The 72,089-nt window shown below is 38.9% G+C and overlaps 1 long non-coding RNA gene across 1 annotated transcript; it reads right to left on the bottom strand.

Annotated features, from left to right (window-relative positions):
• Positions 1-27,703: 27,703 nt before the first annotated feature.
• LOC104693141 lies at positions 27,704-56,343 on the bottom strand. The gene is made up of 5 exons (XR_752494.4): positions 56,235-56,343; positions 36,657-36,746; positions 34,419-34,556; positions 30,104-30,256; positions 27,704-29,508 (listed from the first exon to the last, which is right to left on the bottom strand). It is a non-coding gene; the product is annotated as an uncharacterized LOC104693141 (long non-coding RNA).
• Positions 56,344-72,089: the final 15,746 nt, after the last annotated feature.

The following is a 72,089-nucleotide window of genomic DNA, read 5'->3' as shown; positions in this document are numbered from 1 at the left end:
CCTGTTTACCAAGGAAGCTAATAAAATACCTTTGAAAGCACAATAATCATAAAGGGACACTGGTTTTATTTGAGAGACTAGTTGTAGTCACAAGCGCAGAGATTTTAGGTTAGTGGAGCTGTACTGAATTTAAGACTTTTAGGGCAGTGGCACAGAGGAATCAGGCCTGTGGCACGGACTCATCTGCAGTTTTAATCCCTCACTAAGATGGGGTTTTTTACCTGCAATGTCTTTTGCACAAAAATACAGATGTGCTTGTGGCTGCAGAACAAGGATACTTTCATCAGAAAACTAAACGGCTAAATATTTAACATCAATAAGAAAATAAACAGTCCTCGATCCAAAAGCGAATACATATCAAACATGAAAAAATGTGACATTTACCTTAAAATATAGAGGTTAACTCTTTTATTTAATAATGCTGTCTGGAGTTGTCTTTGCAGTTCCAAAGGATGCACAGTATCCCATCTTTTCACAACACATTATACTACATCAATTCACTTTTTTTGTTTTGGATGCAAATGTAATACATAGAGAGACAGATAGGTAGCTACATACATACATATATACACATATATATACACACATATGTATACATGTGAGTATACAGTCAGATGGACTTTCCAAGAGTGCATTTTCCAAAGTTTTTAGATTTTCAAAGGACCAATTGAGTGTTAAATGTCAGTATTTTGAAAAACTAGGTATATTTTGTGTATCTTTAGTCACCAGATTTTTTTTTTTATCTCATATTTTCCATACAGCTGTTCCTTAAAGTATTAGAGTGGCAAGGTTATGTGCTATAGTAGTTCCTCTGTAAGGGGAAGTGATCAGCTCACCTCTATAATTGCTTTTCTAGAGCTCCAGGCATAGATTTGCCATGAACCTTTAATTCCCTCTCATACACCACCTACTACATCTTGTCTCCTGCTCCATTCCTATGGCATAGGTACGATTCATTTTCCCAGCATTTTGTTGCAACATCTGCCTGGCTCCCCAGTCTTACGTGCTGGATGCAATAAATCAACCACAAGCAGAATTTCCCAAGAGTCTAGGATAGATTGCTTTTTTCAAAGTTAAACCTCATGTTGTCCTCTTGCCTAATATATGCCCTGATGTTGAGAAAGTCCCCTTTCACAGAACCACCTTAAGTTCAACCATTTGCAGCTATACACTATTTGCATCTGCCTCCGTATTTGCTGAACAAAATGCCAAAAGTTTACCTCTTCTAAGGCACCCTAATACCCTGGTATTGAGAATAGCCAAGAAATGATCCCCAGGGAAAAATGTAAGACAAAAGCAAGCATTTAGTGATATCCTTCTAGTCTTCATCTCTTTGTGGCTTAAAAAGAATTCCTTCCTGGATTTGTGGATAATATGTACTCCTTACTTTATTTATATCTTTGTATCTTTTACTATTTGTTGAATTTTTTTTTTTTAACTATTTGTGTTTTCAGCATCTCTAGGCTATGTCAGTGGTTTGAAACTAAACAGAGCCAGGAAATATTCCCAAACTGGAACTAGATCATCTGCTAAGCTGTTACAACAGTTGCTAGCACAGTTTTGGCTTGTACCAATTAGAGCTCTTTCAAATAATTCCCAGGCACAATTTGGGAGTTAGGCACAAGCCAACCATTCCAAAGCTAGACCATTCCCAATAAGTAGTTTGGATGCAGTCATTCTGTCTTGGAGGCTACAAGAGTTTAGTGCAAATACTAGCTGTTCCTTGCCAGTTATCCTCAGTGCCAGAAAATTATGGTCTTAGTGTATCTACATCTAGCATATCTAGTCTGAACTTCCAAATATAGCAAGAAATTATCCAGTTTACTTCTGATTTGTACTAAAACCAATGTTTTCAGATCATTTCTAATCTACTACTACACAATTTTTTCCTTTCACTTTCCCTAATTCTTGTTTATTTACCTTGTTCATGTAATTGCTAAGGCACATAACCAGAAGCATAAAATAGCTGCAGTATTAAGAAATAATCTAAGGGCCAGATCTGAGGCTAATGTAGCAGAAAACTAAAGCCAGATGAGGTGTCTTACTTAAATGTGGTGATTTACTAAATTATTATTTTTAGCAAAAACGTACTGATAAATGGTTCAGATGTGTAGCATTTAAGTATGTATATACTATATCAGGATAAACAATTAAATTTATTAATAGAAAATGTAATTGCCTGAGAAGTGGAGTGCCTGTGTCTTTAAAAGCATGCTAGCATACTGCTATATCAGGTAACTCAGTTAGGAAATATTTGGGATATTGTATTAAAAATATGCTCTCTGAAATTCAGCCGTCAGATATATCAATTTGGAGGACAGCCAGGCTCTCTGATCCTATTAACCATATTTGAAAACCCTCATATGGCTGGAAAAATATAAGATCCATACCATGTTTCAGAATAGTAATAAGGGAACTCTGCGAGTAATTCACAATCAAAGAACTGCAAAGTCTTCTATCACTGGACCAGCACGTGCCAGGGGACAGGGGTAACCTGGTAACTTTGGCCTGATATGTCTGAGGACCCCACACTCTCCCACAGCTGGGACTTTGATTCACTCAGAAGCTTTGAGCAAAGGCCTCTCTGTAGATAGCTATGTGATGAATCCCCAGCATGGGAATTCTTCTTGAACTGCCGAGGAGTCACCAGTTGCCCACCATGCTCAAAATTCACACTTCACATTATAATAAAAAACTAAAAAAGCCTGTCTACAGTCTGGATGAGAATGTTAACAAACCCACATTCTTATCACAGGGTCTTTCTTTGTGCTGCTCTGGTCTGTATGGAGAAAAGGCATGATATTTTTAGACACAAGTTATAGAATGAAACAAGGATGAATGTTTCTAAGTATAATAATTTTTAATGTACTTCTCATCACTTTTCAGTTCCACTATGGTGAGGTCAAAGTTTATTCCAGCCTTTTCTAATGCCAGAAATGGCCAATAGATAATTAGCTAACTGTACATTAAAAATAATCCCTTCACCTCTCTATTGAGTCCAGTAGCACATATGTAGCTTGAGTTAATAGAGACACATCTAAAAAGCATCCAGTATTTATATGTGGGTAAAAAGAGAGAGAGAGGATTCACTGATTCTCAGAGGATTTTTTTCTGAGAGTACATCACCTTTATTGTTCACACTTTTGATTTATCTTATTTCTAGGTTGAATATGGCTGGGTCTAGGATGGCTTCAGATTCAAACATTTATTTGACTCCTTCCATTTGAGTGTGATGACATTGCTTCTGGTCTGACTGTATTGTGTTTGTATGGCAAGGCTTTGGTAGCAAGGGAGCTACAGGGGTGGATTCTGTGAGAAATTCCCGTAAGCTTCCTCCATGTCTGACAGAGACAATGCGGGCCAGCTCCAAGGCAGGTGTGTCCCTGGCCAAGGCCATGCCCATCAGAAAGTGTGGTAGTGCCTCTGGAACAGCACATTGAAGAAGGAGGAGAAAAAACTGTGCAACAGCAACTGGAGAGTGAGAATATGTGAGAGGAATAGCCCTGCAGGCACCAAGGTAAGGAAGTGAGGGAGAGGAGGTGCTCCAGGGGCCTCAGCTCAGATTCCTGTGCAGCCTGTGGTGCAGACCATGGTGAGACAGGAGGTGCCCATGCAGACTGTGGTGGTCCAGGTGGAGCAGATATGCATCTGCAGTCTGTGAAGGACCCCACACTGGAGCAGCCTGAAAGAGGCTGTGACTCCATGGGAGTCTGGGCTGGAGCAGTATCCTGGGAGGGTTTTCGTCCTGTGGAGAGAGAAGCTGATGCTGGAGCAAGTCTGTTGGCAGGACTTGTGACTCCAGTCCAGAATCCCGGCAGGAGGGATGACACCCCATGGGAAGGGCTCTCATTGAAACATTTTGCAGAAGACCATCTCCCACACTGGAGTGGAGGAAGAGTGTGAGAAGCCCTGTCACTGAGGAGGAAGGGGCAGCAGAAACAACATGAACTGATCACAGCAGCCATTCCCCATCCCTCTGCACCACTGAGGGGAGGAGGTAGACAATTCATGAGTGAAGTTGAGCCCAGGAAAAAGGGAGGGGTGGGATAAGGTGTTTTAAGATTTGGGGTTATTTTTTATTACCCTACTCTGATTAGATTGATAACAAAATAAATTTATTTTCTCCAAGCCAAGTCTGTTTTTACCATGACAGTAACTAGTGAGTGATTTCTCCCTGTCCTTATCTTGACCCATAACCCTTTCTGTTATATTATCTCTTCCCTATACAGCTGAGGAGGGAATGATAGAGTGGATTTGGTGGGTAACTGATGTCCAGACAAGGTCACTCCACTACACTGACACAGATAAACCAAAACACGAAAAAAAGACTGTCCCTCTGATTTCAGCAGGATTGAGTGAAAGTAGAAACAGAGTTGTTCAAAATTTAAAAAAAAGAAGTTCACACATTCAAGCACAAATATCTTCAATAATTAGCAATAACAGCAAGGGGAACACAATTACAGGCAGACTAAATTGCTTTTTATTTAAATGTTCTCTTTTTAAAATGTATCCCAGTGTGAAAGTCCCTCTTTAAATTAGTGAGAGCATGCATAATCTCAATGTCTCCACTGGGGGTTGTAAGAATATATGTTCTCTCACTTGCTTAGTTGCGCATTTAGGGGATTAGAAGAAAATTATACAGCCCTGGGTACTTTATAATGACAGATATCAATAGTAATTTAGCTAATTGAGTGTATTCCAGCTTTATTTTAATTTACTGGTGTTTTCCACTTTATTTTTTGTTATTTAGTTCTGCCTGAGTATTCCACTATAACTATAAGCCTTGACCCTGCAAACTCTTGCTCATAGAAATAGACTTTTCTTCCCATATCAGGAAGGAGTTTTACAAGTAAATCTGTAACCATTAGAGGACAGTTTAAAAACTAGGGCAAAGAAATGCCTATCTCAGTTTCTAAAACTTTTTTAATCTACCAAGAAAATAAATCCAAGAAATGCTTCAGTAAAAAAGTGAAAGTTTTTTAAAACATAAGCAGTTTTAGTTTTGTTCATATCATTCAACTTTGTGCTCTATTTTTCTGTAAAATACAAAATTAAACATGAGTGAAAATATCATTGAACTTCCAAATTTGATAGAATGCACTGAAATTTACTGGTTTTGCCAAGCTCTGATAAAAACAAAGAAATGACCCTTCATGAAGAAAATTTTTGATGCTTTACTGAATATTCTGAATGTGCTACAAATTCACCTGAAGATAATAATAAAATCCAAGCAAAATTACTACCTGTTTGTAGGACAAGAAGAAGATTAAAAAAATGAAGCATGATCTTTATAGAGTATTTTCTGGAAGGAATAACTCCTGTAATTTTCATAGAGCATGAGAAAGACTTCGTCTCTTGCTATAGCTATCCTTACTGCAACACCACTGTACTTCACAACTGTTACAGTATGGAACACAGTGATGTACTATTTTGACTTGGATAGAGTTCATTTTCTTCATGGAAGCTTATATCACGCTGTTTTGGATTTGTGTTGAAAAGAGTGTTGTTAACATAGTTAAAACATCCCTATCATTGAGCATTGCTTGTACAGCACCAAGGTCTTTGTGGTTTCTCCACCTTCCCTGACAGTGGGGAGGCCAGGAGTGCACAAGAAGCTGGGAGGGGACCCAGTCAGGACAGCTGACCCCAGCTGACCAAAAGGACATTCCAAATCATATGACATCATGCTCAGCAAGAAAAACTGCAGGAAAGAAGGAGAAAGGGGGAGAAATTTGGAGCAATAGCATTTCTCTTCCCAGTTCGTAACATGTGAACATGATGGAGCCCAGCTATCCTAGAGATGGACAAACACCTATCTGCCCATGGGAAGTGGTGAATGAATTCCTTACTTTGCTTTGTTTCTGCACACATCTTTGCTTTACCTATTAAACCACTTTTATCTCAATTCACAGATTTTCATGATTTTGCTGTTCTGATTCTCTCCCCCATCCCATTTTTGGGGAGTGAGCAAGTGACCCTGTGGGGTAAGCTACGCACCAAGGTTAAATGACAACACGGCTCTCTGAATTAGCAGCTTCACTTAAGAGATGGGGAAAATAGAGCAAACAGAGCAAGAAGACCTATTGAATACCACTGAGCAAGTCTATAATTCTGTAGTGAACAGAAGATCTCTTGCCATGTCCTAGAAAGCAACCCATTGTCCATTTTTCTGTAATCTCTGTTACTTCTGTTTGGAATGTACACCCAGAGAAAACAGCCCATACACAAATGAGAGAATTTTCTTTAATAGCTGAAAAGGATGTAGGTCAATCTCCTCACAGATAATACTATACCAAAGAACTAAATTGCATTGGGGGTTTTGGATGTACCCTCTGCAATCAATATTTTTAGCTATTTCTTTTACAAGGTGGAAGACATACTTCTTATTGTGATTAAACTCCTTCCCAAAAGTATTCCAAAACTAGAATTGCGAATATGTTTTTGTGGTGCTTCAGTTTGCTTGTTTTGTTTGGAAGGCCTGACCTCCTGGTCATAGCAGTCACCGTTCCCTGAGACTACATAAAATCATGTCTTTTCAGCCTGGGAGTGCTGGAGCAGAGGACGCTGAATGCATCCTTGATGTGGTCCCCAGTGGTCATGTTCATAGAAAACGCAGAACCCTTTGGCAGGTCAAAAAATCTTGCTACTCCCTAACACTGCAAAATCGCTTTACTGAAACTCTTTATCTGAAATAATATACACTGCACTTTTAGTTCTACTAAAAGACTGACTAGGACTGAATTTTAGAAGTGTGCTTATAGTTTAAATTAGACCATGTCCAAACATATCTTTGCTAATAGACATTAGCAATTAAAATAACTTTATAGATATGTAATGCCTATAGAAAACAATGGGTGGAACCCACACATTCTACATCTTTTTAGTACAATGATAAAGACAAATCCCATGGGATAGAAACATGCAAAATGGAAATTTTCACAATAGAACCATAAAACTGGCAATATTAAAAATAGGAGTAATTTTGCCTTGGCAAATCCAGGGCATAACTTGGAATTTAACCAAAGTTTTTAAAAAGTCCTTTAAATACTCTTTTTCCTGAGTTTTACTGAACTTTGGAGGATCAGTTGTTCGAGTTGATGCAGAATTTTTAAAATATGAACAATATGAATAACCTGACACTACAATACATTTCACCAATCTAACATTGTAGGCGTCAAGAGAAAAAAATAAAAAGCAATAACTTTGAGGATAACATTTCTCCTTCTGGGAACTATTCTGAAGGGGAAAACAGCAGGTGAGTGCATGTTGAGACCCAGGGAGACTTTTGTTGCAGGGTGAAAAGTTGATGTAGCCTTCTAGACCATAGTCCTGTTACATACTGAGCAGCCTGGCCCTCAAATCAGTGAGAACTGTGCAATGTAGGCATGTAGTTCATCCATCTAGAAGCAGTAATAAGTCAGTACATGATTGTTTCCTACAGTGTATTCTCGAGTGCTTTATCCAGTACATTATTAAATTATTCACGTGGTGGGCTCCCAGTACTTCCTCTGGGACATTGCTATGGACAAATAGACCTCACAGGAAGTTTTAGTGATGTGAAGTCTGCATTTTTCTTGATTCATTTTCATTCAGTTGTTTCTAGTCATGTTCCCTTGGACCTCTCTAAGAAAAGCCTGTGCATCCGAGGTGTTTACCCAATTCAATTGCTTGCAGATAGATATTGCATCCTCTCGTAAAAAGTGTCTGGCCAATGGTACCCACTCTCTTATTTTTCACTCTTTCTTCATAATGTGCCTTCCTTAGTGTATTTTTCTGTTGAGTTTCTTGACATGATAATTAGTTGCAAGTTGGTGGATTAACAGCTATCTCGAAATCACCTGCTTTAATATGAAAAATATATGGGCTAAGGACTAACATAAAAATTTTGGCTGGTACTTCCTTGTATACTTATTTTATCATCCAGCACCAAGGATGTTTCAAAAAATTTATGTCCTTAGTGAAAACACACCAACAGTTGAAAACTGAAGTCCCAGTTGAGAGTACATGATCTAATGACTTTCTCTCTCAGCATCAATCTTATATCACTAATTTTCTGAAACGAACCGTATTTGACAAGCATGTCCACAAGATATTTAGCCGTGACCGGCCACTAGTTTTCAGTTGTTCATGCCAAATGGGAGCATACAATGTGACTAGAAGTCCCCCGAAATATTGTTGGAGGTTGTTCTCTGAGGCAGATGCTTGTACTTGACTGCCTTACATATTCAATCTTGTGCACGATGGAATTCCAGTGATTCCTTCCTTATTTTTAAGAGCTTGTTGAGATGAAAATTCAAACCAAAATTCAAATGCTTTGTGAGTAATGCAAAACAACAATAATCTTACAACTCTGAACACATAACTTGCAGGTGTACTGTAATTAATAGGAATATTTAGGAATAATTACATGTGATTTTCATTTTCTTTTAGTGTAAGCTTTTATAAGTTATGCAATTAAGTCTCTAACAGCACCTTCCAGCTTAGTGACTTAGATGAACTTAAGAGGGAGAATTTTATTATTTAAATCATTATAAAGATTAATTATTCCTTTTATTAACAAGCAATACAGAATTTTTAAGGAAATACTGCAATGAGTTTTCACCTGTCTTTTTAGAGTTCTCTATCTTTCCACCAAGTTTCAATTTACAGCATTTAGTTATAATCTTTACTAATGTTTTGTCCCAGCAATTAAGAATGCACTGAAAATAAAGCATGTAGATAGTTAGAATCAACCTAGATTTTCTGTATTTCTAATTTGGATGCAAATTTTAATGAAAATATATTTCCAGGGACAACGGAGGACATTCAAATCACTCAGTTTTAGACCCCTGGAACAGACTTTTAAACTAGTATAAGTGTGCAGGTTGCTGGCAGAGTGAATGGAGACTTTCAGCTATCAAAGACCTCAGTTATTCTTTGGTTACATGCAATGAAGAAAACTGGTCTCAATTAGGTACTTCTTCTAAATCACTTATAAATAACTATTAATTCTGAGCATCATATTTAGGACTGCTTTATTAGTCTAAAACCAGTGTACATGACCTCTAGGTGGTATAACCTGAAGTCAGTTTGAACAATGCATTTAACCACCACTATGGCCAGGGCATCAGAAGTGAAAAAATTTTAGGATTCTATGACCTTCATTGGGCCACTCCTGAAGTACACCCTAAGTTTTCAAAATTTAGTGGGTCAAGGTCTATGGCAGCATGAGCTACCTTTTAAATCCACTTGCTGTATTCCTTTAAAGGTAATAAGAGTAGAAAAGTTTGAAGGGAAGATTATAGTACTGAGCCACAGAGAAAGAGGTATGAGACAAGAAACCTTTGATGCCCAGCTCTACTCTGGCAGTACTTTCTTATGGAAGCATTTGCTGTTATCCATCATTTTAAACATTTCTCTTTCTTCCTTGAAACACTTACTTCTCTTTCTTTAGGGAAGTCCACACTGTAATTATAGAAATGGTTAAGCTAAACCTTCTTTTGATTTTTCTGACAAATATACTGGCCAGACAACTAACTGCATATAGCCAAAATTAAAACACAAACTGCCATTTAACCATGCACAAGAAATAAATTATTCGTGTCTAACTCCAATAAAAAAATATTATATATGCTGTACTTTGGAAATTATGTGGTGACAGATTCATCATGTCTGTGGGCCCCACCTAACTAAAGATCATTTATCATGATTGAAAGAAGGGAAAAATGCCAAGTCAAAGCACCATTTTATGAAAAGTTTAACAGGTTGCATTCCCTCCAATTAACTGAAAGGAGTATCAGCACCACACACTGCTTTGTGCACCCACATCCTTCTGTGAGCACCTGCCACCTCATGGGGGTTTTTCCCACTTAGGTTTGACTGTAGAGGAGAAAGCTAGCAACGTTAAAAGGTTTTTTGAGAACAACTGTCTTGTTTTATTATTTGTCACTTTTGTTACAACAGCTGAAATAAAATAGTTGCTCTTAAAAGCTTCTGTGAAACATGAGAATGACACTTTATTTAAACCAGTCGATCTTTTCCAACCTCTAGAAGCAGTTGCTTCAGAGGTGAGTGCCAAAAGGTTTTGTGTAGATTATGGGACAGATTTCATGGAGTTGTTTCTATATCACAAAAATATCAGTGTTTTATAGGATTGAAATGTGGGGTATGTATGCCCCTCATGTGCATAACTGTTTAATAATCTATATTAATATTCCTCTATATATTCCTCTTTCTTTTTTCCTTCCTTTCTCCCTTTCTTCCTTTCTCCCTTCCTTTTTCCTTTCTTTCCTTTCTTTCTTTCTTTTTCTTTCTTTCTTTCCTTTTCTTTCTTTCTTTCCATTATAGCTATTAGATAAATTGTGCTATCATATCAAGAACACAAGACTACTGTATGTAGTGTCAAAAATTCAGCATATGACAGTAACTAGTGGTACCTAAGGACTCTGTTCACAGAGATGCTTATGACTGCATGTCACTCTTCTAACCTCAGCCTCACTTTGGAAGCCATATAACCTTGTTACAATGAGTCCTTTGGAGAGGCAAGATTTACTGATTCAGCCAGAAGACCAGAGTTCAAAGGTTTTTTTACTTGCAACTCGGAGCATGAACAAAGGTTCCTGCACTTACCTGAACCCAGGAGTGTAAACATATGCTAAATGACAAAATTTGTTCCTACATGTATGATGAATGTTGACCTCTGATGACTTTTGCAGTAAGCAGCAGCAAAAAATATGTAACTCTCTCTGCTCCTACCTACTAGAGCACCAATATTTTCTCCCATCAGGATGATGGTTTTTAAAAGCATATCTCAAACCCTGTACTCATTTTTAAAAGCAGAAAAAAAAGCAGAATTGAAGGATGAAGGTAAGAAGGCATTTCTCAATACAGATTCAGACCTCTTGCATTCTGGAGTACAGGCTGTTCTCAGATAATAAATAAATAAATATATCCCAACCAATATAACTTCCATATTTGACTCGATATTTAAAACAAACGAGCAAGACAAAACAAAACAAAACCAAAAGACCCCACACCTTTCTGAACAGGACCCAGTGACTAGTCAGGGAGGAAGCCCCTGTGATAGCCAGAATTCTGCCTGTGTAGGTCACAGATTCTAAGTAGATGTTGAATATAGCTAATGTAGGATAGAGCTAGCTGTAGAAGATATGGAGAGGCAAATCAACAAGAGGAAAGACCTGAGAGCTAAAGCCACCAAAGATCATGATAAAGTGCTGCAAATGAGAATTTAAACCACATATTTGGGGGGTTTTGTATATATTGACTTCATGAGATGAAGCACTTTTACACTAGGAATTGGAAAAAAATTATACCATATGAAGGTATAAACAGCTGTAGGAGCTGTTCATTCATGACTAGCTACTGTCACATTACGATGCATTATCTCCATTAGGGCAGTGTGGCATGCTCCACCTGGCAGTCAACATTATTGACTGATGGACAATGTACATCTGTTCCCAACATCTGTAACTGATGGACAACATACATCTGTTCCCAACACCTGCAGCTACACAACATGTGGGGTTTTAAAAGGATCCAAGGATGAGCTCCACCAATTTATTAAATATGCAGATCTTGTGGCATCCACGTAAAGCTGAAGCAGGCATTTCACCATCACCCTAACCTTAATTTCTATTCTATAAAAAGGACAGGCTATGCCAGAGTGTGATTTAGTACAGCTAAGGTCTGGATTGTCTTCTAGAAGTGCCCGTCTCTGTTGCCCACAGACAGAGCAAAAGACAACACTCTTCTGACTTACTTGTCTTGGTTATATATGTGAAGTACACAGGATGAATGTGGCCTCTGTACTGTGCTCAATCAAGTCCAGCAACACAAAGTCTTTAAAATGTAATGAGGTATGAGGCCGTAGAAAAGAGTTGAAGAGGGGATGTTATTTAATGGTACTGTTCTGGTCTGCTTATTTAGGAGGAATTTTTCTGCCAAACATTCACCTAAGTTCATCTGGAATGACGCTTTAGTGCTGTGAATGCTTTTATATACACCAATAAATGAAATATTCCCATGAGTCACAAGTTCTGTAGATTCTCACACTCTCATAATTAGAAAGCAGGTCAATTTGATGGATGAGAAGGCAAAATCCTATTTGGTCTCACCACCCACCATCAGAAAAAATGAGAACTGAAGATTCAAAGTTCAGATTTAAGTATTAAGATTCAAAATACATCTTTATTTAATTGCATTTCACATCCAAATAACATAAAACTGTTGGCTAGCAACAGATCCTCTTAAATCACTTATAACTTTGTGTGCTCCAACAAAATTCTTGCACAGGTAAAGCCACTGTGGACATGAATAAAGATTTATAGATTAGGCCGAAAGAGCATAAAGAAAGAGAAAGCTCATGAACCCTCTCCCAGACAGAATCTGAACCGTTCAGCTGCACACCATAGTCTATATCCATCTGATAGTCTCGTGTCTATCCATTTGCAGAATAATGGTACTCAGTAGCACCAAACACTGACATTGTCCAAGGACAGGAAAAAAGTCAGTCAAGGAGTCAGGATCTAATTTGGGAAACAATGCAAGTAGTCAGAGATCATACAGAGGGAAGGTGAGGGTCGTAGGGCCAGAGACATTAAATCACAGGCGAGTAGTATGTATAGATCCAATTTCAATGAGACCTTGCACTTAAGCATATATTTTCTCTTGGTCATGATTAATTATAAACATCAAGCCTGCGATGAGAGATGTGAATGATTTTGCATCAGACTGTGTGGATTAGTCCAGAAGGGACTTTTGTCATTATTGTATCTATATCTGTACTACAAGTAAAATGGGGTGGGAGATAATAAATTCAAGATTATAGCAAAATCCAGTCCTTAGGCATGATCTTAGGCATTTACATACCAACCAGTGTTGCAGTAAAAAACTCCTGTGCCACAGCTGACAATCATAGAATCACAGAGTGTCCCGAGTTAGAAGGGACCCAAAAGGACCATTTAGTCCAGCTCCTGGCCCTGCACAGAACAACCCCAGAAATGACACCATGTGCCTGAGAGTGTTGTTCAAGTGTTTCTTGAACTCCGTCAGGCTTGGCAATGTGACCACTTGTTATGATCCAGTTTTAAGGTTCTTAGAAATGCCTCTTCCTGAATTAAGGTGCAAATAAGACCATATGCCAGTGACAATAGTAAGGGTTTTATTTGATGGTAAATATGAGAGAGAGAGAGGGAAAGAAAGGAAGAAGTAGAAAATAGGTGGGGGGACAGAAAGAGTGACAGGGACAGAATAAGGAAAGTATCACCGCTCCATGGATCCCAGCGATGTTCGCTGATCCTCCCTAGCCGGTCTTCTTGGTGGTGAAGGTCCCCCAGAAGGCACAGAGGCCGATGGGTTTATATGCTCAGGCTAGGTGGGCATTTCCGGGGCAGTCTCTCGCAGCAGACTCTGGGTCTGTTGCACCACGTGCAGCTCTGTGGGGCCAAGCCTCTCATGGGAATGTCCCGTGGATGTGCCCTGTGGGGCTGGGGGTTCCACAGCTGGGCCAGTTTGTGTAATCGGAGGATGGGTGTTTATTGCCTCTGACCAGAGGTTGCACCATGCACCCCAAACCTCCTCCTCCCCACTCAGCTGGGGGGAGTCTGTGCGAACCTGGCTTCTGTGAGCTGGGCTCTCCCCCACCCCAAACTCAGCTGGGGATAGTTGCAGCTGGTGGCTTTGGCTTTTGTGGATCCATACCTTTTCCTCAGCCTGAGATGATTGAACAATGGGTTTCCCTTTATCTAATCAATAGTTTGACTTTCAGTTCAAAGTCCCAGTCTTCAGGGAAGCTTCTTCGGTTGTAGCTTCTTTTTAATGAGCAAAACTTTATATCAATGTTTGAGGCATGAACTATTTTCAGTCTCTGACACCAATTCTCCGGAGAGCCTGTTCCAGTGCCCAACCACCCTCTGTGAGAAGAGCCTTTTCCTAATATCCTACCTAAACCTCCCCTGACACAGTTTCAGACCATTCCCTTGGCCATTCCCTCTGGTCTGTCACTGGCCACCAGAGAGAAGAGATCAGAGCCTCTTCTTCCTTCCTCACTTCAATCCTTGTGAGGAAGCATCCATCCTTGTAAGGAATCTGTAAGTCTCCTCTCTGTCTTCTCTTTTCTAGGCTGTGTTTGTTAATAGTAGCAGCCATGCATTTGTACATGCCACGATGCCAACTTTTGTGTTCCAATCTTATATATAAAAAGCAAACTCAGTAAAATATGCAATTCTGCTTCACTAGAAACAAATTTGACAGAATTTTGTCCAGACTACCACTTACGCCTCGACATATGTAACATGTTCTGAATAAGACATGCACAACTCAAAAGATCTATTTCCACATCATTAATAACAGCTGTAAATCATGTCCATCATATGTCTGCTCTTCTAGCAGAAGACATGAGCCCAAATTCAAAGCACTATGTGCATCAATAACTATTCAATAATATCTCAAGTATCAGAAAATTAAAATAACACAAGTATTCTAAGTGGTGTTGCACAAACCACCCTGCACAAATCATTTGTGATGTTTGCTCTGACACCACAACTTCAGGAACTTTGTAATAATCTGAACTGAAACAAAAGTTAAATCTCCAAATACCACTAATGTATGATAATTTATGGTCTTCATGGCAACTGAAGTATTACAAGTATTACATTTAATAAATCCTGTTCCAATTTTGCAGAATGACAGAATGGTTGAGGTTCACACAGCTCACTGCAGATCATCTAATCCAATCCCCAGCATATTCAAAGACCAGGTTGCACAGGACCACAACTAAAAAGGTTTTCAACATCCTTAAAGATGGAAACTATACAAGCTCTCTAGGCTTGAGCATTGTCACAGTAAAAACAAGTGTTTTCTTGTGTTCAGAAGGAATTTCATGTGTTTTGACTTGTGATTATTGCTTCTTGCCCTGTCACTGTGTACCCCTGACTAAAGTCTGGCTGTCTTCTTCTTCCCCTCACATTATGTGTTTATACATTTTGATAAGATCCCCTGAGCCTTCTTATCTCTAGGCTGCTCAGTCTTAGCTCTCTCAGCCTCTCCTCATATGACAGAGGCTTCAGTCCCTGTCACCTCAATATGTCCTTATCGTTCTTGTACAGGGTAGCACCAAACTGGACCAATCACTCCACATGTGTCTCACCTGTGCTGAGTGGAGGGGAAGACTCAACACCTTTGGTCTGCTGGCAGCACTCCTAATGCATCTGTTTGCCTTTGACTGTTGGCTCATGGGCAGCCTGTTCCCCACCAGGACCCCCAGGCCCTATTCTGCAAAACTGCTCTCTAGGCTGTGGTCCCACAGCATATATTGATGCATGGAGATTTTCCTCCCCCCACACAGGACTGCTGAACTGCATAAGATTCCCATCTGCCCATTCCTTCAGCATGTGGAAGTCTGTAGGGTATGCCCAGCCACTGCCCTGGAGGGACATCTGCTGAGATATGGAGATCAAGCAATCTCCCAGCAGGACTCCCTGGAAAGGCAACCACTTCTTGGTCACGGCGAGAAAAGACAGACCCACAATCCTTTGGGAGACACTATGCAGATCATTCTGTAACCCACTGGTCTGTCCCAGATCCTCTGTAATCCATTGGTCCCTTACTGATCCCCTGTATCCCTATAAAAGCAAGATCAATGGGCCCCTGCGGCTCAGAGAGAGCTCCCGTCCCTGGCTCCCTCCTTTGCTGGAGGGGACCCACAACAAAGCTACCTTCGTGCGGAACCAGCCACACGGGCCTTCTTGTCTCTCTCTCTGGTCTGGCTTGGCCTGGAGGCTGCCCTGCAGAGCTGAGCTGGAATCACGAGCTGATAATCACTAAAGAGCTGACAGCCTCTGCAAGGGCCCTCCTGCCAGCAGCTGAGGGAAGACACTGGGCCTCAGGAAGGCGATTCCTTTTGGGACCATCTCCCCAGACCGGTTATCTCTTCTTGGGTCAGAGCTGCTGACCCCCCTTCACCAGCTGTAATAGAAGTCCTTCTGAATAACAGTACAAGCATATTGTCTATCAGCCACTCCTCCCAGCTTTGTGTCCTCTGCAAAATTGCTGGCAGGATACTTGATCCCATCATCCAGGTCATTAATGAAGGTGTTGAACAGTATCAGAATTGGTCCTGAGCCCTGGGATACAATGCTGGTGAGTGGCCTCCAGCTGGACTTTGTGTCAGGGATCTTTGAACCAGGTAGTTCAGCCAGTTTTCTCTCCACATCCCTGGCCACCCAACTGCTCAGAACAGCCTATAATTTTAATAGGTTATGTTAATATTAGTATGCATTATATCTTGCTTTAATTTATCACTGCAAAATAGCAAAACAATTTGCCTGTTGTCAACCACACAGAGTCTGCTCTGACAAATCATAGCTGCCCAGATATCAAAGGCCCAGGGTAAGCCCAGGGGATGAAAGATATTATTGACTGGTTATGTCTTTCACCTATCTGAACTCATGTCATCACCCTATCCATGGCAACACATAATTCTGGCACATCTATGGTCAAGGAGTCAAAATCAGAGGATGCACTGTTGAAAGAAATCTAACAGCAAAAAAGATCATCCCATGGTTACAGAAAAGGGATTGTTGTGCTGAGGTGGGACAGCAACAATATTGCTAACCTGGAACAAATATATTTACCATAACTTGTAGCAGTGTAGCAGTATATCAGTGGATAATGTCGGCCAGCAATTTACTGAGCAAAATTCCAACAGGAGTAGGAATGCTATAAATCTAGAAATCTGAGATTTCCAAGTCTGAACAGATCACCTAATACTCCCTGAAAGCATATGGAGAGGAATACATGCTACTTGTGACTTGTGGTTAATTAATCTAAACCTAAAATAGACATTTAAGATAGAAGTGAGTCAATTTCTGCATATGCCTTTTGTCTCAATGATTATAAAAAGTCCTTAGGGTGACTAGGATACTGCCTTAGATGTGCAATTCTTCAATTCCTACAGGAAGAAATAATAGAATCCATATTCTGAAAATGCTGTGAGTGAGGAAAACAGAGACCTTTGGAAGTAGTGCACCTGTACATATCCACAGAGAAAGAAGTCTTAAAGAGAATAAATGGGTTATTTATGGAGCTTAGTGATCAAGAGTGTGATGATGAAGGTGACAGTGACAGAAGAAAAAGAGGAGGGGTGAAAGCAGTCACAGAGCAGGACAGTAGATCACACATGGACTTGTAAAGTTGAAATTGGCAGCAATCTAACAAGAAGAAGTCAGAATTCTGCATCACCTTGCTAAACCAAGCAGAGGGAGGCAAACCAAGAGTAGAACTTAGGTCAAGATCAAGGAGTCACAGTCATTAAGCATGTGAGTGGGTAAAACCAGTTTAAAAGGTACATATAAAATGTGATAATGAAATATGTATTAACTTAATTAGGATCATCAGAGACAAATCATTCTCTTTTTATGTATTTAACTAATCCAAGTGAATAAAAAATGACTGGAAAAGAATTTAAAATGTAGACTAAGGACAGAAAAAAGACATTCATGTTCCAGACAGATGTCAAATTCACCAGCCAGCCTTTGATGATAGTGTTCAAGAAACTTAAAAATGTTACGGTATGAAGGTTACAATGGTTAACACAAAGGTAGGAAGTATTTGTTCCTGGCAAAAGTGCCCCAAATGTATTTGAGAGAGTTACAGATATTTTCCAGGAATTAATATTTAGAAATGAAAAGATGAGTCTATTTTTCACATTTTCTGTGATTTGTAAGGTTTACTCTGCTAGATTAAGAGCTCCTCTCTTTACCCTTAGCACCAACATTCCCATGATAATATCAGCATCCCCATAATGCTGATATTCAGGTCTTGTGGACAGTGAGTTCTTTGCAAATTTGCTCAAACCTTCTTTGTCCTAAGGATTATGCCTATCCATGTGGAAATACTCAACTCAGAGTGGTCCCAGTCATGCTGCTCCTGGATTTTTGACTGGTTTCTGTGACATTTTAGTCTGCATCTGAGTCTTAATATTTCCCCTTCTCTTTCCCTTCCACCCCGAGGAAGTAAAGCGTTGTCTTGGCCTTGACTTGTTCTGGGAATGTTACCCCAGAGTCTTGAAAAGATTCTTGGTTTAGGATGATACTTTATGGTTCTTTTGGTTCTTTGTATTGGGAATCAAAGGAACTGCTCTATCTGTGGGATAACAACTTTGAGGAAGGCAAGAAAATAAGTTGTAAGAAACTTATGTGTAAACTGCTTTGCATGGAAGTTGGAAAAGCCCAGAGGTGAGTACTGTCGCATTTTGCTTCATATTGTCCATTTAAAAAGTCTTCACTGTAAGCTTTTATCAATATAATCATTTATTAATATAACCATTTATCAATATAAACAATTGTATATATTGATAAAAAAACTATTCCTGTTTAAGGTAACACAGTATTTAATCACTGTGTTAATAAAAAAACACTTATTAAATCCAATATTCTGTACCCAACAATAGGTAACACTGTAGAATCCAGGGTAAATGACCAGTGCACTGATTTGTAACACTCTGTACCTCAAGCAGAGATTTATGCTTCATGTTTCAAGTGTAATTCTATTACAACTGAAAATTTAAAGCACTGCATGCATTTCCTACTTATTTGCTGAATTCACTACAAACTGTTTATTATTCTTTGACGATTTTTTTCATCATGGGAAAGAAGATGCCCCGAAGGGTTGAGGAGAATGAGTATACGTATGTAGAACCCAGAAACATTCGATCTCATTAAGCAATGAAAATTGTCAGTGTAGCACAGGAATGAAAGAATATGACATTGCTAGTCTTACTTACACAGATGATTAGAAAGAGATAAAATAGCTGACCCAGACAGCTAATAAATACAGCATTAAAAACACAGCATTTTCTGCCTTCTTTTTCTGACCTACTTTTCTTTCCCATAATTGTCTTACAGTTATGTCTGAAGTTCACGTATTGGTTGCATCCATTATTCTGGCTTCCTAGATATTTGTTAAATTTAGTAAGAATTTGTTTGATTAGCTTTTATTAAGTTCCTCTTGGGAGCCCTGAAGGACTGAGAAAGATAAGCAAATCCTACGAGTAGGACCTATACATGTACACTACCTCATTAAGGAATGAAAAGTGCTGGGTTAAGAGAAGAAAGAAGAAGGGTTATTCATATTTACACTGATCTTTTCAAAAGCCAAGGCATGATTCTCTATATTGTTAAATTGGTTTCATTCTGGTTTAGCTAGGTAACCAAGGTAACTACTTTCAACAAACTTTGGAGTTCATTCAAACCCAAGGGAATTGGATACTTCTCAGTATATGAGGTTTGCATCCTTAACAAAATTTTTTAAATTACTGTACAAAATCTTACTTTTTCCCTATAACTCTTCTTTTTCACATCATTTTGTCAGAATAAGAGTGCCTCACTAATGTGCATTTCAGGTCTGGATCTTCAAAATATTAGGAGCTGGCTTTAAAAATCTTATACATTTATTTAAGAAACAAAGGGACTATTTCAACCATTAACAAAAAAAGTAGTATTCTGTCCCCAGTCTGCTTATTATAGTTAGCTAGGACTCTTGCAAGAAGTAAAGCAGAAAGAAATTGATTCAAAATGTTAAGCCTTTATTTTTTGTTACCATTGTCAAACTGGAGTGTCTGATTTATTAGATTTTCTATGTACTCTTTGTGCAAAGTTGACTATTTCCACACTGTGTGTCACACCACCCTTTCCAAACTGGTGAAGTCTTCTTCTACCAGCTCATTCACGTTTCTGTTGCATTTTTTAAAAGTTTTAATTATATTTGCAATTACAGTATTTGCCCTTGAGAAAGGCAAATTAGAAGGCATTCTTTTCAACATTATGATTATTTCCTTTTTTAATTTTTTCCAAACCTTTTTCTGCTTTCCCATACTGACATGATTAGCTACATAAACACATAGAGAGGTACAGAAGGAACACATTCCCTTTAACAATTTTTCCTCTTTAGAGTGCAAGTATTTTATCTTCATTGTGAATTTAAAATAAAATTCCTACAATACATTAACTTTGAAAGGTTTAATTCACCTGGATGCATATTCAGATATAGGATTAGTTCCTAATAGGCCTCTACCTCACTGAACTTATGACCTCCCTAAAGCAAGGACTGTCAAAACTACAACTCCAGATCATGGAATCATAGAACCATAGAATGGTTTGGGTTGGAAGGGATCCTAAAGATCATCCAGTTCCAATGCCCCTGCAAAGGGCAGGGACACTTCCACTAGACCAGGTTGTTCAGAGCCCCATCCAGCCCGCCCTTAAACACTTCCAGGGATGGGGCATCCACAACTTCTTTGGGCAACCTGTTCCAGTTCCTCACCACCCTCACATTAAAGAATTTCTTCCTGGCATCCAATCTGAACCTACCTTCCATCTGTTTAAAGCCATTCCCCCTTGTCTTATCACTACATGCCCATCATAGTGACTTTTCCTTTCATGGACAGGGGCAGAGGTACAGAAGACTGTGCAGCATCTTCTGAATTGCTGCCTCACTTTTACGAAAACAGAAAGGGCAGAGATAACTCTTTTACAAATTAATTTTTATTTTTGATGAAAAATGAGGTTCTCATGTAACCTCTTGATAAAAACAGTTTTACCTATCTGGAAAGTAATCATCACTTGTGAAAGTGGATATGAAAACCCAGAAATTGATAATGTTGGGGTTTTTTATCATATCCCATCCTTCCCCAGTGCAGGACTTACTGGTAATAATGTTATCAGCTTATGAATGCATGACAATCTTACTTTATTCAGTAACACACTGAAGGATTACAGAAGCATAAAATGAAATTTTCTTTAAAGGAAGCCCAGTCCCTGAAGCCAAGTCTAAATATCCCAACAGAATTATGAAGATTTTTGCAGGGAACTGGGGGAAAATCACCACTTAATACCACCACTTTAGAGACTGGTCAGAGGAGACCAGACTGAGACAGGTGACAATGTAAGTATCTAATCATATGTACTCAATGAAACCTGTACTCAATTAAATAATTAATGAATTTAAAATTAGACACTCATCTCAGCAAGCAGTCAAAAAGATGACAGGACCTTGTCCTTTAGGAACAGCAAAGAGAATAGCTTTCATGATTTCAAAGAATTCCCTACCAAGGTGTTGGAAAAGCCGTAAAGCCTCATCAGAGCTAGTGGTTTGAATCCTGGCCCTGTCTCCTTTCCCAAAAATGCCTCACATCTCAGACCCGTGATGATCACCTACACTGTGAGCCCCACAGAGGGCTGGGATCAGCGCAGAGCAGCTGCCCAGCAGCCAGGTGTTCTTCACAGCATGGTGGCCAGGGACAGGATTTTTCCCTTAGTTACAGGTTGACACTTGTCCAGGTGTTGTTTTCTGCTGAGACGTACTAAGATATTCTAACTTGTGCCTTTTACAGTTACTGTGAAGCAGCTTGTTTGTTAAAACAAACAAACAAACAAAAGATAAATAGGGGCACACTGTTAAAAACTAACCCTGTGTCTGTGTTGTATGATTACTACAATGTTCGAGACCCAATTTAGTGAAGGCTATCTTGCCCAAGAAATGAAAACATTAAATTGGTTTTGTTTTTAAAAAGGCACTGCCTTTATTTTTTTTATTTTTGTCTCTAGGAATTGGCTTTCACTTGTCCTTATTACTGCCTGGCATGTGCTGTAATATCATCCTATCCCTTTAGTTTTGTTCCCTTTCCTTTCATACTACCTCCTAATTATCCCTTTTGTACCTCTAGTCTGTGGTCTCTGAGCCTCTAATACATGGCTGCACCAATTCCACCAACCCCAAGGCTAGTCAGGTTAAAAATTAATGAGTAGATTTTACCCAGAGGCTTTACAAAGGTTGCACATAATTACAAATGGGTCTTTTATGCAGTGTTGAATATGTGGAAGCTACTTTAAAAAAAAAAAAGGTAAAGGGAAAAAATAAAAAAAACTTATGGGATTTAAGTCAGCTATTTAAATCTTCTCAAAAAAAACCAAACAAGAAGTTCTACCCTTTGTTCCAAAGATGGTGATAAAAACAAAAACACCATATGGTGGAAATTAGACTGCATCTCAATCTTGCAATATCACTGCCTCCTAATACTCCTTTCAGGTTAAGTAAAATGTTTTACACTAAGAAGATGTAAAGACGAAAAAAGGTCTAAAATTGTTGGTAACTCTCCAGTTAACTAAATTCTAATGTTTGACAATTTTTTAAAGGAAAAAAACCCAAAACATTTCTCCTGTAGGCAAAACCTTGAAAGATTGCTTAAACTAGCTGCTTGGTGAGAAAGACATATGCTGGCTAATTATCTTAATCTTGTGTTTTCTCAATTTACAGAAATATCTTAAAATGCAAACTCAATATCTGGGACAAGACTTTCATAAGTGCAAGTTTAAATTTAGGTTCATAGAACCATGGTATCATACTAATGAAATAGTCTGACTTTAAGTTCTAAATTTCACCAAATCCCATTTAAGCTAATGGAAACTACTTTGGAATCTGTCTTCAGGCACTACTTGTTTGCTCTGTTGCTTTAAAACTTTGAGAATAGCAGATAAATGGAGATTAATAGAAAAAAAAATTAAAAAGGCAAAACCACAAAACCAACAACAAAACCCCCCTCTACCTTTTATATTGCATTATTAGTGTTTAAATAATGGGCTGAACCCGTCAGAAATGTCCAAGAAATTTGGTACTTTAGGATTTCCTTCCAATTCTGGATTGTAAGACTATGTTTTCAGAGGTGCTTTGTCTCCTTGTTTTCAGTTAAGCTTAGTGGTGACTGAAGCTCTACAGAAACATTGTAAATTTTAGTATCATTATTTTTTTTCAAATCCGTACTGGTGAAAAGACAAAACTTGATTCCTCAAGAATTCTTTTGTGCAAAAAGTGGCCCCACTCACTAGTGATACCACTCTTCAAGAGTAAGAGCATAACAAAGAGAACCCATAAAACCACTGAAGTCCTAGACTTGTCTCTGAAAACGATCTAAGCCCGGATGTTTTGTAGGTTTATTTGGATTTCTCATTTAAGCATTTGCAATACAGGTGCTCTGTTTTCTTCTGCTGCTTTCTTTTTCTTTTGCCTGTTCTTCTCTTTTGCCTACGGGCACTATCTGTCTAGCCTTTATTGTAGTCATATATGAGTTTAACTCTTTCAGCAAGAGGCTGTTGAAAAGACAAAATTTAAAACTTTGCATTTGATCACTAAGCAACTTGAGTTCTTATTTGAAACACAAGATAAATTGTTGGATTTCATTATAATTCTGATTACTAAATATAACACTTTAGCATTGCATGGTTAGGGACCAGGTCCCTAAGTAATTAGATACGCATTATGCAAACAGTAAAACAGTCTTTGGATTACTTCAAAAATTATAATTATTAACTCATGGCTCTTAAGTGGTTTATGATTAGTTTATTAAATGTGAATGTCAGAATTTGACGTAAAGCTCAGACTTTTTTTTCCCCACAAGTGAATTACTGCAACTCAAAGAAAACATTATCACTTAAAGTTTAAAATTTTCATTTCCAGAATTGTTCTTTCTATTCAATAATAACATTCTTTTATAGCTGATCACAAAGCAAATTTAGGATCACAATATTTTTGAGAAGGAAGCAAATATTGAGAACCAAAAAGAATGTATAACTGCCCAGGCACTTACATAGGAGAGCAGCATTTTTCACTGCAAGACTTGTCTTAAAAGTGAGACAGGTTTATTTAAGCTTTTTTATTAAAAAGTGTTGAAACTCTGCATGATATGTAGGGTACTTCTACATATATAACTAGTTTCTAGCTCTTTGTGGACAAAGTTGAGCTACTCTGCAAGCAAGGAAGCAGTGCTCTAAAGGCAAAAAACAAAAGATGTGAAGAAAGACTCTGACTCAAATCTTAGAGTGTTTAAGCTGGAGGAGGGCTAATTCTTAAATTTTTGATTTATTGTAGTTTTTTGACTACAGAATTATTGCTTAGTGTAAAAGAAGCCATGCTTTTGAGAGCAACTGACACTGCCCTACCAGTAAAAGGGAGTCACGTTCCCTTTTGCAGTATAACCAGAATCTCTTGACTTTCTTTTTTTATATTGGACTTTGAAGTAAAATTTTTGACAAAGTATTTCTTTCTTTTCCTAGCAATGAATAAGAATTTCTTTTTTTAGGAAGGGTATTTCCAGCAGATAAGGGAGGTGATCCTGCCCCTCTGCTCAGCCCTGGTGAGGACTATCTGGAGTGCTAGGTCCAGTTCTGGGCTCCTTCGTACAAGAAAGACATGGAGCTTCTGGAGCAAGTCCAGTGGAGGGCTACAAAGATGACTGAGGGACTGGAGCATCTCTCTTTTGAGAAAAGGATGAGGGAGCTGGGCCTGTTCAGCCTTGAGAAGAGATGACTGAGAGGGGGATCTCGTCAATATCTATCAGTATCTGAAGGGAAGATGTCCAGAGGATGAAGGCAGGCTTTTCTTGGTGGTGCCAAGCAATAGGACAAGAGGCAACAGGCAGAAACTGAAGCAGAGGAAGTTCCATCTGAATATGAGGAAGAACTTCTTCACTGTGCAGGTGACCATGCAATGAAAAAATTTCCAAGAGAGGTTGAGGAGTCTCCCTCACTGGAGATATTCAGGAACCATCTGGATGCAATCCCATGCCATGTGCTCTGGGATGGTCCTGCTTGAGCAGGGAGGTTGGACCAGATGACCTCCTGTGGTCCCTTCCAACCTGATCCATTCTGCAGTGGGTACAGAAGCAGGAAATGACCTCTATGTCCAGATTCTAAATATTCTTTTTTGTGGTGCACCAAATTAAGATTTCTCCTGCTGCTTTGGAAACAAGGGAAAGATTTAAAGAAAAGAAGAAAAGAAAGTAGAAAAGAAAGTAGAAAAGAAATTTGGTGTTGGCTATTGATAGATTCTGCTTTTCTTCCAAAGCCTATTTTAAAATTACAAAGACATCTCATAGTTCCCATCAATAAAAGATACAGCACAATTCTTCCTTCCTGGACCTGCAGAGCTGAACCTCAGTCACACAAATAGATCCACACTGGCTTCAGTGAAGCAGCTTGTATATTTGATACAACCACAGACATATATTCATATACAATTCTGTAATTATCGATGTGCATAATAATCTGCAGGACAGCCACCTCATGTTTATGTCTGACCTGCTATAATTACATTAAGCACAGCTAAAAATTCTTGTCCTCCTGCCAGGCTGCCACACTTTTAACTCTGTAGGATGCTTCTAGGAAGGAAAACAAACCTGTGTGCAATCTTTCAGATTCATGGACTTCTGTTGTTTATTTTACTTCCATGTAAGCTTGAAGTAAACAGGTACATCAGGTAGCAATATGAAAACAGAGAATTTTGTATAGATTACAGTTTGCATGAAAGCAAAGGACAGCACAGCATGCATGCTGGTGCAAAGTAGGAGAGTAAAGGCATAAATCATATCCTTATATTGTGAAGAAATCATTCTGCTGCCACTTTTGGTGTGCATGAGAGGCAGGTTTGAATGTCCAGCTGCATTTTCCACTCTGGCTTTTGAAGGCAAAGTCTAGAAACTGGAAATGTTTTGACTCCTAAGCAGCATACTGAAAAATATTTTGAGAAAATGTGGAAAGAATGAATATAACATATTCCTTTCTCTAAAGGGAACAGTCAAAATTACTGACAAAGCAATTTCACTGCATGACTGTGGCTTCTACTGCTGTGTTAAGACTTCTCTTTGTGTCAGTGCTCACATCTGGGTAGCTACAGATCCATGGTGACGTTACACTCTTACATCAGTATGTCTGAGTACTAAAGGTGTTATTGCAAGCCAATAGTATGGACTGCAAAGGACTCATGAGATAGTGACTGTGCTACATTTCCTTTAAAGTGTGCTCTATTGATTTGGTGTTTTTTCCTGCTAAGTGTGTTTGTATCTTGATGTCTTGGATATCACCAACCAAGTGACGTAGAAAACAGAAGATAGATTATTTGTTTTATTCCATTTTAAATCTATTTAAATTATACTAAATTTGCTTCAGTTTTCAGATGACTATAGCACAAGAACAGTGAACTCTATCAGATGGGCCTACTGCTACTGGGAAAAAAACAAAAAACAACCAGCCAAGTTGAAGACTTTCTTCATCTGACTCTTATCAAAGTCTGTTATTTGGTGACTTGAATTTCATGAAAATTGTCTCACTAGGTGGCACACAGAAGTGCTCTCAAGCCTTGGGCCTAAGGGTATCAGTGCACTCATATATACATCCACCAGCAAGTAATTTAAACTGAACAAAACCATAGATTTTGAAGCATGGTAAAAGCAGTATAATAAGTACTACCACTTTTAACTCCATAGCATACGTTTTATTCAGGTTGCATTCTAACAAACTTAACAGCTAATGATACATTCCATTAATATAAATTAATACCTTCTATAATTTCTTTCTACCTTTTATGTTGTTCTTTTTTTCCCAAAACAACTTTGTTGTTCTCTGAAAATATACATATGGAACAAATGACAGCCATTCTGCATGCCAGAAACATGAAGAGAATTTGAGTGTATTTGAGGTTAGATGGATTTCTGAAACATACAATATAAAAACAGGGTGTTTCTGTATTTAATGAACACTGCATCTGTAGCAACAGAAAAAGGGAAAACATGCAACATGAAGCCATTTACCTTAGTGATGTAGTGCTGTGTTTAGCATGAATGGTCAAGGTTTAAAATCTTATACAGCAAATTTGAAGTTAATATGCTAGTATCTGTAAAGAATATATATTAATTATTGGAGCAATGGAGACCACAAGAACAATAAACTGGGTTAAGCCGAGTACCCAACAGTCCATCTCCAACAATGGCCAGCAACAGATGCCAATAGAAAGGAGTAAAACAGGTCAAGCATACAATGATGCTTTCTCAGACTCCAGCAATATGTGACTCTTGGCTTTCCTAAGCCAAAAACATTATTTTGAGGTGCTGTCTGGGGCCAGATTATCAAGAGTTGGGAGGATGGGGGGGAGGGGGAAGGGAAGAAAAAGTCTTTAAAACTGAGTGTTTGTACTGAGCCAACAGTGTAAGGAGCTTTGGGGTGTGGGTTTGGTCGGTCGGGGATGGACGGTGACGAGAGATCTCTATAGTCAGATCTTGGAACATGCGGTTTATTGCAAAGGGCGTGGGTATAGGGGCACTGCTTAGAGCTGCAGCTGGCAGCTCTGAGCAGGCCCAAGAGAGCAAGAGAGTAAGCGGGTAAGTAAGGAGAGAGAGAGAGAGAGAGAGTGTAAGAGTGTGCGAAGAGTAAGAGAGGAATGGTGAAGTGAAGTCCTGGTTACAATACAATAAATCATCTTCTGTACTGAATATTCTAATTGTCACTAACCAATCTAATACAAGATACAAATCCTATAGCATTTACATACAGACTATAAGAGTTCTTATATTACCATAGAGTGTTACATCTTAACTTCTAAAAACTACTCTTTGGACCCCTTCTGCTGAGCTAGTAGGGTCTGCTCTGACCCTTGGACCTGCCTGCAAGCAGAGGGTATTGTTCAGTCAAGAGGGGATTACCTTCAGTCGGCCATACCATTGTTTTCCAGTTGTTCAGTAACTAAGACTTGGTATTTCAAAAGTGGCTTTCATTTCGATGTCGCCTGTAGTTTTCATATTCCCAAAATCTTTTGTCAGGCAATCATATTTATAAAGCTTTCCTGTTTCATCTTCCCCAACACAACAGTAAAGCATCTATAATAAATTTCTAAAATATTACTCTAATTCAGTCTTCTTGTAGATTCTTTACTACAAAAAACCTACAGGAGCCTGTAATATTTAGTGCTAATTGGGGGTGGGGAGGTGTAAAAATTATGCAGAAACATTAAATGCTTTCACTAAGCTACGAAACCTCTATGATATAGCTCACAGTAGTACCTCAAAAAAATTACTCCCTTATATGCTGGTTACTATTCACATATACTAATGTACCTACACTTGTGGGATACTGAAAATTAGAAAAATTATTGAAAAAAATCCTGAAATGCCACAGATGTCCCAGTTTTAGTGCACCAGAGCCACAAAGCATTTAACAAGGGAAAAAATTCCCACCAACCAAAGAAATCCATAACAAAGCAAACAAACAAAACAACTCACCAAGGAGTGAAACTAAAATAAAGCAGAGTGCTGGATACACTGTCATGTAACCCTTCTACCCAGTTCTTACTTCCCCTCACACTCTATTTCTCCCCTGAAATTTTGTTCCACGTTACAGCTTGATCCCCGAAAACTTACTTAAGGGGAAGTGATATCAACCTAGAATCAGCTTCTTGGAGCTGAGGCATAACCCCAAAAAGACATACTGGGGCACATTAATAGATGGGTGAATATACTGTACACACAGGATGGAAAAGAAATCATAGTATCTTTAATGCTAATCAGTAGGCCTTAATTGGAAACAGATCTCACCGATAGGAGCTGTGTCCTGTTGAGATCACAAATATGGCTGCCAAAGCCATCTATGAGTACATCATCTGACCCAGAAGTTCATCACATTTTGAATAATAAATTTGGTATATTAAAAAAAAATTCTTTGTGGTATATATTCAATGAATTAAAATTGTCTGATAATCATCACCTAGTAGGAATGATTTTAGTGAGATTTCACCATGATCTCTTCTTGCCTCCACACCAGTCAATATTGTTATCAATGATCTGGAAGAAAATATCATTAATGGTAAGGTCTATAGATTACACAAAACCAGTAAAGTGGTATATTAGGATAAGGACAGGTCAATTCGACAGAACAATCAAGTTCACTTAGCAAGATGAGACCATCTGAGCATCATGCTTTCTAAAACAATTACATTTAAGGACAAGCATCTTTGGAAATGGAATTTAGGTCAGAGTTGAAGGAAGGAATGTTTTTTTGAAAAAGTGCTGCTTTCGAAGTGATAGATAGGCAGTGTTTCCAGCATGACCTCCTGGTATGACAGAATACATAAAAAGTCAAGATGTAGTTATATTCAGAAATAAAAAGTAATACTGAGAGGAGGTACAAACTATTTATTCCACTGTATATAACCAACAACAATAATAATTATAATAGTATAGCAAAAAAAATTTATAAAAACTTTCTTGTCTGCAAAAGAGGATGTTTATAAATTGGAAATGTTCAGTGAAAATATAAAAGAGTTACCTAAGACCTGGAAAATCTCACTTTTTCTAGGAGCCTAGTGCTGAGTCCTGTTAATGTACATGGGAAACATTATGAGTTGGTTTGATCACTGTGTATGTCAGGGAAAAACTTCTGGCTAGCAAACAATGATAAAACATCTTCCACTGGTGAGAAATTAATCTAGACAAATTTAGAGTAGTAATAAATGATTTTTAACAGATAAAGCTATCAATTGGTAATTTATTTTGCAGCATGTTGGAACCTCTGTTACTTGAAGGCCGTACCTTTCGTAAAATATATTCTTCTCTCCACCCAAACTCGTAGATGCAGGAAAAAGTATTTACAGAAGAGATGCTCACACAAGTCTGTACCTCAGTGATCGAAGATGCTGTTATAGATGAAAAAAATAAAAAAAGAGGGAGGAAAGATGCATACAATGAACCAAGAGGAAAGTACTTCCCGTGAAATATAAAATAAGATTACCTCACTGATGCTGATGATGCACCCTAGGATAACCATTTAAACATTTCTCGACTTTTTGCACCTCAGCGTTCATCTTTGCAGTTCTAAACAAGGCTAGTAGCAGAGGAAATAGTTTTAAGCACAACCTGGCCACAGAAGGAGGGAAGGGGACACATGTGTTGGAAAATGGATTGCTGTACAGTTTTGGACAAGCTTTGCTGTTGTTGAGGCACTGAGAAAATTAATGTCCAACCTGTGGTAAAGGACCTTCAGCCAGCAGTGCAAGTGAAAAGCAAGTGACACAGGTCAGAGCACAAGGGGAAAGAATCACGTGCAGGACTGAGTCTACACAGGGTTGATATAGGGTTGGATAAACATTTTGCACAGGAAGTGCAGCATTGTCACTTCCAAGCACTTCATCCAAAACACATTGAGCTCAGCCAAGCGAGAGAAAATATGCATAGGTATTGAAGGGATCCCCATAAGAGGTGGCCCCCTACAAGATGTGTAGCAATGCCCACCTGTAATAGGTGAGCAGCTTCTGATGATTGGGTCTTCTCAATCAACAGGCAGTCATCAAGTAAAAGTGGCACCATCACAAAGAGACAAGTCAGAGGCTTGTGTATCTGATGCATCTCTCAACTTCCATGTTGTTGCAGTGTTTCTGGTTACAACTTGTGAAAAAATGTAAATACTTTCATATTCCACAGAGAGATTAAATCATCATTTTATTGTGGGAATGTTATCTTGTTTCCTTTTATTTCCTAAATCAGAGTATCATGCCCAGATATAGGCAATCTAATGATCTCTAAAGTTTTATTTTTCTGTTATTATCTCCAAATCAAGAAGATTTGGACTATCCACATAGTAGTCTACAAGAATATTTCAATTGGATTATCTTTGATGATATTTACTAACGTACCTAATATGGGTCAAAAGCTCATAATAACAAAACAACCTGACTCCAAATCATACTCCAGACAGCAGAACCCTGCACACTGCAGGCTGCACCATGGATTTGCAAGCACTTTCCCTGAAAGCATGTATCAGCCAAACCATGTTTTCAGCAGCTGCTAATTAGCACCATTCCAGACTGGACTGCATTATGAGTCAGTACCACAGAACAACTCAGGACAGCCTGTTTGTGTGACAGAAATGTGTTCTCAGTAGAAGTGCATATTCTGCCTGATGAAAGTTTTCTAAGTATTTGAGCATCAGTGTACCCATGGCAAATAAAGCCAGGTGAAGCTCTGTCCTGTTTATAGCTGCAATATATAAAGGTCAGGGAGGAAAAGTCTTAGAGAAACCAGTTTGCTCATAACTGGACAAATACTTCTCAAAGCAGGTGTTTTAGACAGACAATAAAACTCTCTGAGCATGACCCCATCTCTCAATGCAATAATACTTTTGAGAGCACTGTTCCAACTCCTGACTTAGTATATACTGAGGCAGCTGGTACATGCTACCTTACTAGAGTGTGCAAAGCTTTTCAAACCTGCTAATGACTATTAGTGTCATAACACGGAGAGAAAGAACTTTCTTTTAGATACTCATATAAATATGTCTTTATTTTTAGGACCAAGAAAAAGAGCTTTCATTAACAGCACCCTCCTGGAGGTTTTCAGCACAGTCAGAGTACATGCTCAGCACCCAGAAAGGGAGTATCTTCCATGACTGTGAGCCTGCAACTCAACTTCACAGATCTCCCAGCAGAAAAATATCTAATACATGTTTTCTCTTTGTGCTGTGTAAATGCACACTCACCCTTTCACTCCATTTTGCTGTGTTCAACTTTTATTTCAGAGACACATAAAGGCCATCACTGGTAAGAGTTTTTATAAAGGAGTAAGAGAAAATATCCTTGATTCGTCACATAATTTCTATATATGACTACTGAGGATTTCTAGGTGGTCTCTCTTTTTAGCAAAAACCTGCCTTGAGTATCTCACTGGTATCTCTGGTAACACAATGTGAAAAACAGTGTCTGCCTCTATAACACAATAAAGGTGACCTATAGCTCAGTCTGTTTCTGCTAGCTGAAGGTTATTTTGCTTTGACATATCCTTGCAGTGTCCTCTGCTTTAATTAATAATGTTGCTGCCATGTATTATGAAAATCACTCTTTTGCACATACTGGTATCTTTCCAAATTAGGCATTTTAAAGTTTAAGCCTTAAGAAATGCATAGACTATTTTCAATCAAAAGTCCAATCTATTTGCATGCACAAGAGCTGAAAGATTTTTCTTGCAAGTGGTTGTACTCTTAGGCTTTTATTATTTCTGCTTGAGCAGAAAGCAATAAATATGTCTTGAGACAAGGGAGAAAGTTAATAAAAAACTGTCCTTTCCTCTTTGTGCTAGACCCTGTTTTAAAACCAGCTTGTCTTTCATGAACAAATTAATTGGATTAGCTCTGCTTCAGCCACAAAGGACAACACTCTGTGTCACAAGCATATTTGTATAATGAACCATCACTGCACGGGTATAGTAGGGGACTGATCCTGAAATTGTATTCAAACAAGTACTATTACTAGCATTAATATTACAATTCAGTTTGTGGGATGCAAATAAGAAGAGACACAAATTTTAAAAAGTCCCTGCACGAGTGAACGAGTGATTGAAATGAAAAAAAACCTGTAGGGTGAATGAGGGTATAGAAGGGATGCTTATCCTACATAAGCCAGCTAGTCAGAGGGAAGGTCCTCACTGTCAAAAGATATTAAAATGGTGTCCCTAGAGATATTGTCAATGAAAATTTTACTCTGGTTTGAGAAGATGTCAACAAAAGGAATAAGACTTTATAAAAAATTGTGACTACTTTCCCAAGGTAGAAATCAGACTGTATTTTTGAAAAATAAGTATTTACTATTTTGAAAAGGAAAAAAAAGCCATCTTTTTATCCTACTCCCCTTTATCATGTTAATAAAATTTTAAGCTGAAATTATTATACAATTAGTTTTTACCCAACATTGTTAATTTTTTTTTAATGTAGATGGTTTTACCCATCTCGGAATGGTATGTGCTCCAACCTCTATCCTTTACAGCTTTCATTGATCCTCATTCATGTTTCACAAAAATAATCTTGGGGGGTTTCTGAGTGTTTTGGAAATAGCTCAGAATGGGTCTCTGACTGCTACTGTAACAAATAAATTAATAAGAAATAGAATTGTCATGAAGGAACCTAACCTATGAAATTGAAACAGCTGTAGTTTATACAGAAAAAGGAATTTCTCCTTTAAAATTAAAGTGATCTTTTGTTTCTGTTGCTGGCTATTCTAGGGCTGGCTATTGATACTGAAACACATATACAAATGAGTACTTTCCAGGGTATTATTTTTATGTAATGTTCTATATGGACCATTTATCACAGAACCTTATTTGATGGTTTGCTTAAATGTTCAATAATAATAACGCTCAATAAGAAACAATTGGAATTTGTTCTTAATTGAGTTCCTAGTAAAATTTTTTAAAGAGGACTGACTTGTCCCTTAGTGGTCAATGAAAAATTGCCTGTGAATTAGACCACAAGGACAAATGTCCTCTCCTAAATATATAGAACATCTAGTCATGGCAGACACCCTGTTGTTTGAAAAGTTGATTTCACGGTGTTATTGCTATCAATTACTGCTATTTTACCTTCTTCCATTACACAAGGGCAGCAGCTTAAAATAAAACCATAATTTCTCATTCTGGGTGTTGTACAAACATCCACCAAGAACTAATGAGGGTCCCAAGAAACTTCCAGAGGCAGATTAAGGAGGAGCATTTATCACTAGTCAGCACATCCTGAAGTTATAGCTTTGCAGCTGCTGCTAGGTGGGAGGGAGGTTGTTACACCTACACCTGCCCTGAATAACTATTCACACAGGGCACCATGTATGATGGAGGGTACTGTATTGTAGGCTTTTGTATCCAAAGCAACAGCTCCAGAGATGTCTCGAGCTGGGCCTAGAAGATTGGGCATTCTTTAAAGAGTCCTTCTATCTAGTCACAAATATGTGGCTTGCAAAGACTCTTTCTTTCTTCTTCCTTCTTTCTATATTGTTTGTGAACAAAGTATGGGTGATGAATTTCTAGCATCTGCATATACCCACTTGTAGAAACTAGATACACCTTTCAGTTATGAGAGGCATAAATCCTTATTAACTATTAACTACTGTTATAGGTAGCATAGAATTATTCAAGCAATAAAATAGTTTATTTTTTCCCTTGGTTAGCTGTAAATGAGCCTAGAGGGAACCCAGGAGTTCTAAGTTAAGCTCATTTCATACCTGTAGCAATAGCTTTAAAACCTAATCCTGGATATGTTTATACATTTTTAATAGGACCCCAATTTTACATACTTTATCCTCCAGTGGCTTCTGCTGCTGCAGAATTCTGGAGAACAGTTTTTTACTGTTAGGCTTAGCAGGTTCAATGCTTGATTATCTTTCCTCCAGTTCAATATCTTCCCTTTTCCCTTTGTTATATACCAACAAGGGGACTATATGCAGGTTCTCTGTGGAGGATGCCTTGTACGTGAACATGCAAGCAATGTGGAATCGATCTGAGCTGAATCCAGTATTCAGGGAATTTAATTGAATTATTGAAATTCAGGGTTGAACCCCGGGGACATTGATCCTGTATTGTCAGCTTCAAATCCAAGGTGCACTGGCCGCTTGATAATGTGTTCATACGATTTGCAGTAGAAGGGACGGTGAATCAAAGCAGTGACAGTATCGCTAACTGACAGAAAACAGAGGAACTAATGCTGAATACATTTTAAAATAAATCAATATAGACTGGCCTGACTGAACAATTCTGGCAATGTGTTGTGCTGGCATGGCTGCTGACTTACCAGTTTAAGAGTAGGCTCAGGATTCATGGGAGCTGGAAAGCTGGAGAGGCCTGTTGCTGCAGCAATGCATTTAACTTCAAGACAGAGAATATTTGCTCATCTGTTTTCCTTGCCAGAAGCTAGAAAGTATTGCTGCAGCTGCCAAGTGAAACAAAGCAGGATTAAAAGAGAAATTAAATTATAAAATAATACTTACAAAAAAGAAACAAAAATCCAAAGAAATGGCTTTCATTTATACTGATATAAGTGTAAGTGCTTTGCTTATTTTCCTCAGATATTAAAAAGATCATTGAGAATTTGAGGCTCAGGTCAACTAAAAAAATAAAAAAAAAGAGAGAAAGGAGTTTAAAAACATTAATGCAAAGTAATGCTCAGCCTTTACCATCTCTACTGAGACCTAAGTCCCATCCTTCCTCAAGTGCAGCTGCTGGAAAAAGGAGACAAAGCAGAGACAGCTGCAGGACTATTCTGCCCCACTGCATGTTGTTTCTACGATCACTCTCTCTCACCAATTCACCTGCTTCATTCAATTTATCATTGTCTGTTTCCCTTGAAATGGGACCTGAGAACACTTGTCTGAGCTGGATTGCACAGCTGTTGCTTTAGCTGCTGCAAGAGGATGGCAGCTTTACAACCTTTCTGCAGCCTTATTCCCTTTGGGGGGAATAGGCAATAGACAGTCCTTTCTTCTATCACCAGGATGTTCTGAAGCCCTGAGCCATCCTTCCTTCCTTCCTTCCTTCCTTCCTTCCTTCCTTCCTTCCTTCCTTCCGAATTCCTTCCTTCCGAATTCCTTCCTTCCTTCCGAATTCCTTCCTTCCGAATTCCTTCCTTCCTTCCGAATTCCTTCCGAATTCCTTCTGAATTCCTTCCGAATTCCTTCCTTCCCTCCCTTCCTTTCTCCTTCCTTCCTTCCCTCCCTTCCTGTCTCCTTCCTTCCTTCCTTCCCTTCCTCCCTCCCTCCCTTCCTTCCTTCCTCCCTCCCTCCCTCCCTTCCTTCCTCCCTTCCTCCCTTTCTCCCTTCCTTTCCTCAGTATAGCCAGAGTATGTCAGTGGCAATATGAACAATTCCAGGTCTTCAGGGCTGATTCCTCCAAGGGACCCAATGCTCTCTATCCCTGTGGAGTCAAGGGGCTCTGTGGGGCTGATGCCATCGTCTGTGTATTTCTCTGTAATCAGACTACTCATGGGCATTAGTGCCGTGCTGTATGTACAGGACCCCTGACTCCCATGGGAGCCAAGGTCATCCAGCAGTGCCCTGGATCAATGCCTTACAAAACTGCAGTGTGTATTTATCTACCTAAAGCCAAGGTTTTGAGGAATAGGGTTAAGTCAAGAAGACAAAAGTAGGTGCTTGGCACCTTTCACCCTCCGAATGTTTTTGAATGGGAGCAGGCTGCTGAAATGTGGACTTAGTGAGCACCATTCAGAATTCCTATAACATTTACTGATTAGTTGGCTATGATACTAAGGTACCCATTCCTTATAGCTTAATTCTAAAATACAGAGTGTACAACACACACTGGAATTAGTCTCATTACCTCTGGGAGACCCTAAAAAATCTAAACTTCTTTTTCAACAACCTTAAAATAAAAGAAATAATATTAATTATTTCCAAATTTAATAACTAAATCAGGTATCACCTATCTGGTAACCCACCCACGCCTCTTTTTCTTACTCCACCTAGAAACACATTATCTTGACATCTGCAGTCTAAATTACAGGTAACAGGCAACATCGGACCCACACTCTCAAAGCAGGACAGTTGCTGGAGTTCAGCCTTGCAGAGGTTTTTGTATGGGGAATCTCAGCTCAACTCCAAAAGCTGCATGGCAATGCTTCTTTCTCCCCAGCATTTGATGTTCACTTCTCACTTAATCAAAGGAATATGTGGATGCTGTAGCCAAAGACAAAGGGAAAATTACTCTAAAGCCAGAAGAAATCCTTGTCTCTGAGGTCTTCATGTTGTAAACCTCAAGCCAAAAGCCAAGTAGTTACACTCTCTACATTTTGACATCTCACCATGTAATCTGGGTCATAATATCAGGTCAGAGTCCCTCTCTCCACACCCTGAAACTTCTCATCATGCAGATCCCCCTTTCACCCATGAATCTAGAAGATGTAAAAACTCCACTATTATTTTGCAGCATGAATTGTTCTGTATTTTTTGAGATATTGGGGTTGTCACTCCTTTCCAAGCAACACTACAAGCAAGAGGGTATTTTAAAATCCACTTACTTCAAAATGTATTCCCAAACAATTTTCAATTTTCATCCTTTCTTGGTTGTTTGTTTGTCTGCTTCATTCTACCTTATTCATATTTTACTTCTGTGAATTCAAAATAATAAATTAATTTATTAGAAAAATGACACTGTAAAGGGCTGACATAACAGAAGACAGAAGAAGAGATGCTGAAAAAGGTTTAAAATAAATAATCAGTGCTGTGTCAGGGGACACTACCTTCAGTCCTGGCAAAGCATTTGCTATGTTGAAATGATTAATGTTATGCCAATTTAAAAACAGGCAGGAGTTTTGGCAGCAAGAATGCAGAAAAGCCAACTAAGTGGTAAAACATTTAGTTTTCAGAACTCACAGGGCATGTCTATACTAGTGTATGAAATGAGTCAAGCTGTCTTTCCTCTGGCCATGAGGGGAAGTGACAACTCAAAGTCGGCATCCCTGCAGCTAAGCTCTCTTCCTGCAAATGGAACGGCTCATCTGTCCTCTGCACTCAGGGCCGCTCCAGATCATACCCACACCCATGTTCATCATGAAGGAATGTGTCAGGGAACATATTAACTATGAAGCCAGGTCCAGGAGATTGAAACAGGATTTTGTGCCTTTCCTTCAGCTCATGGGAACTTCATAGCCTCTTTTTCTGACCCAGGTAAATAAACCTTCCACACCAGAGGCATTCCTGCAATTCTGACGAAAAAGAGCTTTGGTTTCAAAGTATTTGCATTAAAACAAATCAAAACAAAACAAACATGCAAATAACCAATCAAAGAAACAAATAAACAAAACAAACAAACAAAAAAAACAAAAACAAAAAACCCACCCAACAAACAAAATCCCAAACAACAAAAACCCCCCAACAACCTTTAAGTAATACCTGTCTTCTCTTTCCACATAGCTCTTTGGAAGGTGGGACTGTACTTTTTATGGTAACAAGTCTTATTTAATAAAAGCTGCTAATGAACCTCACTATCTTTTTTTCCACTAAGGACAAGAGCTAAACTCAGTGAAATCAGTGGAAATGCTCCTGAAGAACTTAACAGGAAATTGATCCAACTCTCTTGATCTTTTGTTTCCCCTGCAGCGTTTTTCTTTTTATGTTGGTTCCTCTTTTCCTTTTTCACTATCATCCAAATACCATCTTTATTAACATAAACCAAATATTAACATATGATCTGTGCATTCAAGTAAAAACAGAAAAATACACTCAGCTGTTAAACAAGTGTGAATTCAGAAAAAATAAATATATTGATTTGTAAAAGTTATTTTGTTGAGACCTTAGTAACTTTCTATTTAGAAGAGACTTTGCTTTTGGAGAATTCACTAAAATATTTCCTGCATACTTAGAATTTTCTTTGGTTTATGTCGAACCCATTACTGTAGTCCACATACAGGAATTCTGAGGGGGTCTCTAATACACCCGAATAATCCTGTAGATCTTCACAGGGGGAAAAAAAAGCACTCTGAGAAAAAGCTTTGAACTGGGAAAATGTTATAGCAATATGCTGTTTATTTGCACAAATACGATTTCTTTTATTACACTACAGGAGGGAAAAGAGAGAAAGAGAAGAAGCAAAAAATATCTTTGTTTTAAGTTCATTGGTCTCAGGCATTGGTAGCTGCAAAGGAAAATGAATTCCCCTTCCCTCTTTTGTGCAACAGCACAGAGGGAAATTACCCAGGAATGTGAATCATTTCTGTACTGCTTTTGCTGAAATAAGAGTGCTACTGCAGGGGAGCCTGTACCAAATAGAGCTATGTGGAATATTCAAAGCAAAATTTAAAACACACAGGACACATGCCATCACAGCTCCTGGGACTGTAGAGGAATTGCAGTGCTCTCTGCTAACCCTGATATATCCACCAGCACTTTATCAGCACTCGGATTGTTTTCAGCTCTTCTGCGTACCAGGGAGAGCTTTAGCATATTGTGTTGTGAAGTGCTTGTGTCTTCAGTGATCCTAACTGGTTCAGGTTGCATGCTCAGAAGAAACCATCTGGATTTCACGTGCTTAGATATTTTCTGGGTTGCTATTGACAGACGACATCAAGTATTGACCTGACAGGCAGCTGCCAAAGAGAGTTCCAGAGCGCTTCCCAGCTCCCAGGCTTCTCTGCACATCCTACCCACATCCAGACTCCTTGCTCACCTACCCTTTTGATGCCCCTCAACACTGAGCAAAACTGGATTTACAGATTAAAAAGGAACAACAGAAAAATCTTTGATGGTCCCCAGACAGGAAAATATCTTTCCCGTGAAAGAAGTAATACTAGATTATGAAAGTCTGTCAGGGTTGCTAATGTCAGGGCCACTTGCAGGTGAAGGGATTCCAGGAGGCTGGGTGGTGGCAGGGCAGTCAGAGGACAGTGTCCTGCCTGGCATGGTCACAGAGCAGTGCTGCCTCGACCATGCTAGAAAAGTTTGTCTCATTACTCATTATTTGCTGCTTTGTCCAGTTAAACATTACTTTGATTTCAACAGACCAGTCTATATGCATAAGGACAAGGCAGGTCTTATTAAAACCAGATCTTTTTTGGCTTCATTTTTCCAACTTCGACATGAATTCTCTTGCTCTGGGATACTTCTCCACCTCCAGCTTTCCTTCACCATAATCAATCTCATTATCAAATCCTTCTCACTGATAACATTACTGATAACATTAAGCATTTAAACTAATTCAGGTTTTTTTTGCCACCACTACTTCTATTATAAGATTTTTGTAGAACATCTTTTTTTTCTAATTTTGATACCATATTTATTATGTCCTATTTAGGTCAAAGTTGTCCCTTGGCTTTAATGGGCCTTCTTTTACTTTTATCTGCTTTTATCATATCTTTATGCAAATAGACCAAAAGTACTCTTGTTTTTGTTACGTTAAAAATTTTTCATAAGCTTTGGTCACAAAATAGGCTTCCTGCTCCTACAGCAGTGCTATTAACTCTTTTCCTCTCTCCACCTGCTCCATTAGGAGTTTAACTTGTTGAGATTTTATGACTGGAATTCTAAACTCCATACCAGATAATGTCTCAACAGTGCAACTTATAATTAATACTTAATGCTTTCGTTTTGCAAAAGCCTCGCTGGATACATCTGAGAATTGTATTTCCATTTTTTACTGCTACATGCACCTAGGTGGTGCATAATAATTCTTCGACTGACTAATACCCCTAAGTCTTCCTGTTCCAACCAGGGGGCCTTCTGATTGAAGAAATTCTCATTGCTCCCTATGTTCATTAGCTCGCATTTCAAACTAATTAAATGACATACCTTGTCCCAGTTCTAAAGCCTATCCATTTCTTCCCATGTGATATTCTGATCATCTTCCATATTGTTAATGTCTCCTACATTTGTATTTCTTGAAAAAAATATTAACACTTTCCTATATCTTGTATACAAGGCATTGCTGATATTTTTCATAGCATTGTGTCTGATTCTGATTCTTGAGGAATTACAGCCAACTATTTATTTTTACTTTAGCATAAATTTTTGTAGTTCACACACTATGATCTTGTGCTAATCTACCTTTTATTGCCAGTATGCAATGATTTTCCATGCGCACTTGTCATGGTTTAGCATAGTTTGGGTTTTTAGTTAAAGAGGGCTCCATCAGTCACGGAAGTGATTCTTCACAAAGAGGTGCTTACAGCTTCCTCCAGACCCAATAGAACCAATCAACTGGCTAGTTTGAATATTGGCAACTTTTTTAAGCCACTTAAGAAGCTTGACACGCCTCTGTGATCCACATTTAAGAACGAACAAACCCCGGGAAAAGCTCTCTTGCTTCCAGCTTTCGGACAGGTAACTGGGGGACCATGGCGTGGCCCAGCGGGGCCAGGCCCTGCTCTGCGCAGCCCGGCCAGGTCAGCCGTGGTGTGGCTTGGCTGAAGATCTCAGCCTCTTCTGCTCGCTGGACACCCGGCACAGCCCCCTCAGTGCGGCCCGGGCTGGCCGGGAGACAGCCACCCTGGAGCCGCGTGGCCCTGTTCCACCCGCGGCCCTGGTCCTGCAGGCGGCCCCGCAGCGCGGCCAGGCCAGGCCGGCCCTCACCCAGTGCGGCCAAAATTCATCTGAGGCCACTGCCCAGCAAAGATCGTGTGACCAACAGCGATAAGCGAATTCCAGCTGCAAGGCCTGGGTGAGATTAACACTTTTAGTGCCGTAAGATTCTCCAGCACAGATGAAGCCTGCAGACATCAATCCTCTCCCGAGTCAGAGGAAGAGGAAAGGTGAAGGCACATGAAGAAAACACCATAAAGACACCAAGGTCAGTGAAGAAGGAAGAGCTGAAACCCCGAGAGAGGAGAAAGAGGAGATGCCTCAAACCTAGAAGCTGAAATTCTGTTGTAAAGCTATGGTGATGGACTATGATACATCAGAGTACCCATTGTAATTTCATGAAAGCATGGGGGGGTGGAGCATTCAAACTGCAATTGTGAGCAAAAGTACCTGTGCTGGAATAAGCAAATGTTGAAGTAGTTGTGATTTGATGAGAAGCTTGAAGAGAGAGAGATGAAAGTGATGAAGACCCTTGCTCCCAGGGAAGAAGAAGACCTCTGTTCCTAGAGATGAAGATGCTCCCAGAGATAGGTGAAGAGAACCTTTGTTTCTGAACAGCTCAACCTTAAAATGGTACCCCAGTAGCTCAAGATTGGACCCTCAAAAACAGTTGTGGGGAAAGCTGTAAGACAAGGGAAGGGACTTTCGCATTTGAGCAGAGAACCAACCCGGGCGGCTGTCTTGCTGTGACGTTGAAGCCATGAGGGAACTGTTTCTTGTGGAGATGTCTCCACAGCATGAACAAAAGAGACTCCTCTCCCTAAGTGAACTGAAAAAGAGATTATTATAGAGGTGGTAAACTGACTGAAAATCTCACGGGTTGTCTTTTTACATTGCCAGTGGGAGAAGGGAGAAAGGTGAGTAGAAGTGTTCTGAAGGTTTAGTCTGACTTCTTTTCTTTCTTTTAGGTCAGTTAATAAACTTCTTTATATTCTTTTAAGTTTTGTGCCTGCTTTGCTTTCTCCTAATTCTTATCTCACAGAAGGAAAATAAGTAAGTAATGGATATTTTGAACCAAACCACTACAGCACTGAATCCAAATACATTAAGTGCTAAAATGATCTTTTTAGACAAGCACAGTTATCAAAGTTCAGTTAGATGCAATCCACTTGCTAATTCACAGGCCATTCTATCCTCTTTTTCATTCATCTCCATATATTTAAATATAATACAAAAGGTGTGCTTAAGCTTCATATAAAACTAGTGTAAGATTAGCAGGTTTTATTGGGCCATTTCTAATACCTTTCTCAGACAGACCAAGTATGGCTTCTCTCTATCTGTATCTGTACCATAAGCTAGAGTCACTGCTTCTAGCTTCTTCTGGAATTTGTGTGCCGTTCTCTCTCCTCAGTAGTCCCTGGTCCATGCCTGAGGAGTTCAGTTGTCTCAGCAGGATACACTGAGGACCAAGGCATCCCCTTAAGGCAGCCCCAGCAGTGCCAGGCTTGCTAACTGGGAGCTGTGCATGAGCAGGTCTTGCTGGTTCAACCAGGGACCAGGATTTCCAAAGAGGTTCAGCAGCCCTTATTACTCTAGACCGAATCTCCTAGGAAACAGCAAACTGAAGCTGTATTATCTTTCCTCTGAATCCAGTGGATCTCCAGTCCTACAAATAGGCACAAACAGGCAGACAAAAAAATATAGACCCTTGCATGGACCACCCCACCAGAAGAGATGCTGGGAGCACTGTGCAGGGTGACCCCAGCTAGACATTCATGCTATAGATGTTGGGTTTGCCTCTGGAGGGGATGATCTAGCTCTCTTGCCAGTACAGACAGAAAGGATACATGCAGAGTGGAGAACAACTGATTCAGGCATGTCCTGAGAGCAAAGCTCTGTAGGAGGTAACACGGCTTTGTGGAAATTGTGTGCACTGAGTGGAGACTGCAAACTCTGAAAACTTCTATCCTATTTGCACAGAAAGGAAATTCTATGAAGCTTTTACTTCATTGTTTAGATAAAAAACATCTTTTTCAAAGCAGTTACTGAAAATATGTGACTATTTATTAATGAATATGGTTTTTCAGTTCAGGGATGTCATCTTATCGTGGTTGATAGAATGAAATAAAACAGAAAAAAACCATTTAAATCATATTTTTGTAGATTACATCAAATCCAAAACATAATTTACATATACCATAAAAACTAGATAGAATTGATGTGATTTTATGAACTGGAAATGTCGTTTTTTAATCTTTGTTTTAAAAACGTTTGCCTTGCTGATAAGCACCAATGCAATTGTAACAAACATATCTTTTCTCTCTGCTCATGAATAATAACAACAGGGCCAAACAAGAATTTTCCAACTCTTTCATTTTCCTTGTCCACCAATAGTTTCTGAATTTGTTCTAATTGCACGTGGGCTCATTAGGTGTTCCGTAATCCAAAGACTTCTGGTACCACATTCACTTGGCTCCTGAGTGAGGTGTATCCATCACTGTGCCAGGTGAACATTTATAAACTGGGGCAAGTAGGATGTTAAATAAAATGGAGGGCATGTGCAGAGAACCATAAAAAAGCATCCATTATACATCATCCCGGCCAGAAAGTCTTAAAGGCTAAAGCCTTCTTGCTGCAAACAGCTTGGCATTTATGTAGCTTAACTGTCAGTGTCTCTACCCATTCAAGGATATAGCCCAGTCCATAATATTATCCATGTGCATAACTGCTGATGGATTTAGAACAGCAGAGGTAAATGACTTATAAATGGATCTCACAGATGGCAAAACTGTTTGAAGAAGATTCTTCTCCACTGGTGTGAAGTTGACTCTGAGGTACATAACTGCTGAAGCCTGAGAGAGGGCCAGAGAGCAGGTAAAAAAAAAAAAAAAAAAAAAGAGGTAGTGTGCATTTTTGCCATGCAGCCTGAGCCCTTCTGGTGGCCCACAGCAAACCCACCAGCCAGAGTTTATGCAGCAGGTGTAGGCTCCCAAACTGAAAATATACAGAATTTGGAGGTGTTCAAAGTTGGAGTAGTGGCTTTTATAGCAAGGTGGTCCATCTTCTGCATTTAATTTCAGGAGCTGAATGCCACTTTGAGAGTGAGTTCTGCTTAAGAAAGGCCATTATGGGATCCTACAAAATAAGCAATCAATATTGTTCAGAAAGTGTGAACAGGAAGGAAGGAGAGACAGAGAGGGAGTACATATGCATATGTAGTATACCTTGTTGGAGAAAAAGGAATAACTGTTTTTAGTTTTGCAACAGAGTACCACAACTTTTTTTCTTGAAAATATGGTTACCACAAAGAAGAATAACATGAAGATGCACTGAGATTTACAAATGCTTCTATACCTGATTAGATTTACTATAAATTCCCCAAGGCTCCTCTTTGCTTTCAGGTCTCTTTAGTTTCAACAATAAACCAATTGCATTGATAATTTAACAATCTACATGCTCTCCTTTTCAGAAGAAGTAATGTCATATACAGCAAACTGAGGCTTCATGACATTTTAAAACTATTAATAAATAAAATCAGGTTTGGAAAACAGAGAAAGAAATGTCCATGAACTCCTCTCATTACCATAAAACGTTATGTTAAAAAATAAAAAATAAATAGCACTGTGCAACACTGGAAATATTTCTGCACTTTCAGTTCAAGTCACAAACTATATATTTCCTCATTTATCCTCACTATCTTAACAAACAAAAGCTCAGTAATATGGGAAGAGCATTCATGCATGAGCTTGCAAACATAGCACAAAATAGCAAGATTTGCAATGTTCCAGGCAAGCATTTTGTCAGCTTCTTCAGTTTGCATGTTGTTTAGAGTGTTAGGTGTTTAGATTCCGTGATAATATGCTCTACACTGGAAAAAAAAAAAAACGACAAAACAAAACCTAAGAAACTGTCTAGCTAACTTTCTGCTAGATAGATAGATATGGGTTTATTGAGGGTTTCAAATACATTTTTACTTTTGAGTCCTTTGCTGACCACTCAGCTACAAGTAGAACTTATCAGCTTTCCCTATTTCCAGTATGTGTTATGTTATGTTATGGATTTCTTATTTTGATAACTTGTAGATATTTTAAAGACAGGTCATATCCCTAGATCCTGGTACAACAGCCAAGAGTTAAGAGAACTGAATATGACTTCTGGAATAATTTTGGCTTGAAATTATTCAAGGGAAGAAACTGGACTTTTTTAAGTCTGGAAATTCTTTTTTCTGCAAATGTTGGCAATAACCAAGTGTACATGGGAAAAATATTAAAAATAACCAGAAAACTCAATGGTATGATTTCTCATACATCTCTAAATACATCTAAATTTGATTTTGTTTCTAGACTGGATCTTAAACACTGGTTATTAAGCAGTAGTAACTAATCTATAGTAATTATCCTATAAAAACAAGACCTCTTCTTGTTGAGATTACAAAAATCAGGCAACAGGCTGTTATGAATAGGTCCTGCTGCACGTCAGCAGTTTTGGACTGTATCTTTGTTCAAAAATGATGGGTATTTCTGTCAGCAGGATATCTGCTAACAAGGGTAGCCACCCTACTCTCAAATCTATCAGGCAAGACGAGTCTCTTGCATTTTTACACTGTTCTCATGTGAGATAGCTAAATGAGGCCACCCCCTGGCCATGGTTCACCTTTTGATAAAAACATCAGTGATTTTTGTGCTTGACTTGTATTTTACTGAGACATAACTAAGATAGGACAATCTATGCCTTTGGTCAGTCTGCTTAAGGCAGCCATTGGGGCGGCATACATAGTAATCACAGTGTCCTAAGGACACAAACAAAGCAATTTTTGTATGGACCAAAATATTTTATTATTAACTGATACACTTTTAAAAAAATCCAAACCCCCAAGCAAGAGATAGGCTCATGAGCCTGAAATGATCTAGGAAGACTATTGTGCCTGGAAAGCTGCCTGTTTTTTTCATCTGATAAAAGACATTTTCTCTTCCTAACACCTTTGCATTAGCTAGAAAGATTCCAGTTAGTTCATGAGTCTTCCCAATCTTTCCAATAGCTAGAAAGTGGTACTAGGTTTCATTTGTACCAAACGTGCTGCCTTATCTTTTGTCTAATACACAGTGCATCTTTCTTCCAGCCTAGGCAAGATGGTTTTGTATCTTTTCTGGAAATTGCTCATATCCAAAAACACGGATATAATATCCTTCTTGTGATATAAGCTTATGCTAAGCAATGTCTCCACGCTTCCCCAAATTACATGTGCCTGTATCTTTATGTATTCTTTGATCATGTTGAAAGGATGAATCCATTGTGCTTGTTTATTAGCCCCAACAACTGTGTTCAGTACATGGGTGGAAACATTCCCTTCAGCGTGTTAATTACAAATTCACACTAGGGGTTCCTTTGTGTTCTGAGAGAATACAGTTCTTTGATTACACAAGACCTAAGTGGCATTTCAGAGTATCAGCATTAATAACTCATTCCTACAGATCTACCAGGTAGAATTAAAATTAGGAAGAAGGGTTATAACTTGTCAAACTATGTTTCTAATTAATGGAGTTGTGTTACAACTACTTGCTCCTTCACAGACTGCACTGTTTTCCTAAATAGTGTTGTTCTGATGTCACATGATGAAAATCTGCAGTTTTGAAAATCTACCATTATGAATTTATAGGTTAACTTAAGCAAATATATTAAAAATATACAAAATCTGTTAAAAAAGGGGTTAATACAGAAATATTTTGAATATCATTGTGCAGAATGTTTATAGATGAGTGATTTCAGATTATTTAGTTGGTATAATGTAGGAGAAATAACACTCTTCTTATATGGAATTAATAATGATTTCTCTAAAAGCCTTTTTTTTATAAATTTTGTGATTCTTATGGAGAAGAAGCATCTTCTCATGGAGACAGAACAGTGAGCTGAATCTTTCAGCGCTCCAGTAGTACAGCTGTGTTTTGCTTGGAAACTATTAAAAAACCCCACTCCCTTTCATTGTATTTTACCCTATTTTATTAGTGAAGGTGGGTAATATAAACTATCTATGGGTGGGATTTATCTCTTGCAAATTAGGCATCTAAACTCCTATTGTCTAAGTACAGTCTAACTCTTGCTTTCCTTGGAGTTTACGGAGAGCAGTAAACACCTCCCAGGAAGTACTCAGCCTCAGACAGAAATCTAGCAAAGACCAGATGAATTCCTCTTTACAGATGTTTGTGTCTTTCTATTAACTATAAAAAGACCTTTGGGTGATGAGCTCAGGTTTTAACTTGCCACCTTCAATATGCATGGCAAACATTCCTTCACAAATCCACATAATTACTGTCAAATCACTATTTACAACATGACTCCCTGGTGAAACCTACAGAGCTTACAGACAATGGACAAGCTGTTAGCAAGCTCAGACTTCTTCTGTGATAATTTGTTTATTTTGTGGTTATCTTATCCACCCTTTTCTCCCTGGTGGGTGTTTTACACACCTGTGTGTATCTTGTCAATCCAAAAGCAAATCCTGGCTCTGTGGAAAAAGGCAGGGCCAGGATCTCTTATTCTCCCTCAAATATCATAAGATGTACAGAACAGTTAGGTCTCAGTCCTGAAAATGGTTCACTGGCTTCCACAAATTATTGCTCAAGCCAAAAGTCTACAAAGCACATATAAATAGACTGATCAAATAAAATTACTGTGACAGTAAGATCAGCTTGTTCTGCTCCTAGGGGAAAAAAAGAAACAAAAAACCCCACAAGCCAACACAGAAGCCATACAGTGTAAAATGATCCTTTCAATGAAAATTGAGTTTTTATGGTTCCTTATTAGAGACTTCCCTTACAACTAATTATATTAAACTTCTACATTCTATGCTTTTTCTCATCAGTAATCTCACAATCTCTAAATCTGGGAAAGTAAATGCTTAGTCAGTGTGTAAATTGAGGACAATTATCATGATGACCACACAGTAATACAAAAATAATTAGACCATTGCTAACAGCAAAAATATAAATCAAATCAGTTTGTAATAGGAACATTAATAATTTGTTAAAGATACAATCTATTGCACATGAAGATGGGAAAGCAGCTGAGCTGAGCTGCTGTGCTGAAGACAGTTCTTGTTTTGAAATAAAGGGCACAAAGTTCAGTGTTCTGTGCATCAGTGATAATCTAGGGGTGATTGTGTTCAAGAGAATTTACAACCTATTCTAAATGCATGAACTCAGTGGAACTGGGAAATCAAATGGCTGAATGGTATTTATTATGCTATCCTTATCTTTGCCAAGGTGGAGAGAAAGACTGGAACAGTTTGCTTTGCCTCCAGGCATCCAGTAATGAGCCAACCGGTGGTGCATTAGGAAGTAGTGGGCAAGTGGCACTATCATCAGGTGCATTTTTAGTAGCAGAGTCAAGTAGCACTGGGAGCATTATAAGTAGTGCAGGCGAGTGCTAGAGCATTGGTTATTATAGCACAGAATGCACAATGGCTGGAAAGCTTTGGGAAATATAACAAGCAGAGTTAGGCCTGAAACACCCACTTTAAATACTGTCAAACTTTGAACAGCAGCAGCTCTAAACTCAGACTTTCCCTTTGGCACCTAGGGGCCACTCTAACAGGCAAAACCTGAGTCTCAAATTCGAACTCTCCCAAATCCTAGAAAATCCTGGATGCATTTCTGATGAAAAGTAACATGGTCCAGATTCTTTCAGACCACAAGAGAGAGTACAGCTGAATGCCACAACAAACGTTTCAGAAAGGAGCTATTTGGCATAGTAAGCATTAGTAGTCAGGGAGCCAAGGAAATACTAAATGTGCAATCTAACAATTATGAAAGAATTACTTAATTACTAAAGTCTTTCCAGACAACATTACCCAAAAAAACTCTTCACAATATCAGGCATAAGAGTAAACCTTTAGGCAAAGGGGTCTGTAGGGTATAATAAGGCTTTGAGTGGGAGGAGGGTCTACTGCATCTCAGTAACTCTATATTATCAGGCTGTCAAGACCTGTTCTGAGAGAAATGTATGCCAGGTGGAAGTTATAGCACAAGGACTACTTCCCAGTCCATGTTTTTCTGTTTCCTTTGCCCAGAGTCTCTTCCCCACAGGTTCTCCTCCAGGGACCAACTGACCTAAAATACACAGTGGGTCTGCTCCAGCATTTCCCTGGCATGGCATAAATTTTGTGAATCAGGAAGTGGGTGAAGAGCTGTGTCCAACACTAATCTATCTTTCTCTCCAGAGTGATTATGAAAGGTACTGGAAGAAGGGGATAAACACATGGCACACAGCAAAGCTGGTGTAATAATCAGAGAACAGAGAAAAACAGGGAATAAGTGTGGTATCTTGAATGTTGTTACAATACTGATATATATTTAGAGCAGGTAGCTACCTCACAGAGAATCGGAGAATCATTAAGGTTAGAAGAGACCTTTAAGATCATCACGTCCAACCTTTAACCTAACACCATCCAGTGCACCATTAAACCATGTCTCTAAGTGCCACATCTACACATCACATCACCCTCCAGGGATGGTGACTCATCCAAATTGCATCAGCTTGAACAGCACATATTTGGACTCAGGATATTTGTGCACTGGGACTGTATTATCAACAGAAGTGACTGTTGATTGATAGGAGATCTGGACTCTGGTCTTCCAGCTGTATACCACCAGTGAGATCATAGTAATGCTGGAAATTGCTGATATGTTCTGAATGTGAGACATGGCAAAGTCTCTGCATCTTCTGCTGTCCTAATTTCTAAATCCACACAAAGCTGTAAACCTTCAGAATGTTTCTGGTTCTGCAGCCCTAACCTGTCTAGATTGGCTGGCAGTTTAAGGTCAGAGGGCAGGGTAGATCAAACATCTGCATAAAGCTGAAGTCCTCCACAGAAAAGACTGTAAAGACTGCGAGGAGTACAGTGTCTTCTCTCTGAGGTGATACAGCAGGGAGCAGCAGGAAGGCTAACCAGGGCTAAGGAGTCAGGAAATACTACTAAAGGGTATGTGGGAACTGTTTTTCTCCATGTCCTCTTGGACTGAGTACAGCTTATACCTGCATTAAATCCTGCAAACAGGAATGAAAACTGTGCACAGTGATAAATTCAGAGCAAGTAATTGAGAGTCCACTATTTATTAAGACTTTCCCCAGCATTTGGTGATAATAAAAGGCTTTGGTGATAGTATTAATTATGATAGACAAGGAAAATGTGGCTAGCATCTTCAGTTAGCCTCATGGGGGGGTTTGTTTTATCTGATGCACAAAAGCATATGCTAGCCACACAATCTATGCTCACAGAACATGGGAATATTTCTCTGTGGATAGCCAAGAGGTGACTCCCACATAAGAAAACCAAAGAGGATGAAAAGCTAGACACTGAAATCTTAGCCATTTAAGCGGGAACTAGAGACTGAAATCTGAAAATGCTAGTAAATTAGTGCAATTATGTTGATTCAAATCAGAAAAGCAGCTCATAACACATTAATAGAATTACTGTAATTGCTTAAGGAATACAAGGAATCCAAGGGACATTTTCTTCTTTTTTCCTAATACAGTAATATTTGAAATCTGTCAGAAATAATTTCTCTTTTAAAGAAAACGAAAACCTTCACTGTTGCGGCAATTACTGCATTTCCCACTTTTCTTAATGTTCAGTCACTTTCAGCTAAAAAGAAAAGGTAGAGAAAAACAAGCATGTCATTGGAGATTTTCTTGGTATTAATGAAAATTTATGTATTAGTATGCATTACATTACAAACAAACAGCTCTTTTGCTCTCTGTGCTCTCTTTTAAAGAAAACTCATAAGCAGAGATTCATAAGAAAGTTGCAGTTTAGTATGATGCTCTTCTTCTGTTTTGCTTTTGTAGTGTCTTATATAAACACATTCACTCTTGAAAAAGGATTTCTGCAAGGCTGCTTCAGGGAGGGACCAGTGCTTTTGCAGTGCCTGGACTGATACAAAAATCCAGACTGTCTGGATCTGTAACTGGTAACAAATTGAGCTGGTCCAACAACAAATGTAGAAAGAAATGCCAAGGTAACTTACGTTTTTCTCATGTGGAACTATCATTTATGGGGTATGCTTCTTCTTCTTCAGGTGTAGGTCAAAACCAATAATGTGCTGCAGCTCTTGTAAAAGAGGTACACAGAAGCAGTGTCTGTGCAGATTCATGTCTGAGCTTGGTGGGTGCATCTCCTCATATATCTTACATCAATTTTTATGAGATATTTTTTCTCTCCTGGAATTCTGGATGTTGTTCCTATTATTCAGCTATTTTCCACATTTGTCCTGTCTGCCTACCTGTTTCTGCTGACAGCAATCGATTATGACTAGTCCTTTGCTATGCAAAATGGAGATCTTTCTCCTCTGAACTTTAAAGGATGTCACTCAGAACACTTTCTCCTTACAGTACCTTTAACTGTCTGCAGAGCTCTGCTCCTATTTATGGTGTGTTTTGACTGATGGGTTTGGTGATGGGCATCCCCATAGTAAAATAGACCAGATAACTGACTTGCAGGCATTTCTCTCTCTGTTACTTGGGCCCCCTTTCTCTACATAGCTGTCTATGTTCATGAAATATGAAGGGATTTAATTTTTACTCTTTATTTTTTGCCATGTTAAGATCAACATTGCCAAAAAAAAAAAAGGAATGGGTAGACAGATAATAAGCACAATCACAAAAGATATGTTTTCTTGAGAACAAAGTCTAAAATATTCCACCTTAACACCCCTAAATGAGCTATTTCTCTCTGAGTGATGCAGACAAACCTGCATATGTCTGGGCTTCTGCTATCCCTCATGAGATTTTTAGTGTGTTGATGTCCTGTTTCTTTTATTGTCCTCCACTAAGCTTTATTCTCTCAGGAGCAGAGGGAGTGGAGAAGACACCACTCAAAGCAACAGCCAGAGAAAGGCCTGTCAGTGCATTGGGAAGTCTTGCCCAGGGGGGGGAATTACATTCTGACTATTAGTCATGCAGATTAGCCCTTCTCAGGGGGAACTCCAGGGAGACTAGCTTATAGCACTCTAACAAATGCTTTCTGGTAGTTCCATCACTAAAAATAATGTTGCCCTTTCAACTTGCAAGGCACAGTTTGAAATTAAAAAGTTTCCCTGTTTTGACCAGGGCTAAAGAACATGAGAACTTTATGTACACCTCAGTGTTTCAGCGTAAGCAACCTTCTCCCAAATTCGGACATATGTCCTCAGTGAACGTATCTACAATTCATCTGAGATTTTACGCGTAGTTTTAGAAGTTTACCCAGTTTTTCCTTTCTGATTAGAAATATTTTTGATATTTGTATCTTTTAATTCAAAAAGACTATCATCAGATTTTATTTTATTTCTTGCTATTACCTGCATAGTAAAGAAAAATGCTCAAGAATGGTTCTGGAGAAGAAGAGGAAAGAGCAATATTTTCTGTACTTATTAACAGTAATGTGCAAATAGTAGAGAATACCTAAGTGTCTTTATACACGGCTTTTATTTACACAGATAGGTGGTAAAAAACCACAGATTGCAAAAACAAAAAATAACACTACATTCTCAGTACATAAACCAATTCATAAACTTCAATTATACCCTTAAAATTAAACATCTTAAGGACTTGAGAGGTGTAATTGCTTAGAGAGAAATTTTATGTTAGTGAAATAGAAATACTTACACTTATTTTAATAAATTTCTAATCCAAACCCATTATAACCTGAGTCACTTCATTAACTTCAGTGAGATTTGGTGATCAGGCCATTTGAGCACAAGGATGAATAAACAGACTTTGATATTTCTCCTAAAGTCCAGGGTATGTGAGTTTTTGGCCGGGTCTTCCACTATAAATGCCCTTTTGTGAAACCCTGAGATGCAATTCAGGGACTAACATCTTTAGTGCTTTGTTTGATCTCCATTGCCATGCCATGATTTAAGAAGAGGCAGTTTCTAAAGTGCACTTGCAGCTGACTCAGACAGGCCTTTATAGTATTGATTGCAGGTAATGTTTGCTTTATGTACTGTTCAGTACGATAATCCTAGATATATTGAAAGTGGGATCAGGGATCAGCATAAAATGATGTGACAATGTTTAGAAAAAGGATATACCCCTACCATATCTTTGTAATTACAATACAGGGAAGTTTGATGATGCCATTACTGTATTAATTCAATCTCTATATATGTTAAAGTTAAAAGCAGCAACAAGATCATAGTTTTTAACAGGAAAGACTTATATTTGGATCATAAGAAGTTTCTTTGGTAAAGATCACCAAGATTTCTCATTGATTTGTTTAGACAGATGGCTCGAGTAGTTCAGAACTGTTCCACTGGTTCATATATAATGAGGTCCATAGCATCAATTATGTATGTAATTTCATTGGAAGAAACGTTCTTTTGCAGCTATATGCAGTATGCTACATTTATTCACACAACAAAAAATGCCACTTTTAAATCTATCAACATATATCACTACCATAGCTGAATTCTGCACTGTGAGAACCTTAAACTCCAGCATAAATCTGCACTTTTTCCGTCAGCGCCTGGTCTCTTTCATACTGGCAACATTCCTGATGTACCTATTTGTGCTCAAGTTGTAGATAGTATAAATTACCAGCTGTCAATATATGGTGGAAGTATTTTATTTTCCTCCAAGATTATGCTTAGAGCAAGGACTCAGTGTTAAAAAGAAAAGATTGCAATAAGGCAGAAAAGTTGAATTCTCAGGAGGCAGAAAACCAACAATATGTTTATAAAAAACTGATGCCTATACTCCCCATCAGAGCTGGAACAGAAACCTCCCAGTTCCTTCCTCCAGTGTGCACAGCTGGGTCCCTACACAAAAATTTAGTACCTGGTCCATGAACAGAGTGGGACAGTCGCAGCTTCCCTTCCTGTGAGCCTGCCAGTGGACAAAGCAATAATAGATGGCAATTCTCTGTTAGAGCTATTAAATAAGCTAATACAGCTGGAAAAATGCACAATGGCATGTATAACATTTACAGAGTTGGTTTAAGTATAGGATTACTCAACTATTCTGGGATTTATAGCTGTTGAACTACAAATATTCCCCACTGTGGACAGAGTTGTGTCAATATACCAATTCATTTGGGAGGTTTTAAAATCATTAGGGAAGGTTTGCAAATGATATACCCTCAAGATTTGCTGTGTTTTACCACTGTGATTTACAACTTGAGATGCTTTAGCATAGGAAAATCCAAATGCTGTTCAAAGCTCAATCACTTGAAATTAACTAGCCTGTTAATTCCTGACTGATCTATGTCTAACCTCTTTGCACTGCCCAGGATGATTTATCTTCAGGATCAAGAAATACAGGCTGAAATCCTATAGTTATAGGAACAAAATACTAGTGTGGCTGCTAAATAAAATGAAAAAGAAAAGAAAAGAAAAGGTGCCTTAATTACAAAGCTCTAAGCTGTGCAGTGAAATCATGGAGCTATTCACAGTAAAATAAAACTACTTTTTAGTGGTATTCTTACAAGCAAAACTCCAGTGTCCAAGTGAGAGCATGAAATGTGTATTTTCTGAGTTCAAATACATTGAAATGATTGATTGTGATATAGTCTGATGTTTGGTTTTATTTCTGCTTAGTCTCAGTAATTTTTTAACCCCCAATCTTCCTGTTAAAAAACCTTTATGTGACTGATTTTCCTGTGCAAGTTCCAAAAGTTGTTCAAAATTCAGGTTATGACTGCAAGTATTTTGATTACCATTTCAGCATTTGGGAGGGAGTGCAAACCAAGCACAACAGGTTACAAATGGTATTTTATGAAGGGGGTCTTTTCTCTGCCAGCAGCTCTGGCCAATAGTCTTGCTTCCACACTGATGCAAGTTTTGGTGTGGTTTTCAGCTTCTGATGTCATTCATGCTCCATCTGAACATTGCTGTGCTATTCCTGCCAGGGAATGCCTGTTGAACACTTGCTGTGTTGTCACAAATGTCCATGATAGAGTATGAAAAATTGAATAAATACTCAATATGAAACAGTGACTAAAAAAAAAAAAGGTCACCAAACCCCTAAAGAATGTATGTTAAACCTTGGGCCATACTAAATTAATTGTGTTGCTGTCCCATTGGATCTTGTCACCTTTAGCAGCCCAGTAACAGAGCATCAGCAGTGGATTGAACTCACTTCAGGGTGCCTCACACCCTGGAAATGGGAGGTTTATTTAGGGTCTAGGTGCACATGTGCCAGTCACAGTCCTTGGGCTGCAATCATCTGCATATTTGATGCCTGTGGGGATGTTGGAATGGTGTCAGCAGCTGCACTGTAGATGCACACAAGCTCTGAGCTCATCTTTTCTCCCAAGTCTCTGAGGAAGAAGAAGAAGAAAGAGCTTGATTTCAGGTTTCTGTCGTGCTACTTGTACCTGAATGACCAAACCCACCTGCAATACAGGATCAGAAAATGCAGGATGAAATGCTGTACTGATGGAACAAGAAGCAATGGGACTGTTATACCCTATTTCTTCTTTTGGGAAAGACAGCTATACACACACTGGCTGTTCAATCTGGCGCTAAGCCCCAGGCCCCCAGGGAAGACAACCAGTTTATCAGTGCCTCAATCACTATTCCAATTTGCCATGCAGAAGCTCTCTCAGAGCTGCTGTCTGACAGCTCCTTCATGGTGGTTCTGTGCAAGCTCCAACCAGGAACACTGTAATTGCTACAGGAGACCAGAGCTTTGCCTTGATCACTCCTTTCTTCCAAACTACCCACTGTATTGTGATAAGGCAGCACAGAGATGCAGTGGTGTCTAGAAAATCCCTGTATTTGAGGAGAAAGGAGATTCCTTGCATCCCTTGCAAGGGACATTTCACAGAGGACCTGGCACTCACAGGCAGCAGTCCCCTTACACATCAGGGAATCTGGTCTTTCCCATCAGTTCACTTGCCAAGTTCCTTTCTATGCTTTGAAAGGATATTTTTTGTTTAAATGGGTAATCGAACAAGTGTATTTGCCGTCCCCTCCTCTCTTCAAATGCTTGTTGCTTCGGAAAATGTATTTTATCACAAGCTACAGGGTATAATTTGGTGGGATCCCCCAAGCTAATCTATTGGCAGTGTATCAGTGAAGTGTACTTAAAATTAGGCTCCACTATGAAATGCCACGTGTTGTTTAAGCACTGCCAGCACACTTGCCACTGCCTTGAACACAAACAAAGCCAATCTCTGCCCCAAATTTGTTACAGAAAGGGCATTCCAGAATCAATCCCTGTATGACTGGTACTACTTTGCTGCAATCTGCAGTATGCCAAAGAAGGTGTATGCTGTGCACTACTGATTGGGGGTGGGTGGGAGGAGGGGGGGGGGGTGTTGTGCTCCACATTTCTCACCCAGAAACTTATCAACCCTACAGTATCTCTAACGAAGCTGCAAAGGGGGCTGCAGGCAGAGAGGCAGGCAGTGACTGAACACTGCATTCCCAGTCACACACACGCCAGATGTAATACGCTGGGACAGTGGTGAGAGATCATACAGACACCTTCTCCCTTCATCCCTTCTCCTAACACCACCACTTACAAGAACCTTTTATTTCTCTACATCGAGCAATTTTCCTCCTAGGTTTGTGAGTGGGAGCCATGAACGCCGCCCAGCACCGTACCTGAAGGGGTCTTCTTGCCTCCATCACCATTTTTCACGCTGGCCATTTCTCCTGCTTGTTTTTACACCACTCTCCGCCCCGGCTGCAGCGACCCCGAGCCAAGCCCCGGTCTCGGCCCACGCCCGTCTCCATTCCACTCCCCATCCCGATCCCCAGCCCCACCGCCGGCCCCGGCGCGGCTCGGGGCGATCTGCGGGCGGGCTCTGCCACCTCGTGGCTGTTAGGGGAAAAAAACCAACCCGCTGCTCGCGTTACAAATTAAAATCTCCTCTCTCATAAATATCAACTTGTTAAACTCTGACTTCAGTTTTAAAAGGCAGAAAATTAAAATGTATACCTCTGTCTCAAAAATTCGGTAATTAGACATAATCCACAGGTGTTATTTTAATGATGCCAGCTCTTCAGACACACGGGCTGAGCAAACGCAGTGTGTTGTTAACTAATTATGTTGTCTTAATTTGCCAATTTAAAAAACTTAAATGTCCTGAACAAATAAAATCATTATCTCGGGTTTCTTCACCGTACCTGCTGCCTGGCATCATCTGATGCCTGGCAGTCTGGGTTTGGCTGCATGGAGCAGCATTTGGAGGGTTCTGGGAGGCTCTAGCAGCCCTCCGGCACCAGACAGCAACTGGGTTTGTAAACCAGGGATGCTCACACCATCCTCACTATCTGATAGAGGCTTTGAAAGTCAGCTTGTCTCCCTCTATTACCTTTCCAACGCGTATCTTAATTGACCCGGGAGAAAGCGTCGCTCAGGCAGCGTCTCCTATTGAACGGAGCTGAGCCGATTCCCCCACCCTCCCTGCTTTAAGACAGCAAGCAGGCATGGGTGGCATCTTCTCTTTCAAGGAAACATTTTGCATCTCTCAGTGCCACTGTGGCCAATGAGAAACTTCCATCTAACTTTTTCCTCTCGAAAATGTAAAGTAAGAAAACAAAATCTATGCATCATTTAAAGATGCCCCAGGATAGCTTTGAATTATGCAATCCACAGTTATGTGAGCTGCTGTTTAAGGGATTCTTTGGCTCTTTTGTGACACTGATCAATCCCCTCTTGGTTTTATTTAAAAGACCCAGTCACTGAAGCATTCAAACCACATTATTCACATCTTTCATTCACATGCCTGGAAAATAATGCAAATAAACACATAAGGAAGAATGAAATATATGCTAACTAGCTACACTTTTCACAGGTTGGCCCCTCTGTAGAAATCATTCTGAGAGAAAATAATGGGAGAATCAAAACCAGCTTTCAGTCTATTTTAATCCAGGTTCAGGTCATTGGCCTTGTCATTCAAAGGGTTTGTTCCTAAGGTGCAATCAAATTGCACAGGTTGAGGCTGTTGTGCAGAAAGGTCTGTTGCTCTGTGAAAGGCATTCCCTTGGCCTGTGTCTGAGCGCTCCACAGGCTGTTCTAAATTACCCTGGCCTTTAACATCACAAGGTGCCCAGAAAAGAGATCAAGCACCTGTTTAACAGAGCATATCAGCCACTACACCATTTCCTCTCTCATATCTCTGCTTACCAGTGGCCAGAAGCAGGATCCAGGAGTGGTGTGGAATGCCAAGACCAACTCTGTGTGATAAAGGTGTGCCTGGCCCTCTGGGGGCTAATTATCTGGGTACAATTTAAAGTAATCCCCAGAGAATCTGCTCCCAACTATCCTGTGTGTCAAGGACTGACAGTTAGAGCAATTTTCAAACATCCACAGCTGGGGTACTTATACAGGAAGATTTCAGAGCCATATTAAATTACCTGCCTTGAAAATCCTGGTGCTGAATACAGACTTGGGTTATTGATTTTGGAGGACTCCAAACACAAATTCTACAGCCCGCCTTCAGTTAGCCTCCTCCCCTGGGATCAGACATGGAAAATGATGCTGTCAACCTGCTGCCCACCATTTCCAGAAGCAAGTTTAGCCCTTTGTCTCCCTCCTCTCCCAGCAGCAATCTGACTTTTCCATAGCTCATCCTGCAAGGTTATTTACCAATGTTGGAAGGACAACTGGGAAAAATTCCTAAGAGGGGGACTATGTCCTAAAATCCAGATTCAGCTCCCCATGCAGCAAATTTTAACCATCCCAAAAAGACAAATGCCCTCTCACAAACATAACCAAGGCAAATATATGGCAGTGTACCCTAGAGGATGCTGTCCTGGACTGATATTCTGTGGACCTGGACTGCAGCCTTGTTCTGCCTCTGGCTTACTTTGTATGCATTTTCTCCACCTTGCAGTCAATTTTACAGTAGCTTCTAGCTCAGGCACTTAGGCATTTGAACTGCCAAATGAGGTTTTGAAAGGTGTGCTCACATTTGCATATATTTTCCAACAACACGTCTTTATTTATGCCTCTCCCTAGTAGTAAATTTTAATCCTGCTAACAGCAGGAATAAATGTAGTGGGCAGAATAAAGTAGACTCTAGGAGCCTAACTTTTTTTCTTATTCTCTTCAGACAATATATAGCCTTTCAAGCTTGCCTTTAAAGGACAAAAAAACCTAAAAACCTCTACATTGAAAAAGGCTTGCTTTTTTTTTTTTTTTTTTTTTTTTGCTAAGCCATAGACAAACTTACGTCCCCCTGTAGAAAGGGAAAAGGAGATTGAAACAGCCTTAAGACAACTGAAGTATCTTTTATTTCCTATACTATTTAACAGTGGTTGCTATTACTTTCAGAATCTAGTATTTTGCAGGTAATAAAAAGAGTGAAAAATCAATCAAAACAACAGAGCTCATTCCTAGAGGACAAAAAATCTTCAATATATAACTGACTGCCAGAAAGCAAGTGTTAAAACATCCTGCGCCAGGTAGAAGTGCTGCAATAAGGAATGGAGACAAAGCACAGAACTATAAAAGAGACAGCTCACATTTTAATTGAAGAACTGAACAGCGGCTGACAAGGCACTGTGCTCTGTTTCCGGGGACGCTTTCAAAAGGCCGAGCTGCAATGCATAACACCCAGTTCAGGCTGCAACGCTCCTGAGAGGGTTCAGGGACACAAACTGCTTTTATTATTGTTAGTTAGGCATCAGCAAACCACTGGAAGTGAAAATCAGGCTTTCCCCACTAGGCACACTTGGGAAGCTGACACAGAAATCTTACGGGAAAAGGTGGAGAAAGGAAAAATAAGCAGGAGGTTTTACAGAGTCTTAGTGAGAAATTATTGTCATTGCTTCTCAAAGAGAATGAGGCTGTCTTTAAAGCCTCAATTCTAATGCCATTAAAGTCGGTGGAAGTTTTAGAGGTACTTGAATAGCAGAGGGATTTTTTTCCCTTCTTCAGTTTTCTTTGCACATCCAATTAATACAAAAAGAAATTGACTGATTCACCTATTGTTCAGGTCTCACTTGCCTTGTCGTATGTAAAGCTTGCTCCTAAGGTCTGCAGAGCCATAAAGCATCTATCACACTTCTGAGCACTCCATAAATAAGTAGTATTAACTGTAATGAGAATACTAATGAAATTTTTAGGTTTTTGATTGAAAAATCTCCTTTCTTGAGTTGTATTTTTAAGGAAAATTAAAGGGATGATTTGTAGCACCTGATGTCACAAAACCTCTGAAGCTAATATATTGGTTGCCAAGCCACAATATTATGGAAACATTGATATTTTATATGTGGTGCAGTCTTGTTATTTGAGAGGTATTCCACTGCCAATTAAAGATCCAATAGCTGCCACTGGCTAGGCAAAATTTATTAAAAAACAAAAAAGAGAGAAAATATGTGAAAAGGAGAAAGGTAGCACACAGTCAGAGATACTTTCAACTTGATTCAGAAGAGCATAGAGGGGATCCAGCAGGGATCATGCTGCTGACAGAGGAGGCTAACAGAGGGGGGGAAGGCAGAGAGCTAAAAAAGCTGCTGATCCCAAATGTTACATTCAAACTGAAAACAGGAATTACCATGTGGCATATCTAATAAATGAGGCTCAGAGGATTAAAACATCACATCTAAGGCTCTACAAAGAATTGCACTGGATGGAATTAACGCCAGTGCTTCTGATTCCTCTTGGTGCTCTGCTGTATGTGTGTCTCATGTAGCAAAGAAAAGGGTTAAATGAAACCATAGAAGCAAGTGACTTCAGCAGATGTCTGACCTACTGCAGAGATTGCTGTGGAGATCTGCCATGGGAAACTGTATCAGGGCACACAGATGAGGCTAATTGCTCCATGAGGGACAGAAGCTAAAAAATACACACACATTACCAAAAAAATAAAAAAAATTATTACTTTTTCATATTCTAAATTTGGACAGACCCAAGGGCCAGAGTTTTCCCAGGAAGAAGGAAAGGGAGTCTGTAGAAAATCCTTTTGCCTTGCATTTGTTTGAACTCTGATTTCAAGAAGCTTTTTGCCTCTCTTTGAATTCAGGCTGCATTAACAAGCACTTTGACTAGCATTTAGGCAGGTAGCCAGTAGGGATCCTGACATATTTAGTGTCCCTTGTTCCTTATGTACTTCTCACTTCTTAAACATAAGCCTATGAAACCAGGTGTGTAAATATTTTGTGCAATAAGCCCTGTAAGGTCTTATTATCTCCGCCTTCCATTGCAGAGCCTCTTCATTTCATGATGATGCTGTGGTTTTGGATTATATCATAGTGGAAAAGTCTTTGGAGCAGAGACACCTTTGCTATGTGTTGCTAGGCTCCCCAGCACAGTGGATCTGTAATTCCACTGCTATCTCTATTTTTGTATTTTTGGGACAGCTTTCGGCATACACGTGTTGACAGGTGCTGCTTTTGTCTTCCACCCTGTTGAGTCATAACCATAAAAGAGTTACTCAGCTCTAAAGCAGCTGGATGCTGATGGGAAACCATGTTTTCACAAAGTGTTTTTGGAGCACAGGTTTAAATTATGAGTTTAATAATATATAATGGCATAGAACTTCTGTTAGTTAAACAACACAGGAGAGGAATTAAATGTATCCTTCTCAATCAGCCCTACAGCAGCAGAAAGCAGTTTATATTCAAGTTTTAAACAACCTACAGAAATTATCAGGAGATTCTATTAGACTCGGTCAGGGAAAGCTTTGGCACTTGATAAAAAGTTAGCAAAGCCAAACTAAACTGATTTAATATTATTACAGTTCTTTCTCTAAAACATATGTTGTTTAACAACTTCTGATGCCAAATTTTACAAAAACAAGCCACTTTTATTTTCATGAAAACATGAAAAATTTCATTGCCACATTTTTCTGTGAAAATTTTCACTTTGATAGAAAAGCAGCTTTTAGTTCAATGAATATTGTGAATGCCTCAAAACAGATGTTTGCTGATAAATTAATCTCTATATCTGAATAACCCTTCTGTAAAGTTGTTGACATAACAATTAAAATAAATGAAATCCTATTTTAAACTGTTCGTACATGGACGATCCTTCCTCTAGTACAATCTGTATATTGTTTTAAAAGATTTACCAGTAAAGAGGGTGGGTGAGATAAAGCAGCCTTCACTGTCATTGTTTTCCATTATTTCCCTTTAAGATTGAATGAGCATGTTCCTTCCATGCCAGTGCAAAAGTTTCCTGTCGCCAGTCTCTTGATAGCATCCATACTGTCAGTTCAGTGACTTTAACACTAATTTTGTGGTTGCTTCATTTCTGGGAATACCTCTATTCAGTAAAGCTTCTAGGACTGTGACTGCAAGAAACAAATAAATTACTATAAAATTACCAGTAAATAATTAAAACTAAACCTGTACTTAATACAACTAGAATACCGTCTTCTGAATACATCTATAAGCCACAGTTAAGAAAAAGATGTTTCTCATAAACATCATGCAAAGGAAAGTAAGAAACTATTTAAATGTCCAAGTTCTCTACTGGAACTATGTGTGTATGGGATTACAGCTGTGTAAAATTATTCACAGGTGTAAATTTTATTCAGGTTGAAGCTTCATATTATTCTTGATCATGTCTCATTCTTTCTTTCATTTAGAAATCTCTTTATGAAACTCATTTCAATGATCAATCTTTTTATTATAAAAATTAAAGTATTTGTTGTAGTATTAATTAATTTTTCCCTGCTGTAATTATTAGAACTGAGCAAATAATTCACAATGAATAATTCATCTGCTGAATGTGAGCTCATTTTCTGCTTGCTGAATAACTGGTAGCAAACCTACTTTCCAGTTTATTTGTTAATCAAAATCATCTGATCATTTTGGTAAATATTTTTTTTCATGGATTGAGCCTGAACATTTCCCTTTGAGCCTTTGACACACAGTGCTTGGTGCCTGATCTGCATTGGTACATCATAATTGGTTTGGTGAAGCATGTGACTTTATTTAATTTTCTCAGTTTGGTGAGTATTACACTCTGGTCATGAGTACATCTGTATGTGAATTTAAGTATTGTTTTCCTTCCAGTAGAACTCAATTATTAAAATGTCTTTGGGGGAAAGACTAACTAAAGGAAATGTGAATATGTGAATCCATCAAATGCTGAGCCAGCATTTCCAACAATTTCCTTACATTTTGTACTCAGTTTTAAGCAACTATCATGTTATTGAAACTGAAAATCAGTAGTATCAAATTCTGCAGCCATATTTTCTGACCTCCAGTTAAAATGTAAAGTGTTTCCATGTTGTGGTGGATATTAGGGAACACTTTGTGTGTCAGAGAAGTCCTTGGTTGTCATAATTAAAGAAATTGTGCAAATTATGACTAGTACATCTCTAAAGACTTATTGCCTAAATAGGAGAAACTGAATAAAATTTCACCCGAAGTGACCACATAGGAAAAATATTAAGAGGTGAATTCTACTTAAAGCAATCTATTCCTGACTGAAAGCCAATGGGCTTGAAAGCCCTGTAGGTACTTTTGAATATCCTTATTTTTCAGTTATGGTTTTAAGGTGACACTCCTTACCTGAACAATGAACCTGATGAACCTTGCCTGTACAGTAGTGGAGGTCCATCTCCTGTGTACCTGTAGGCATGAAAAATATCACCCTTCCAACATATGCACCATCCTCAGCCACACCCTGCTGCCCAGAATAGCTGGGTGGCTGATAGATGAGGAGACATTTCTTCTCCTCCCCTCTCTGCATCTTTTCTCCTTTTATGTGTTTTATTGTTTTTTCTTTTCTTGAAAGACACATTACAGAAATATTGTCTGTGCCCACAGAATTCAGAGACACTATGTGAAATTGTCCAAAGGAAATTTTCTTCACTGTTGCATAACAGGAAAGGATTTTATTACATTAATTCAAGAAAATATTTTAACAAGCAGAGTTATAAGCTCTTCACAGGAAAAGGCAGAGGATATTGGTCTAATGGGCAATGTGTAGCAGAGTTCTGCCTACTTGATTCCACAAGAAAAACTGTTGTTATGCTTGTTAACTGGATTAATGAGTTTTTCTTGATTGGCATAGGGTTCTGGTAATGCAAGAATTAAAAAAGAAGTTGAAATTAACATTACCATTGCTTTAATGCAATTGAAACAATTGCCTTCTCATTCTCCCAATAACCTCTGAATATTAGCTTTAATAAAATAAGATTCCAAAATTTTAAATAGTGTTGTATTACATTCTCAGTTTAATAAAATAACTTGGCATATAACAGTACAGAAACAAGGGAGTGAATATAACACCAGCAGGGTTTCTTGTTCATTAAAGAATTGACTTTTTAAACTCTCAAGCAGATAAATTTGCAGCTCCTGAGCAATAAAGCAAAATGGTACATTTTGTGCTTCAAGATTATTATTATTATTTCTCAATAATCTTAAGTCACATAATAGGACATTTTACACAGCTGAACATTTATTTCCCATTCTATTTTCTTCTCTTTATCCTCAGTTTTTTTGTTTTTCCATTACCCTAGAGTTTCTCGGAATCAATGCTCCGTAAAGCAAACCCTTCCATTGCCTTGTAACCTTCTGTGCTCTGAACAGGCAACAATAAAGCTGATGAAGATAGGACACTTATAATTCAAAGAAGTTTTAAGAATGATGTCTCAGTCGTGTCAGGCAGAAAACTTAGGTGGGCATTCTGGCATAAAATAAGTTTAATTAAAATGTTTGGAGTACACCTGTGGTACTGATGCCTACATTTGAGCCAAGAGCAAATGTTTCCTTCAGAGTCACTTCCAATGCACAACCCATGCCAACATAAGTTAGATATCAAACCACCAAAAGTCTTCCAGAAATGTTCATTTTTGTACATTTACTTTTAAGGTAGTCTCTATGACTCACTCAAATGTAGGATTTTGTATAGTAGATTTATAAAATAAGGTGTTGTAAAACAAGGTCCAGGTAGGTAAGCGTTGTGCTTTCTAGATCTCTAGTCCTATTCTCAGGCATAAACTGACCATGGGCTTTTTTTCTCAGGTTAAATTTCTAGGAACCACTGCTGTTTCTCCCTTATTCTGAAGCATGGGCAGTAATGCCAAGATGTAGCTGTCCTGATGTCCCTAAAGAGCAAAACACTGAAAAAGGACTGTGGAATGTTATACCTATAATCTGGGTCTTTAATTAACATGGGGTTGTTGGAAGGCATTTTTGGATGACAGGTATAAAGATGTGTGAGCACGTGTTCTCTGGACCAGGCTTCAACAGTATAATTTCATTATTTGATATGACTGATAGTGAGTGGACTCAGTCACCCATATAGTCTTTTTCAGTCTTCAGGGTGTTGAACATGTGTTCTCCTAAAAATATTTTGCACTGAGTTATTTATTGCAAAATAATTTTTCAGAAGCTTGTTATCTGTCAACTTTAAAGACCTTTTCTTATTTTAAATAAATTCACTGGTATACATACTCAGCATTTGCTTGGTCTGCCTTTAAAAGGAAGTCTGGAATACCATTCACAGGAGCACCTGATGCCTTTTCCTGGTCCTAAAATCAAGAGGCATACACGGTTAGAAGGGGAAAAGGGATTTTACCTTGGTATTTATTTTAAGGATCCTTAGGTGTACACGTCCAGGTCATATGCATCGAGATGTACCCCACCGAGTCTTTCCCTGTCTCTGTGTCTCTCTCCTCCCGTGTGTTCCCGTGTCCCCCCCAACATTGGGTATAACATTATAGGCTTTACTAATTAGCATATCTATCAAAGATTCCCCAATGAGAGGCTCAAGTGAGCCCCCCTCCCCAAGGAACCTTCCCCTGGATGGTTCTATCTTGGTTTACAGAATATGTTCTGGAGAGGACCTTGGGGTCTGGGGCACACTGATGCCTAGCTATGAAGCTTCTAAAATGTTTAGTCTCTTAGCTTGACAAACAAGTCCAAGAATGTAGGCAAAAAGCACTAGGAATACAGAAGTTGTAAAGAGGTATAACAGGGGTATAAAAGAAAAGGCAAAAGTCTTCATGGCGTCACGCCCAGAATGGAAAATGACTGTCAAACTGTGAAAATTTTGGAGACTTTTCCTTTGACATGAACTTAGAACTTCTTTCTGTTTTTTCTTTGTTTTTTAGCACTTTACATCTTCAAAGTTCTTATAAGCATTTTGTGATCACATTTATTATTTCTATTTATGAAATATGACTGTCTCAAGGACTTACAAGACTGAAATTGGATTTTTTTTAGTTCACACATGGTTATTCACTCATACAGAAAACAACATCTTCAAGCTTAAAATTTCCTTATATAGCCTCTTCTTCACTCCACTAGTACCTTAAAAAATCATATCAAGTTAAAACTAAGAGCTTTGAATTAACACTAGACATTGCTTTGATGTCTCTTTACACCAAAAGACAGATTTGGGAACATCTGAAACCAGCCATGGTTTCAGCTCAGCTTAGACAATCACTGTTGATTGGACAAAGTAGCATAACATTTCATAAATTTCACCAAAACACTACAGCAGCCCCATGAGAACCACGCAGTGCAGACTGGCACTGCCCCTCATGGAAGCACTTGCAGCTGGAAGGCAGGAAGTTTTTTTCTACTTCTCCTCAGCCCTGTGTGCATCAGAGCCTGATGAGCCTCCCTTATTACCAAAAAAGTACTCTTACAATCAGGCAATCCAATATTTCTAGGAATGAGCTCTCTTTCCAAAGCCCTGTAGCCAGCAGAAGTGGTTCAACCATTGCTAAAGCAAGAACTTCAACTGACTTCCATACCTCCAAGCTAAAATGTCATAACCCACAAACTAAAGAACCAGGCTTTCATATTTATTTCCCTGTCTGTCAAAATGAATACTCAATTATTTACAAAAAGTGGAGCAGCTTCAGCAAGCAAGACTGAAATGCACCAATAGGCGTGCTAGAGAGATAAAAAATCTATATTTAAAATCACAGAGAGGGGGGAGTTGAACCTGCAGTTTGCACTTCCCAAAAGCTGCTGCAAACATTAGGATTGAAGAGACAAGAAAAAGATGGCAAACAGAAGAATATAGCATGATAAATTCACTGTTGTGAACTAATTTCCCTTGTCAATTCAATACTTGCTCCAAAATTTCCTCTGCATTACTGTAGTGGCAAAAAATTTATCCAAAATTTTCTGGGGTCAACCAAGATATTCCCTTCAATCTAAAATAATTTTTAGTTTTGATTCTCAGGAGCTGGGAGAGAAGCAACCAAACAAATTTTCTTTTCAGGTTGACCCAAAATGCCTTTTTTTGTTGTTGTTTGAATGCTGAACCAAAAAAAATCAGTGATACATCTCTGTTTTGAAGGTCAACAAGATTCTGCAAGGCCACTAGAAAGAAACAAGGAGTGCTTCTAAGAAGCAAAGGATATTTTTCCATACATTTTGTGATTCAATCCCAGGAAAACAGCTGTGAGAATTATAAACTTGAGCAAGTAACTTATTCTCAAACTGCCAAGCTAAAGAAATGTAGAGAAGGTGACCTGTAGGATCCTTGTAGTCTAAATAGTTAAAGGTGTCATGGAGAAACACTAGCACCATGAACTTCTTCTACAACTAAACTTAAAGATGCTACACAGTTTGGAGTACTCACTACTTAATCTTAATTAGGAAAAGCTCATCTTTCTAACCAGTCTCATTATTAGCCCTAAAATAAGGTCACTTTGGACCACCTCAGATCACCTAAGACTCTACCTGGAAGAAGGGACAAGAGAAGAATAGTACATGTATGGGGAATAGATGGCAGCTTCAGAGCCAAAGATAAGTGGGGGAAATAAAGTCCCAGCCCCTAGTCTTTCCTGACAGAGTATTTGCAGCCCAATAGGCTGATTCCAGAAATAAGAGGCTGAGATCCAACAAAGCACTGAGCTTGTCTACTGTAGTAATTTTGCTGTCAAAAGTAACTGGTTTGGGAGGATAAATATCCCTTCATATTATCTTCTTGCAGGTTCTTTTCCCTGGCCCACTAATATTGTTTCCTACAGAAGCTGAATTTCCCTCATATATTTCTCATTCAAGTCTTAATTTCTGCTGTACACAGCCAGGAATTGCAGCTGTCTCAGTAGGAAATGATTGTGAAGTCAATGGAGCAACAGTATTTACACCATATGGATATCCAACACGCAGACTGCAGTATCACACAAAAGACAAGCTATTCTACCCTGTCCCTAGCAAAATTTACAGGCATAATACAGATCTGAAGGATCCCAAAGGAAAATATTTAACATATGTCCCAGGACACTCATACAATTCCAAATTACTAAAGTTGCTGCTAAAGGTCCGTACAGATAAGGAGACCTGGCTAGCTGTTCCAGCCACTGGCTTCATTGAAACAGTCCAGGAAATGGCAATGCTATTATGTTATCAGATTTGGGAGGCAAGGAGCAGATTAAGAAAATGGGCTGCAGCAGGAATGCAAATAACCCCATGGTGGCCTTTTTCAACATCCTTTATCCCTTTGTATTGGGAAAGCCCCATTTAGAGACACGAAATTTGGATGTCCCTGGAGGGAGCAACGGCTCTGCTCTTCCATGAGCCTGTGCCAGTCAAAGGCAATCTGCCTTTCAGCGTGAGGCAGTGTTTTCACAGAGCTCAGCAGCAGCTCAGTGATTATTGAACTCGACGTGTTTCACATGCTTAGCCATGGGTTATTCCTGAGGCTCTCTGGAACTAAAAGTCTGGCCTCCCCAGGTCACTCTGGCTGTCAGATCAATCACACCAGTGTGCCTGCACCAGCAAAGGCAACCTAGGGACTGTCTCCTAGGGCTAGAAGGACAACATGCAGAGCACAAGAAAGGCACAAGAGTTACATGCCATGCGTGTATCCAGTTCGGAAAACCTCTAATACACCCAAACTTGTACAAACTTGGGGTATAAACAGGAAACCACACTGGGAAGCAACTACACATCTGCAGTGCATAATTCTTTCAAATGGATCCAGGAGCCAGCAGGAGGCTCAGTCAGTGATGAGCAGCTGTAATTCAGCTGGAAGAACTGACTTCCCTCTGCCCCCCACAAGCTCATAAAATGGCCATCCCAGAATTATGAAAGATAGACTTGAAGTGAACCTGACAGATCATCTTTCCACACTGATCCAATTGCTATACTATATCTCTTTTTTCCCCACAGGTATTTTTCATATTTTGTTGGGGTTTCTGCAATTCCCAAGCTGGGGACTCCAAATCTGCTCTAGACACTCAATTCCATTGTTTCTCGTCCCTTAAAGACAGAGTCCTTCCTATTGTGGAAATACCCTGTGTTGCCAGCGAAGTGCAGTCTTGGACATGGACACTGGATTATTCCTTTCCTCTTTATTGCAGCTTTGCATCCTTTGAGTTAAGATATCTTTCCTATGTAGAAGACCACTTAATCTCACTGTGCATTTTTGCACAACATTCCCAGGATACAGGTGTTCTGCAGATTACACAGGAACAAAGAAATGCCAAAACTGTGATCTACTGGAAGCCCTTCTTCAAAATTCTCCTTTTCCTGGCAGAAAAGAGTTGATAGTGATTAAGGTACACGAGCCAACCCTGCTGCTAATAGCAAAGTGGAATTTTATCCTTGTGTTCCTCATCTGGCTGAAAGGTCTTGGGGACAGAGGCTGCACTTGCTCTGCACTCCTGCCACACGCAGCTCACGGCTACCTGCCTGCAGTGGCAGCAGCACAAACAACAGCGAGTAGTTTGAGGGGACAGTAGGGTGAGAGGCAAGACCAAAAAAAAAAAAATCATAATTAAGCAGTGATGAAAATTCCCTCTTAGGAACTGGTGGTGTCCTATAGGGGTATCACAAGGACATTTGTGACAGAGTAAGGATCACTACTTTAATTATTTTCAGTACTCCACCCCTACCAGTTCAATCCTCTGCAATTGTCAAGGAAATGAAAAAGTTAAACAGCAAAGCCATACATTTCCTAAAAAGATAAAACTGAAATATTCAGAATATACCTACGTGAATGAGAAATTTGTGGCTTTTATTGTGTTAGAATGACTTGAAGTACAGCTTATAATGAATCAAAGTAACCACTTTATTTTTCCTCTTTATAATCTCTTCTCCCCTTTGTGATATATTGCAGAGACAGAATGGGTAATTTTATTTATTTATTTATTTATTTTCTTTTTTATTTTTAATGAACTGACTGGTCTTACAGCTAATTTCTTGGCAGGTATTTTTTTTCCTCCTTCTACTAACTGACTTAATTAGAATAAAAACTAAAGTCAATCCATGTTTCAAAGGATAAAACTGTTCCCTGGTGGGAGTGAGAGAAATTCCCAGCATCCTTCAACAGAACAGTTAATTTTCTATTGCCATAGTTTTGAAAAGCTTGCAGATCTGCAAATAAAAAAATGTAAACTGCATGTCAATATAGTGTTCCATCCTGGTTTTTTATTCCTTGATTAGTTTCACTTCAGCCATAAAACAGGAAAGTAAACAAACGAAATCATGAATCTAAAGATCAGTGTGTTATAAAGGAAGCACAGTAATTCAATTCAGTAGACATTACCTGTTCAGCAAATGTTTCACGGATAAACTCATTACCAGAGCTGCTCAGGGACATTCCCAATGAGCCATTTTCCATCAGAATACGCAGTACCTTCAAAACTCTTGTAAAATCAGGGCACTTTTCCCAAAATTTCATTTTGGAAATAAAAAAGAAAGGAAATTCTCCAGAGGGTTGAATTCCCTTTGACAGTGTATGCAGATCAAAGTATTTTATTTTTTTAGAAAATCTATCATAATTTGAATATTTTATTTGTGTATTACTATATTTTGTAGTGCAAAAATGGTCAACCTCAGAATTAAATGCCTCAATATTCTTGAAACAAACTGTTTCTAGCCACCTAAAACAACTTCAAAGTAAACTTCCTTCAGAGAATTTTAAAATCTTTTGTTTCAATTCTCATATAGAATGCAGACCAATTGTAAAACTTCAGAACACATCACATAGTGGCACTTCCTTTCAAATTCCACTTGCAGTGCTCAGGAATATGGTTTAGTAGTGGACATGGCAGTGTAAGGTTAACAGCTGGATCCAATGGTCATAGGAGTCTTTTCCAGCCTAAAAGATTCTATGATTCTAACTCTTCTACTCACTACGGGATATAAATCAAAACCCTCCTTGCACCACTTAACATCTATTTTTGTTCAGGAGAATGGTTTCCTCTGGAGGACAGTGTGAGAGCTGTCACATCCACTTCAAGATAGTGCAGGTCCAGCGAGCAGTTTTAGGAACTGATTTTTGAGGCGCTAAAAAAAGGCCTGAAATCCCAGATTCTGCCAATGTTCTGCTACAATTTCCTGTCTTGTTTTATGTAAAATCAGGATAATTTTTCATAAAGAATACAGCCAGGCTAAAAGGAAAAAAATTCAAAAATAACACAACCCAGCATTTCTTTAAATGGTGTTTTACACATTTACCTTGCTCCCATCAGTGTCTGTTTCCTAGGAGCCAACACTGCAAATCAAGTTTAGAAATGTGATTCTCATTTGAGTTTGAAGATCCAGTAGTCAGAATCAGACCATACCAGTCAAAATACAAGCATCCTAATTCAATGTGTTACTTGTGCCCTAATAATGCTTGTCATAAGGATGCATTAAATAAGCACATGTGGTGTTTCTTTGTTCTGTCTTTGCTACTGTCACTCCATTTTGAGGATAAAGTAGTCTTTTATAGATTTGCTCAAGAGACTCCAATCTTTTTTAAGCCTCAATCTTCATTACTTCTGTCTTCCCTATGGATTTTTCAAAACAAGGTCCCCACATTTCCCATCTGTTGCTTCAGGGAAAATCCACATTGAAAACTTTAAATAAGGTTCACTTCTTTTTACACAGCCATGATGCACGAAGCAAGTATTGTTTGGTTTCATATGAAGAAGAGAATATGGAAATAAACATAAATATTCTGGTTTCTGGAAAGGGCTGTTAGCAACCTCTGTAGACTGAGTGTAGCAAAGGTGTTTAATGTTGAGATAAGAAAATGAAAAATATTTCAATTAAAGAGAGCATTTACTTGAGAATACTTTGAGGACTACACAATCAGATGAAGCAATCTAAGTCTGGGATTGAGGAAACATTTTGCTAATGCAAATGAAAGAAAAAGGCATGACCAGGAAAAGATTATTCTTTTCAAAATAATGCATGAATTTCTTTTTTTGGTGCTTTAAAAACACAAAAAATGTCTCTACCATGAGTTTTTTATAAAATTGATCAGAATTCACAGTCTGTACACAGCAGATTTCCCAAATCACATTTCACATGCTCTAAACACTAATTAAAATCTGCCATTTAAAACTGAGAGGTAAAGAAACTCTATATTGCAACATTTATTCTATTTTAAGATAATTTTGTGGGTTCCTCTCCTACAAAAAAAAAGTTATTCTGCTTTAAAAATGAATGCTTATTACTTAGCTGTTCTTTTTTATTTTAAAACATGACAATGTAACTCTTCATCTATATTCATACTCAACAGGTGTGGATATGTTCCCTGTAGATGTCTAGGGCTGATCATATTCTCCAGCACATAAGGCAGTTGAACACATACCA

Source organism: Corvus cornix, chromosome 1, assembly GCF_000738735.6.
Source record: "Corvus cornix cornix isolate S_Up_H32 chromosome 1, ASM73873v5, whole genome shotgun sequence".
In the NCBI taxonomy this organism is placed as follows: domain Eukaryota; kingdom Metazoa; phylum Chordata; class Aves; order Passeriformes; family Corvidae; genus Corvus; species Corvus cornix.
This window is presented reverse-complemented; position numbering and strand designations above follow the sequence as displayed.